The sequence below is a fragment of the Homalodisca vitripennis genome, chromosome 7, assembly GCF_021130785.1.
Source record: "Homalodisca vitripennis isolate AUS2020 chromosome 7, UT_GWSS_2.1, whole genome shotgun sequence".
Classification (NCBI taxonomy): Eukaryota; Metazoa; Arthropoda; class Insecta; order Hemiptera; family Cicadellidae; genus Homalodisca; species Homalodisca vitripennis.
In genome coordinates, this window is record NC_060213.1 from 95,423,797 (window position 1) to 95,495,885 (window position 72,089).

The 72,089-nt window shown below is 34.4% G+C and overlaps 1 protein-coding gene across 1 annotated transcript; it reads left to right on the forward strand.

The window, feature by feature from the left end:
* The first annotated feature begins 25,362 nt into the window (after positions 1 to 25,362).
* Positions 25,363 to 33,255, forward strand: LOC124366055 (cytochrome P450 6k1-like). Its single transcript, XM_046822264.1, has 5 exons — positions 25,363 to 25,497; positions 28,933 to 29,904; positions 30,668 to 30,886; positions 30,967 to 31,212; positions 32,836 to 33,255. Exons 2-5 carry the CDS (start codon positions 28,947 to 28,949, stop codon positions 33,009 to 33,011), a joined length of 1,599 nt encoding a protein of 532 aa, XP_046678220.1. The 5' UTR covers positions 25,363 to 25,497; positions 28,933 to 28,946; the 3' UTR covers positions 33,012 to 33,255.
* The last annotated feature ends 38,834 nt before the right edge of the window (positions 33,256 to 72,089 follow it).

Sequence of the window (72,089 nt, forward strand, 5' to 3'; positions counted from 1 at the left end):
TGTAAGGTAATATTTACTACTTACCGAACTGTTCAGTCTGTGTTGTGTGTAAGGTAATATTTACCACTTACCGAACTGTTCAGTCTGTGTTGTGTGTAAGGTAATATTTACTACTTACCGAACTGTTCAGTCTGTGTTGTGTGTAAGGTAATATTTACCACTTACCGAACTGTTCAGTCTGTGTTGTGTGTAAGGTAGTATTTACTACTTACCGAGCTGTTCAGTCTAGTCGCTGAACAAGCGATGCTCAGTAGCTCGTACCAGACGTAGCCATGTGCGAAGACCGTAGCTATGGGAGCATGGTACTCATAACAGTCTACGACATAATGAAGGCCATACACTTGCCAATAGGCAGAGATCGACTGCAGGAAAAGCAACATCCCAACGCCAAGTGAGTTGGCGACACGAAGTGAGTAATTCCGGTTCAGTTTCTTGTTGTACTCGAACAGTTTCCTCAGTTTTAGAACCAACGTGTGTGGGTCATGATGTTCATATGTTTGAGCTGTGCTGAGCTCTACCCTCTTAGACAGCATGTGTATCAAGGCCGATACTCGGTAACATGTGATGATGTTGATGAAGACATCAACAAAATCCCAGGTTTTCGCGTATTTCATCACACATGAGAATGAGATCAAAGACAGAGTCAATAGAAGAGGAAATATCAAAAAGAAAATATCTTCAACATAACTCAGATGAGAACCTAGTGATTCGTCGAAATCTGTTATGTCTTCTATGCAGAGATCACTGGAGCTTTCTTTTCTTAATAATGTCCACACGTTAATACAGATTGATGTTAGAAAATAACACAAAGTTAAACAAAGTAGAAATGTTCTTATGTCTGATACGTTTTTGAAGCTGAGATAAATGTACAATCTAACGAAACCTATGGCCTCTAATGTCACTAGTACAGCTTTTGAAACCTTGGAATGCACCTTGCTCCTGCTAAGTTTAGGAATTGAACATTGGATCTTATCAAATAAATTTACAAATACGTGTTCTGATATCATTTCTAACGGTTTTATATTCCATGGATATCAGCGTATTTTAAGAACCTCGAGAATTGTAAGTCACTACTATGAGCAATTGTTGCTACAACACAAAACAAGTGGTTAAACGCTCTTTGTTCTGTAAACAAGTTAAGAACATAGAAGTAAACATCATCGCCTTATTATAGCCATTATAATATCCATATAATCCATATAATAACCATAGATATAATATTTTAGGATAAATAGTATAAAAGTTCGACATTATATCATTGACATTCATTTCATATTCATTAAATGACTAAAGATTATATTCTGAATATTTAAAACTGCTGATATCAAATTGGCTCTTTATCGTTGTTTTAGAGGAGAATTGTGAATTTATGCTAAAATATGTCATAATGGTGCAGGAAATGAATTTAAATATGTAATAATATTTCCTCAGTCCAGCTCTAGTAGCCGAGAGGATAAGACACTCCGGTATCGCTCCGTTCGAGGTCGCGCGCATCGTGCAGAATACTTCCTGATCTAGCACTAAATTTAATAGTTATTTTGTACTTTTTGGATTAATTTCAAGTATGACAATCTGTGTCGTCTGCAAGGTTGAGTGCGTTGACGGTAGCGATGTGAAATGTGTTGGTGGCTGTGGTCGTACGGTGCATGGAAGCTTCGTGAAGAGTGACGGACAGAAGCAGTTACGGTCGAAAAAGACCGGAAATGTTCTGAGTGTAAGAATACGTCCGGAAACAGCAACTTATAATCCACACCTGTGTCGACAACTGCAATAACAAAGGATTTTTTGCTAGTGAATTGGAAAGTTTTAAAATATAAATATTTGAAGAGTTCAAATTGTTTAGAAATAAGATGCTTGAACTCTCTAAATCAACTCAGTTTGTATCAGATAAACTCGATGCAACTAACCCGCTTATGGAAGAGCTTAGAACTCATTTTGTTGAGCTGAAGAAAGAAAATGCAGAACTGCGACTAAAAATGAAATTCTAAGTCAAAAGGCGTCAGAGTCAAAATAGCGACGTTGCTGCCGTACACCGCGTCCCGTCCTACAAGAAGGATAGGGAACCCTCACTTATAGTACAGTTCTACAACCGCGCTGTCCGAGACATCTGGATTTCTAAATACAGAACTATAAAGAATCTGTCAGCCCAGAAGATCAACAAGGAGTTTCCTGCCCGCAGTCTTTATAAAATGATCACCTATCCCCGGAGAACAAGCAGAAGTGTCGGGACATCGGTTACACTTTCGCCTGGGGTGGTAATGGCAAGTTCTTCGTCAGGAAGGGGGAATGAGACAGGATACAGCGGATCGACTCCTACGCTGACATCGAGAAGGTGAAGTAATGTTGCCGGACATTTAAAGTAAAAAAGTACATATATTTGCATAATTAGTATACATTTATGATAGTATTTGATAGAGAAATATAGTAAATTGTTTTTGTTTACTTATTATGTTTTTTATTTATTGAATGTTATACATTTATTGTAGTTTAGTTTAGTTATCTATTTATGTTCGTTACAGTATTTATTGCCTGTTATTGCTTTATATATACATATATTTTAATATGTTGTTTAATATATTTAGTTTAGTTTTTAGATGGCTAATATGGATCCAATCTTAGACAAACAATGATCCTAGCAATTTAGTCAGCTTTTTTAGTGATCAAAGTTGCCAAATTAATTCCATTAATACAAATATAAGGAGTTTGAGGAAAAACTTTAACTCATTTCTTCTAGAATTATACTTGATAAAAATAGTAAAATACATTTCATTATTCTTAGTGAAATTTGGATTAATAGTGACGAAATTCATTCATACGAATTCCCTGGTTACAATGTGTTCTATTGTTGCAATGATACATACAGAGCTGGAGGAATTGTTTTCTATGTAACCGAAAATATAAATGTTTCGCAACTTGAAATAAATTTCAATAGTGTAGACTCGGTGTTGGTTACTGTAACAATAAATGATTTATATTTGAATTTGTTCTGCATTTACAGACTTCATAATTATTCTGAAAAAAACTTTTTGGATGAATTAAGCAATTTTTTACCTCAACTATTGCATTATAAATTAATTATAATTATATCAATATTCTTGAGCATAAAAAAATTACTCAGCATTACTTAAGCCTTCTTAGTAGTCACGGTTTTACGCAGTTTATTAATAAACCAATCCGAATTACAGAAATATCCAAAACTTGCATCGACCACATTTTTATAAGGCGTAGACTACTGAACATATTTCAAAGTGGGGTTCTGGACACAGGTTTATCAGACCACTGCTTACTAGGTTTGAAAATGGATCAGTATTGTAAATTAAAAACACCTGAGATCTATAAGAGCGCTTTTTTATGGTTATGTATTGTTAAATCGCAAATTGCAAAATGCAGACTGGAATTGTTGTTGTAGTTTTAACACTTGTTTTAATATGTTTCATGGTATTTTAAGCGAAACTGATGGTAGTTGTAAGATTAGGGCTAGTGTAAAAACTCAGTTAGACAAAGAAAGGACATAAGTCCTTGGATTAATAATAAACTATTAAATAAATTTAAAAGAAGAAAACAACTTTATAAAATTTACAATAAAAGGCTTTATGATCGTTTGCTTAAAAACTATTTTCAGAAGTATTGTATTGAATTAGCTAATGAAATAGATAACGCTAAAAATCGATATTACGCTAAACAAATTGAAAACTATAATGGCGATATTGCAAGACAGTGGAAAGTAATAAACCAGTTAAGTGGTGACCATGTGAAAGTAGGTGTTAGTGAAATAGAATTAGATAACGGGCTAACTATTTCAGACGCACAAACAGTTGCAGAAGAGATAAACAAATACTTATCTCGGTACATTCCTGTGTTGAACTTCACGACAGTGCAGTCCCTATTTTAAATTTAGAGCAAAGTTGTAATTCTTTTATACTATGCCAACAATCCCCCACGAAATTTTAAATATAATAAATAATATACCTTTTTTTAAGAATAATTTCACAGAAACGTAAGCGTAAAGTTCTTTTCCCTTTACTGTCAGCTAAGAGTATTACCTTTGCAACATCTTTTTGAGTTTAAGGTGGTAAGGCTCTTCTATTTAAGAAGTGGTAATACAGGCACAATCCATTTAATCTATAGAACTAGAAACTTAGTACAACACTTTTTTAGAACGCCTAAAGTGAAGAAATCGTTGTTTAGACATTCTTTTAAATATGTTGGGCCGAAATACTTTAATCAACTGCCTTCTGAAGTTAAAGACTGTAGCACAGTAAAATTGTTTAGTATTAAGTTGAAAAAATGGTTATTTGAAAATAGTAATATCAGTTTCTTAAAAAATACACTTATAATTATTTATTGTTTGTCAGCTTATTTATTGGTTTCTCGTCGATATATTTATTTTGTTAAGCTGTAGATAGTGTGTGTGTTTATTTATTACCTCGTTGTTATATTATTTATTTGTCTATGTGTGTTATATTTATTTTTATATTTCCTGCTGTTAAATGTTTAATGTTCGTTTCCTTAATATAGTAAGAATAGAAAGATTTTATGTATAATCAATCGAAAGTACATTAGTCAAATAAGGCAATTTGTATTGGTAAGGTTAAGTCACGTGGTTAGCAGACGGCACGGAGTGAGCAGTCTATAAAGTAGAATTTGGGCTCTAGCTTATAAACATTTTTTTCTATTATTGCGCTGCTATACTAATGGAAAAAGTGGCAGTGTATATTCCTAGAATGTAGATTGTTGTAAAACCGTATTTTTGTGGAGGAATAAACTCATTATTTCATTAATAACTTTCTAATTTGTAAATTGTATTAATCTAAAATAAAATTTACCGATTACCTAAAAAGTTATTTCCAGGAAATCTGAAGTCTAAGAAAATAAAAATACTGTTTTAAACATTAGTTATTTATTATTGATATGATACTTAGATCAAATGTATAATTTTTAAATTATTTTTACGTTTTAATTTATATACGGACTGAGCTATTAGCCTTATAACGGTTTATTTTCAAATTTTGTTTAAAAAAACGCTATATGACGTATAATAAATAATAATAATAATAACTAAATTACTTTTATGTTTTTAAATACTTTATGAATCACAAAATCGTTCTGAGTCATAGAAATTACTTGTTCTGTCAAGACTTGAACCCGGATCTTTCACTTGCTTTAGATTTTCGCCTAATGAATATTAAATTAACTTCGATATTAACTAAAAATAGTAGTCTGGTTGAACTAAACTAAATGCTTTGTTTAGCAAAGCCATATAGATTTTACAACTAGGTATAATTTTTCTTTTAAAACTTCACAATGCACATTCTTGAGCGCCAAGAACAACTGAATGTTTCTACTTGAATTCCTCTCCTTGGATCTGGAATATTGTTTTAATGAAAACATTAGCCTCGAGTCTTGGTATGTCCCTTAAGTTTATTAACATCATATCACAATTTTCAGTTTCTAATCACACTTCTTAGACTGTAAATTTAAATCTCAAACCAATGACTAATGTAACAATCTTGCTATTTTTCACTTAAATATATCTACTATAGTATTATAACCTAAATCATCAAACATCCGATATTCATTGCCTTATGTTTTTTCAGAGGATACAATATAGGATAGTACGATAAAATAATCATTACGACGAACACTCCTGTCTTACATGGCTGAGTTAAATACACACTTCCAGTACAAGTGGGGTGGTGTCCGTTAGACAGATTGGCCTGTCTTAGCCTCGAAACCAAAGTTTGTGACCTGAGTCCGGATGTATCACTTTTACCAGCCTTTGTGGTCATCAGCATGGGGTGTAATTGACTTAAAGGGAAGTAGTTTGTGTGGAAGATTATTTGGAACGCTTTGTTATTTTAACAAACAAAAGATTTGGTCACTAGGACTATTTTGTTTTTAAATAAGGCAGTCAGTAATTCACTTCCGGTATAAGTAATGTCCTATCAAAGTGTTATGTATAATTTTTAATTATTAGCACCTACAATAGTTACAGTGTGAAAAGTCTTAAATTAGAGGGAAAAGGTTGTATAAAAACATTTGAAAGGATTTAAAATATACATAGGCGAGATTTAATTAATTATGTCCAACAAACATTTTAATAATAACTGGTGAAACCATAAGATTAAATCCAATGATTGTCGAAAGTTTGTACTGAGTTGTCTGATGTTATTTTTATTTATATTATAAGCACTTTGTGCCAATTGTAAATGTAATTAAAAATAACAATATATTTTTTTCACAAGTTAATTTTAAGACTGATTTATATGACTGCACATGTAGCTATAAAGTAGATAAGCTGTGTATGATAATTCCTGGAACCATGTTTGTGACAACGTGATTCCAGACGTTCCGCTTCGAGGACGATGAACTGGAGCTAAACTCTACATTTACATTGAATCAATCCTTTCCACCACAGCTACGTTATTCGTAGAAAACCAGAAAAATGAAACCTATGCTCACTAGGTAGATAATGAACCTACATGAGGTGTTAACATTGTGGAGGTGGGACTCTGTTATCGCTACTGGGCTTCTGCCTCAGGTCAGTTCTTGCTGAGAGTTTTTAAGAGAATATGTAAAAGAGTAATGGTATATATATACACACCTAAAACAAATATTAGCTCCAAATTTACTACTGAATAACATATACAGTGATAACCCCTATAAACTATTAAATCTTTATCTTTTCTATTTTTCAAAAAGTACGTCACGCCACGTGCCTCGTAACAAGCTTCACTGAGGATTCATTCATAATTGTTTATGTCTAATGCTCACTTAGTTCTAAAAGTTTGGCTAAATGTTTCAATGGCACATGTTAAAATTTCACACTATTAGACTCAGTTTGCTTTCATATTTATTTATCCTGGAATTTTCTCGTTTTCGTCATGGTTACAATTAGAATAATGTGAACACGTTTGCTAGCGTTTAACTATATCCCATTGAGTAGCGTGCACTATCATAGAACTCCATTTTGTATATAGAGAAATGAAAGTTCATGCAAAATTTAGAGTCTGTAATCAGTCCATCTTAGAAATATTGTTCGGACACACATATAAACAGACATGTAATAATACGAGCTTATTGAATGAAAGGATTCGATAACCAATATAACTTTTTTTATAAATTTAGTGTTTTTATACACGTACAACTCATACTATTGGGTTTTGTCAAATACATCTCGTTGAAGCAACACAGATAAATGAAGTAAATTATTTTATAAAACCAAGTCTTTCGAAACGTTATATCTGGTCGTTGAATGGAACGAGAGGGAAGTACACAAACCCCTCTTTGTTGAAGTGAATGTTACAGCGTCTCGTGAATGTAGGGGTAAATATCGCCTAAACTTCTCTCAAAGCATGTAAGTGGATTTTAGTGCCAACAGTCGCCCTTACAGACGCGATAAAGCACATTGAAGCAGACCGAGCCCTTGTTAAGGTTCCAGTGCTTTTCGCTTAGCAGTTACATGCTAAACGCCATGAGCGAAAGGGTTTACCCAGTAAAATATAAGGGTCATAAAGGTTTTAGTTATCTTGAAATTACTGTATTTTACAGTATAATCAGTAAAAATAATAGTGTCAATCCTTGGTATTTGATTTGTTTGTGAATAAGGAATTTTACATTTATATACTTAACTTTGTAAAACGGTGAGTTGAAATAAATGTCAAAGTCGTTTAGATCATTATGTAAAAGTAATCGTGAAGCTATACAAATATTATTGGAGCATGTAGAATGTTTGAAATGTGTTCCGAGAATATTAGGGTAAAAATATTGAAAAATTAGAACAAGGAGAAAAACTTGGGTAAGAACGTTAAATATGAATGAAAGCCTAGTATTTGAAATTTTTACAAAACTGCTTGGATGACTTAGAATAGAATGCAATTAGATATCTCCCTATGGCTTGTTTCGTAAGGGGAATTTGCACAAATAGCAAAGGTTACGTTAAAGAAAAATGTTTTTAAATGGTTTATAAACCACAAGGTATTCAGGCTTTAATCCCTGGTACTCATTGTGATTTAGAAATTTCAGACCTACTTCAACAAACTCCCTTTGAAGTTTTTATTGTTACATCTTTCTCTACCAATTCCTTTGCATACTAATCAATGATATAGAGCAAACTCATGGATAGTTAGATTTCGTAGTAGGGCTCTGAAGATTGGAGCTGTCGCCCATTATAAACCACTGGCGGGCATTGCTTCTTCTAAGAACATCTTTCAATATAATTTCGAGGGTATACTAACTACTCCTATTTTGTCAGAGTACTTTTGCTACCTTTTTTCTCTGCAGTATAATAAGCGGTCACAACGACAATAACGTTGGTTCAAAAATAATCTAGCGAATATAAAAACATTTTCCTATAAATGAGAGGATATTGCGGTAATAGGTAACCACTGAATAACCCCTTACTAACACTAATACGTTATAAACCACCCATGGGCCCATCGATTGTGATAGCGGCCGCTTTTTATACCACAAACATATTTTTTTACCTATGCAATATTAGTTTTCTTTTTCTTTCCTTATTTTCTGCACATTATCCACAGATGTAGAAACTATAATCCAAACCTGCCAATCAAAGAACTTATGGCCAGCTGAGTGCGGTGAGAGTTGGCGGTAACTAGCCAAGTCCTTTCTTTTCAAATTTTTACAGGAAAAGAAGGATTCGTTGGAATTATCATGATCAGATTTCCTGTATGGGTACTCTAAGTTCCTGAACTAACTGAGGTATTGAGGTGCACGTATCACCGTCCCTGCACCGCTCACGTACGAAAGTCTCCATCAGCTTCCTTGTTCACCAACCTCTGTCTTTTGTTGTTACTTCTCTTGTCAAACCTGCATGGGGTAAGCCTTTATTAGTCCTCTTTCTTCTAAATTGTAGGAAATTCATTCACACAACCACCACTATTACTAGTTTGTGAACCCTCCGAAAAGATATTGGTAAACACATTTCTTCAAGTAACGATCTTGGCATACAGCATCCACAAAAAAATATGAATAACTAATAATACAAACTATATATTTAAAGGGCTAAAAATCAATACCATTCCAGTTCAATTATTTTACAATGCTCTTGTCAAACACTACAAATATGTAAATTGATTTGATAGGTTAGTTCTGGAGTAGAAATTACAAACACACTGTATCACATTTGGTATAATTTATTCTTATTGATCACCCAAAGGAACATTCGCAGAGCTAAACGCTCTTATTTACCCATGAGAAATAAAGTTGTATGTTATATTCTTAATGCATCAATTTCATAATTCACTTAGTACGTATATCGAAGCAGCCAGCAATATTGAGGAGTGGAATTCAAAAGCTAAACTGACTAGAATATCATGAACAATTATACCGCGCTACATAGTTTTAGAGTTAGTAATCTATTGGGTTACTAGAAGCAATTTCCTAAAGGAAATGTAAGTTTAATTAGGAGCAGTTCAAGCTCACTGACAAAGCTGTACTCTGAGTTGTTCGACTCATTTGATTCCCATGGGAAAACAGCAAACTTCTCTGCTGTAACAAATGTTCGTTTTGTGAAGACAGATAGGATAATCAGTTAAGTGAAACATATATTTACTTCACGTATTTTCCATATTCGTTTCACCTTAATATTGTAAATAATCAGTTCCTTATTTAATTTCATTTTAAAAATCGCAATCGCTTTTATTGGGTGTTTAAAAAGTAATTGAAGAATATGTTTAAAGTTGTAAGTAGAAGCAAAATGAGTTAACCTTTTTACAAGTTTTGTACGTTATACTTGAGGTTTTTGATGCTAGGAGTCTCTCCAGCATCCTAAAATAATATCAGAAACGGAGGAAAGGATGTTATGAGAAGGAAAATGATTTTTATGAATACATTTATACAAAGGCATCTCTCTTCAGGTCCAGGTTGGATGACGGCTTTCATAACAAATAGACTCGATTTGTCGTTTTGTAAAAATATTTATGATAAGTATGAAAATATGCTATCCAAATGATCAATGTTCTTATTCTCTCCTGAATAATGGTACTTCATCTCCTCCGTTTTACTGGATGGAGAGTATATAAATAGTCAAAAATTAAACTCACCAATGCTGTTGGATTTTCTTATTAAACGGTAATTGTAATCGGCGTTAAATAAACACCGATTTATAGTGTAACAGTATGGTAAAATTAAAATTTTTCTTTATTAATAACAATTAAAACACCTATGTTCTGTCTTTTATTCATTAAGAGTTGCTTTGTGAACAGAGCTAGCATTCGACAGAACAGAATAAATTTCCATTAAAATTGACTTCATTAAGAACATTTTCTTGATAATCATTAAAACAAACCATCGAATAGATCAATCTAGGAGACAGTACACAAACCTCCCTCTGTTCTAGTCAATGTTACGCACTTCCCTTTGTTCTCTGCAAACCAAGTATCGTATAAATATATCTTTAGATCCCTTAAGTGGATGTTAGCGCCAAAAGTCACCCTTATAGGTTGAAGAGGCGATAAAGCACATTATGTGAAGTAATCTAAACCTTGTTAAGACCCAAGTACTTCTTATATTACACTTGTTCTTGGTTAAGACTTCGAGAGACGGTGTTCGACAGATAATATGAAGTTAAGACGAGTTCGTCATTTCTTGTAATTACCGTTCCCAGCAATGTAAATACTTGCAATGTAATGACTTGCAAGTGTTGCATTGCAAGTCGTGTGTATGTATGGTACTCATATATGGGGAACTTACATATGTATTGGTATATTTATGTTAAACAGTGACTTTAAATAATTATTAATTTACTATTGCGACTAAAAAGTGAAAGAGAGGAAACGTCTACTCATAAATTAAATTAAATTACATTTATTCAATTAATTTATAAATATTATATAACCTATAAAAACCTATTAGAAGTTATAATGGACGAGGTTTAGCCGGCATCTCTTGTTCGAATAGACAGCTTATAAGATGTAATGCGCAAGTTTACTGACCTATTGTTTAGTAAACAGACTGGCCTGTGAATAATGGATTCTACGGTAAAGATATAGTATGAACATTCGTATTAGTTTATGAACACATTAATAGCTTACAGATGTAATATTGAAAAAATCTTTTATCATCTGTAATATATTATGTTATGTACATTATGGGATTATTATTGGTATTTTAAAAAGATATTTATACAAATATATTTAGGATGTGTCATCATCATTTTCAACCAATAATTTTAGAATTATATTAAGTATATAAGTAAAGTTCTTTTTACAATATTTAAAGAAGTAATAAAATATTTTGGTATGTTCTTACCAATATACCGTACAAAAATACTCGCTAATTAAAAACTATACTTCCTTACCGTTTATCACGATTTTATTTCTAAGATTATTTCCAAAACATGAAATAAATTTTTATCAAAAGATAGAGGCATCGTCACTTTAAAACTATTAATATAAAGAGAAATGCCTGAAATTAACATTGGCTGGTTTGAGTGAAAGTTAACAGGATTAGTTTATACTTGAATACATGTACAACCTTTAACAACCTTCTTGCACTTTTCTGTACTATGTTAAAAATTTACTCGATTTGTGTTATTTGATATTTATTAAGGCATTTATTATTTACATTTAACTAAACCTATTACTTTATTACAGGTCTTTATATACAATATGGTTGTAAGATTGTAAATGAGTTAGCAGGAACTATAACATATTTTAGATTTAATGTACTTATATTTACTCAAAATATACATACATAGACTATTAATAATAACTGCTCCTCAGTTCATAAGAAATTTAACACAGCTGTTAGTGTGAAACAACACTAGTTCGTAGTACTACCCGATTCAGTTGGTGGCTATCTTGATTTCTGCTCCATAACAACAATGTTTAACATTTTAACAGCTTTATTTGTAATCGTAGAATCATCGAGGGTGTGTATGTGTGTTTATTTTTGAAGGGAAGAAGGTGAAAGATTTTACACTTACATTATTATAATAACTAAAACCTCAAAATTTATACTTTCAAAATATATTTGTACACGCTTATATCTCCTAATTTAATCAACCAGTAATTGAGAGGTTATGGCGTTGCGGGTTATACAAAAGGAAAAAGTTGATATTTTTTATCTTTCCATATCCTGAGCATGTTCACTTCCACTTATCCTACTCACAGATTAATTTCCTCAACAATAGTTACACAGTCCCTTTTGACTTCCCAGCTATTTCTGGATGGACATCGACGGCTTCTGGAGAGAACATATATCTATTAGCCAGTAATTTAGAACTTTGTGAGTTTTCCGTGGCGGCTCCCGCCTCTACGATTATGCAAATGTTGGCATCGTTATTTCATCTATGCAGCTGGACCTCAGTGAACTTTGCACCGGTAAGTCATCCGGCACTCCTGTAAAGCATTGTGAGCATGGCTTTTGGTTCTGTGCTATCAGTCATTATTTGTAATTGTTGTGAGGCTTGATAAATACCGTTGGAATACTGATGGCGTTCGAGTATAATATTGGTAAGCCAGCTTGGATTCCTAGTGTCACTATTAAGTTGGGCTGCGATCGTGTATAAGCTGAGTGTTCTCTATGCTTGTTCCAATGAGCAGGAGAGTGCAATAAGGACGTGGAGCTTGGTCCAGCATACATCACCTCCATTAGAACATCAACTCTCATTGGAACAGTCCCCTTTCTTTTAAAAAAAAGGTCCATCAAAGAACGTTCGGTAGTATTGGAAACATTGGTTACAAATATGTAACTTACATATGTCAATAAGTCGAATTGTACAATCCTCCCCATTTATAAGTCGGTTATAAATATAAAAATACCACATAGTTATTGTTAGTTTCGTTATTTTTTAAAATATTTAATTATTTTCAAATCCAGAATAATGTATTAAAACAATACCACGTTCTACAACATAACGTAATTCTTGCGTAAGCAACTTATCATAGAACTTGGCAACAACACATCTCGACTGATATACTTAGTAGATAAGATAAGTCATAAGCACTATCAAGTAGATTGTTCCGGCAAATTTAAACGTATCATTTATAGTTATTCAAGAGATGAATTCAGATAAATGGAGGATTCAAAGACGTATCGGCCTCTTTCAAAATAAATATATCACTTTTCTGAAGTGTTCTTTTTGAGATTTCCAAAATGCACAGTCATGTTTTATAAAACATTTTATTTAACTATTAATCCTCAATAATAACATTTTAGTATGCAAAATTTTTACTCTGATTCATATATCATCATAAAAGCAAACATTTGAAGGGTTTATGGCATACTATGAGGCAGCTCTGATATCAAAGTCCTTGTCTTTGTCCGTTCAAGTCTTCCTTCTCGACAAGATTGACCCATTCACGACATTTCAATTACTCAAAGTCCCTGAACTTTGAAACGTAGTAATGTATGTAGAATCATTTTGTCGCTTAAGGAAATCAGAATTAAATTAATAAATTAGAAATTCACAAGTTTTTGGTTTGATGTATCACTTTCTTGTCATAAACTGCGATTCTTAATGTATTTGTGAATTTAAAAAGGTAAGTACACCTTTCACCATCTCTAGCTGAGCGAATAGATACATCTCTACAAATGAAGAAAATCTGTGCACTACTAATTATTAGGGTTATCATCAAATATCAAGTAACAAAACATTAAATGGTAACTGAAGACTGCGGCACAGGGTTTGGAGTTGAAAAGTTTATTTGTTAATTGGTTGGATATAATAAAGATCATGCCATTTATTGGGAGAAAAAACATAAACTTCAAACCCTAAGATGTCACACTCGTTTCCAAAATATGAATTAGGGATAAAAATAGGCCAAGAAAGGCAAATATTATTGACCTTGTTAGATTTTATCAAGACATAATAGGACCAACTGTTTCATCTAATTATGATAAAAGTGAATATCCGACCTGCTGAAGAGATTACTAACAATTAGAAATAACCACTGGATATCACACATCTACGTAGTTAACCCCCTAGCCCAGCCACTTACAAATGGTTGTAATCTTTATTTTACATTTGTTTAGACATTTGTAATGTTTGCTTCGATCTCCTACCGTTAGTTTTTGACGTAACATTTTCGGTGGATCCTCTTTACAGTAGACCATCGACCACTTAAATTCAAGACAATATATTAGGCCAATATTTTAGGCCATTCGATAGCTTCTTGTTAATACACTTTATTTTTGTCGGAGCCCACGTTTTTTAGGTTGTAGTCTAGTGTTGTCAGAATACGAGAAATTCCAAATTTTTTGGGTGGGTCAACTTCATGGTAGCAGCTCACCTATATGTCATTTCAGGCAAAACTACATGCCCACTTTTGTTTGGGCCTTAATATATCTTTTTATGATATTAAAGTGTTAATTTCATTGGCGAGCCAACATCCAGTAAAGTGTCTTATTATTAAAAGACGTCGGAAATTACAAAATAAACATAAACTAACGAAAAGCTAACAAGTAGCATGCATTTTGATTCGCGGTTATGTAATGGGTAGGCTTTTGTGAAGTTGGTCTACCCAAAATGTTACGTGAGAAACTAATGAAAGAAGGACGCTAAAAATAACAACAACAAAAAAAATTATGGTTGCCTGTAAAGTCGGTTTTACGGGCGAAGATTATACGTGACAACGTCTTTTTCTCGGTAGAATATTTATTGATATGAATATTATTAAATTGCACAATAGGAACAAGGAATTGAATGAAAATAAGAATTGCACAAATTTTTACTATAGAAATATATTTTGTTTACTAAAACATTGTACATAATTTGAAATTAATTAAAATTTGTTATTGTAAATGGTAAAGTTGAATAAAACATTTACTAAAATTGGAATTTGAAATTCTTGCTAAACACAGTTAAATTCTAACTCCGCGCGTGGTGATTGGTCGGTTTAGTTCGTTTGTTTGGTCGCACTGTTATGACAGGTTAGAGGTTATAATTTGTTATTTTAAATGTTTGACTAGCAATACGCGCTGTTTCTTCTCAATCGACTGAATTACGATTGATTGCAGAGTGATTTAAACTAATAATTTACTTAACACTATCAACATTTGTCAATAGTATGACATAACCTATAAACTCAGTTTCTCAACTTTTGTGTCAATCTAACAATTAATCAATCAATCATAGTTTACGATAATGAAATATCAGTGTACAATTATTTACCTTTATTGTTGTAGTTGTTGTAAATGACGAATCTAAGCACTCCACATTTTCACGAATAAACATAGTTATCTGCTTTATCCCGTGCGGCGGACCCACAGTTATCTGCTTTATCCCGTGCGGCGGACCCACTGGACGGGCATCGTAACGTTACCGGGCGTTACACTTTTTCATGAGTGACTCCGAGCCGCAACCTAATTTAAGACGTTGTCACGTCAAAAAACGAGAAAGCACGATAACTTAAAGGTTCCAGGCAGTATTAAGTGGGTAGGTGATGTTTGGTGGAGTTAACTTAGAATTAATACAACGCATCTGTCTGGTCCACAATACAATTAAAAAAAGATTAAGTTATAAATTTCGAAATATGACTGACGGAAGAAAGTGTTTTTAAATGTAGTAATAATATTGTAGCTACTTGTCTTGCGGCGAGTGCCGCTATAGATTTGAATTTGGCGCGCGTAATCCTTCAGTAGCCGCGAACGCGATTGCCAGCTGCGCCGACCTCTAGCTCTTAGCTTGAACAATAGGAGCCTCCTACCATCCGGAATTCTTCTGGACAGGTTCTGGTAGGATGATTCCTGCTAGGTTAGCAGGCTGAGACCGGAGGTTGTGGGGGGAGTCGTTGTGCAGCGATCGGGTGGAGTCGACGGTAGAAGTGAGTGTACGTGGCCTGGGACTTGGTATAATTATTAGGGAAGCTTTCGGAACTATATCCAAATTATTAGTTAATATCTTTAGTCATCAAAGCTGGTTAGGCTTTGGATAGAGGGAATCCATTTAATTTAAATTCACGCTTACTGTCCTATTTTTTAGTTTTATAATAACAGCATTGATCTATTCATCGTTTTGTTGTAAACTCCTAATGTTCTTATGTTGGGATACAAGAGTGACTGGCTCACTGGCAACACTGAGGACCTCCAGGGCTCCTTCAATTTTCTGCAGTAAGTGTAACTAGCATTGATCTATTCATCGTTTAGTTGTTACTTCCCAACTTGCTCATGATGGAGTACAAGAGTGATTGGCTAGTGAGCAAATGTTTTTTTATTTTTTTTTTTTTTTTTTTTTTTTTTTTTTTTTTTTTTTTTTTTTTTTTTTTTGCTTTGGGGTATTGGGGCTGGATTCACAGATCCTCACAAACGTCAACCTGTAGCTTATTTGTGTGCCCCTTTGATGTTAGAGGGGTAAGCCTATCTTTGTGCCCTTAATTAGGCTAAGAAGCTTTTCCCCGATACTAGCATCTGGTTCGTCGCCTGGTTGTTTATCACCGAAAAGAGCCCTTCTCCTTGCTCCCAGTATCTCACAGTCCAGTATAATGTGTTTTGCAGTCTCTTCAGACTTATTGCAGAGTCTGCACTCCAAGTCCTCATGTCGTAAACCTAGAGTGTTTAGGTGTTTCCTGAAGTGGCCGTGTCCAGTGATCAAGGCAATCACTTGCTTAAACCCGATCCCTGCCCAGCCCATCAGCCATCTGGTGAAGCCGGAGCTAGAATCAGCAAGCAGTCTTTTGCCGAGTGCTTGTCCCTTGGTGACTCTGCCACCGCAAGCGGTGTGTCTTCCTGGATCATTTGTTTATACTTTGGTAAGCGGCTGACTTGCTTATACCACAACTCGGTTCTGGACCGGTGTATGGCATGCTTGCTCCGCTTTTGGCAAGCCTGTCGGCGCATTCGTTACCACCTATGCCTGTGTGGCCCGGTACCCAACCAAGACGCAACAAAGTTGCGTGATCCAAGCTTGCAGAGAGTGTTAAAGCACTCCCACACAAGCATGGATGAGATGCTGTTGGAGTCAAGAGCTTTAAGAGCTGCCTGACTGTCTGACATTATACAGATGTACATTCCCCTGGTACCCTCTAGTGAGGCCTAGTTGGCACAGCTAGGATACCATAGATTTTCGGCTTGAAATATGGAGCAGTTCCGACCCAAACTGCCGCAAAGGGCAGTTCTAGGGGATTGACTAAACACTCCATATCCAGTTCTACCCTTAATAAGCGAGCCATCCGTGTACCAGACAAAAGCTCTTTCTTATTGTTGGGATGTTATCTTGCGATTTTCCACTCATCTCTGGAGTAGAAGTCAACAGAGAATGGCTTATTAAATACGAACTCCGTTCTCATTATGTCGGAGGACCATTTCGAGAATAGCGCTTGGGTTTACAGCTTCAGTGATGGCGCCATGGCTCGCGTTAGACGCGCCATTCCTCCACAAGCCAGCAACCACCAGCCGATAAGCTGACTTACGCGCTTCAGCTTTTATATGGACATCAAGAGGTAGAAGTCCTAAAGCCACCTCGAGGGTCGCTGAGGACTGCTCCTGAATGCTCCGGTTGCAAAGATTGTACCAACCTTTGTAAGCTTTCAAGCTTGGCTTTGGCAGTTACCTGATTCACCTTTGTCCACCAGACTAATGAACCATAAGTGATTTGAGGCCTTACAACTGCTTTGTAAAGCCATAGTGCTATATGGGGTTTTACGCCCCATGAGATTCCTGCAAGTCTCCTGGTCGTCATGAGCCGCCCAACTTTGCTTTGTGCAGGATATTGTTAAGATGATCATTCCACGTAAGCTTATGGTCTAGAGTCAGTCCTAAATATTTGACTGTCTTTGACCACTCAAGCTGTGTGGATGCGAGTTTCAGCCTAGAAAGAGAATCTAGTTTCTTTTTCCTAGTGAATGGTACAACTACTGTCTTAGAGGGATTTACTTTCAGTCCCTCTCCCTGACACCAGTTGTATACATGTTGAAGATTGGTATTCATGATATCAACAACAACATTTGTATAATTTCCCTGTACCATAAGGACTATGTCGTCTGCATATCCTTGGACAAAGATTCCATTTGTTAGTAAGGTCCTCAAGTAGACCATCTACTACTACTAGATTCCACAGTAGAGGTGACAGGATGCCTCCTTGAGGACATCCCCTTGTGGGTGCGATCACGAGCGATTCTTCATTGAGATCGGCCCTGATCCGTCTGGAGCACAGCATGGCCCTAAGCCACCGGCAACAGAGCTGGCTCGAGGCCACGTCGCTGTGCTCCACTTACCATTGCAGTGAATTTAGCATTGTCAAAAGCTCCTTCAATGTCTATGGAAGGTGCACAATGCCAATTCCTAGGCGGACAGGCTAATCCTCAATCCTACTGACTAGTTTGGTGCAGTGCTGATTCACAGGATTTGCCTGGCTGGTATGCATGTTGGTTGCGATGAAGGGGAGTGTCTGAGAGAACTCCCTTTCTCAGGTGCCTCTCCACCAGTCTTTTCTAATGTTTTCAGTAGAAACGAAGATAAACTGATGGGACGAAAAGATTTAGGGACAGAATAGTCCGCTCTCCCTTTTTTAGGGATGAAGAGTGAAGACCACCCTGTTGAGACGCCAGGCTTGTGGTATGTACCCATAAGCTAGGCTCGCCCTGAATAGTTCACATAGAAGGGTAAGGAGATTCTCCGGCCCTTGTTTGAAGCAGGGCCGGAAAGATTCCATCCCCTCCTGCAGATTTTAAAGGGGCAAATTAGAAATTGCCCATTTGGCTTTAGAGAGATTGACAATCCTTCTGGCAATGGCCCAGCTACCACGATAAGCTCTTGGCCGTGAGCCTGCCTCATGGTTACCAGACGTTCCAGTGTTGTCATTCTCAAAGATACAATCAGGGAAAGTGAGTCTCAAGGAGAAGTTTGAGGCTATCACTAGACCCGGAAGTGTGTTGACCTCCCTGGGACCTTAAAGATCCCAAGTGACCGGTTGGACCTGAGGCTAGTAAACGTTGCAGTCTAGCTGCCGCGCTTAACTCATTTACCTTCTGTGTAAACTGCCTCCAGGAACTTTGTTTTGCCTTTTTAATTGCTAGGCTGTATTCTGTTAGAGCTCTATGATAGGACTCCCCAGATACGGCTCCTTTTGCATTGATTGTACAGCTTCCTAACATTAGCCCTTTTGCGAGCGAGGTCCGCAGTCCACCACTTAGTATTGATTCGACTCTTCCCCCGTCGCAATGGACAATTGTCGTGGAAGCTATTGATTATAGCATTCTGCAGGTCAGAAGCTATCTGATCTATATCTGTGAAGCATCGCACCCTTCCGCCTACCGATCCCAACTGTGGACTGAAGGTCAGACTTATATCCCAACCAGTCAGATCCTCCTGGGATTGCGATAGTGGACCTCTGCAGCCTCATCTTGCAAGTTGAAGCGGATATACCTGTGATCCGATAATGAGGCCTCTTCGCTTACGTGCCACTTATCAACCATTCCAAGTATACCTTGTGTGCAGATTGTTATATCAATAACTTCTTGTCTAGTTCGTGTTGCGAACGTTGCGGCGGTTACCTTTATTACATATAAATAGGTCCCTGCTTAGAAGAAATTGTTAAAATTGCCTCACCTCTGGGGTTAGTGGTTGGTGCTGCCCCATCCAGCAGAGTGATGGGCGTTGGCGTCACAACCTAGAAGAAGTTGTTGACGTCTAGCTTGTGCTTCTTCCACCAGGAGCTCTAGGTCTCTTGATGGAGGGAGTTCCCTGGCATCATATGGCAAGTATACGGAGCCTACAATTGTGCTCTGTACTATGCCTCCATTCTTCCAGGTCAGTGTGCCCACAGTGAGATCTCTGGAGCAGAATTCGTTGAGGGTTAGAAAAATCCAAGCCTCTCTTCAACAGGATGCAGGTCCTGACATTCCTTAGAGAGGTACAGTAAATTAACTTACCTTTGGTTTCATTTAGGCCCGCCACTCTCCCTTGGTGAAGCCATGGTTCTTGAATCAATGCCAGATCGAATCCCTCCTGGAGGAAGAAACTGGCAGAAGGCTGCCGAAGCAGCCCTACTGTGCTGGAGGTTTGATTTGTAGAACTCGTGGCATTGTCCTTGACTGTCGAGGAGACAATTGAGACCTGCCAGAGTCCTAGGTTGGCTCTACAGTTGGAAGCCTTCACAGCCTTGTAGCACACCTCGTCCAGGAAACAGACGAATCCGTAACCTTTCGGATCTGGCTTGGATGGAAGGATTTTCCACTCGTTTACATTTAGGTTGGGATTCTGCTTTTTGAACATTTCAGTACCTTTTCAGGTGTCTTCTTCAGAAGCTTCGGGTGAGCTCTGAAAAACACCCTAGTGGACCTCAAGATGTCCTTACGCAGACCCACTCTCAGAGAGATGTCATCTCCCAGAGGTTTTATTCTTTGAATAACTTCTTCCAGCCAACGTTTGGTGTGCTCGTTGAAAGCAGGAAGCAATTAACACACCTTTCTCTAGGTAGGTGCCCGCAAACGATGGAACGGAACCATCCTCCAGGGGTTGGATTTCTTCCATAATTGCGTCCTCGATGGCTTCTCCTTGCTCTGCACTAAGCTTCGCCTCTGGGTAGCCTTCGAGGGCTATGGCTATTTTGATCGCCGCGACCTCTCTGTAGGTAGCCTTGGGTGTGCTACCAGAGGCCTCGGGATCGTGGGCTTCGGGCTTTTGGGTTTCCCTCCTAGCCTTCTTTGCGGGCCCCTCAGCGGAGGGTGGGGTGACCGAGGTGCCTCTGGGGCGTTTGGCCGACCCCTCCCCCGCCTTGGTACCCGCAGTTGGGCCCGGAGTTGAGACCTCCTGCCGTTCTGGGTACTTTTTCTTCTTTTTCCCCCTCCTCCACTTGGAAGGGTCAAAAGCTTCATCACCCTTTTCAAGAAGTTTAGCCTTTAGTGCTTCTCTCCTTTGAGCAGTGGTGAGATTAGGCATCTTCATTCTGAGGTTGCCGAGTTGCTCTGTGGCATCATCCAGCGTACCTGTAGACATGGGAGTGCTTTGGGCTGTTGAGGAGCTGATCTTCTACATCTTGAAGGGCTTTTGCTTCCTCAGCGCTTGTACTACCTTCCTCAGATAAAGCCTTGCCATGTATGGGAGCTTCAGTGTGCAATGGAACCTCCTGTGTTCCTAATGCACTTTGTTGAGGAGAAGGTAGGGATGTTGGCATAACAACCTATTGAGTTGTTTTACCAGGTGATGGTGTGTGCGAGGTAGCTTCAGGAGCTACCTCAGCAGGAAGAGGTAGGTTAGAAACTGCTTCAGGAACTGTTTCAAGGGTTGGTTGGTTTTGGTTTTTGTTTTTGTTTTTTTTCCATGATGTTCCCACGAGTAGCTAGGGAATGGAAGGTCGACCCAGACAGAGCCCCGCATGCCTGGGTAAGCTGCTTTAAAACTGGAGGGTCGCCGGTGTCCAGAGTCCGCATAGTAAAGACTGGTTTGCCACCAGCCATTCAGCCCCTGGCCTATGCTGTTCCACCGTGGCTTGGCCCCTAGTGGGAGAAATGAAAGGAAAACTAAATCGAAGGGTTGAGGAAGTTTAACTCAAATAGAAGAGAGTGAAGAAGAGAGATAGGCTGACACATAGAAAAGTGTGCCAGCCATAGGCCCCAGAAACAAGAAGAGAAGGGATCTGGAGCATTAGCTAGGGTACCTCGGGGTCGCCACTACCCGTACGGCCTCGAAAGTTAGACCGCCCCTGAGGGCGAGCAAATGTTACAAGTGTCTAACACTGAGGACCTCTGGAGTTATAAATAAAATAAAGGAAATCTCTTTTGTAGTCACAATATTGACTATGTGTGGCCATTACTATGTCATGGAAATTACTAGTTCTTGAAACTTTCAGTATTCGTTAAATATAATGATAGTAAATGGCCGAAATACTCATTACTTTCATAAAATACGAATACGATAAATATTTACATTCAATTTTAATACAAAGTAAAACATTTAAAAGTGTCATTATAAAGGAAATGATAGAATTTAAATTTTTTAAATTATTCTTCAATAATTTAAGTTTCCTACTTACGATGATTACTTTACTATACTTTCTGAAACAGGGCATGCAATAGAGAAGGATAGCTTTGTAAAAATTATAATGCCCTATTAGGGTTAGAGCGGTTATACAAAAATATTTGATTGTCTAGTGGTCCAATGTAATACAGTGTGTTTTCTATTACTGTGAACAATTCTTTTTAGTTAAATGTTACCCATTCGATAAAAAAGTCAATGGCAGATGGACATAAAGTGCTGTACAACGCAGTTCTGTAAGGCGGATAATTCCAATGATCTCGTTTGTATTCACCGACCAGAAAACAGGTCTTACCGCGGCGCGTGTGAATGCATAATTAATGCTCAGTAAATGCGGTGGTGATTGTAGCAGCATAAGCATTTCTTTCGGCGATTATTTCCATCGTGGAAAATAATAGCACTCGTATAACGCTGATCTTACAACAAAGGTTATAAAATTTAAAACGCTTATGTTTTGCACTGATATACTAAAGCTATACTGTTATAAGCTCTTTTTGTTTTAAGTAATCTAAGCCCGGATCTTTTTCTTTACGACCCTTTTAACATTTTGCGAGTGCGCAACGCTTATTATGTGCATCACGTCCATAGTTCCAGTAATTATTTTGTTACGGACAGAATAATGGAGAGAATCGACGTAAAATATTTGGTGAAGTAAGAAAAGTTCGGTTATTTATTAAAAAGCGACACTTATACGAAACTAGACAATTTATTTACTTTATAGAATTACTTTGTATAACAATTTAAAAATAAATATTTTATTCAATGAATATGTCCTAAATTTGAGTTGGGCTCAGTATTAAAAAAAATGTATATAAACTTAAAATACGAGTAATTTATTACCATATCATTGCTTTAAAACTTAGTTATAGTAGACACAAACCTCCATTTCGGTTTATTATATTACTTGTCTTCTCCAAGATGATATTATCATTTCCAAACGTTATTTTTGGGTCGTCTTAGTTCACGATACAAAAAGCGTGAACATGTTTGAGATTAAATGTTGTTTTTATGTTGTACACCTTAGTATAGTTTCACTATATGAGGGAAGTGTTACAAGTGTTTTTAATGTCATGAGAGACTAGTGAGTAAACCATAACCACGGACATTTAAATGTGATAGTTAAACGTCCCTACACTAAGTCGCTGGCCTCTAAAGAGTAAAATTGGCTCCATATGATTCTGAGTTGACAGTATGTCTCCGTCTGTCAGTCTCCTCTCCCGCACAATCACGTGTACTTGTGTGTCATGTCGGAAGCGATAGTGATGTGAGTCGAGATATTGAATCATGAGTTGTGTTGCTCGCTTGTCTCTTGCTAAAAAAATTGGATATCTTTAGTTTACGTGTAATTTGAAACTTTCTTATTAGTTTAAATACAACTTCTATATATACTTCTACCAAAAGCAAATGTCACCATGTTTAGTAGGGGTATCACTCCCACTTTAACTAATGTAATTAACTGTTCCCTGACAGAAAGTTAGTACTGGCGTACAATCCAAGTTCTTGAAAGTGTCAAGAAGTTTCTAGATCCTAATAGCAGAGCCTGTCTTGTCTTTTGTTGGCGAGACACATTTAACTAAATTGTTCTGAGGCAATTTCAAGTCTACTCTCCAAGTTCGTTTGCGTTTCTAACATTAGTGCTTGCTATCTTGTTATCTTGTGTTGGTTGTGTTATGTCATAGTAAGTTTCCGGTTTACGCTTTGTTTAAAAATTGGTCACAAAGTTAAATTCTTGAAGCATATACTAATTTGGTGATTCTTTTAATATTTTTTTATACACGATTGGTAATAAATACAGGCTTAAGATCCAACACAGAGATGAAAGACGTTGTAAAGAGAGGTCTGATACACTTGAACCAAAATCACCACTACTACATGGGCCTATCATATAATGAAGCTAAAATATGTCTCCACGATTTCCAGACCTGTTCTCTGGTCGGTGGATACAAACGAGATCATTGGAATTATCCGCCTTACAGAACTGCGTTGTACAGCACTTTATGTCCATCTGCCATTGACTTTTTTATCGAATGGGTAACATTTAACTAAAAAGAATTGTTCACAGTAATAGAAAACACACTGTATTACATTGGACCACTAGACAATCAAATACTTTTGTATAACCGTTCTAACCCTAATAGGGCATTATAATTTTTATAAAGCTATCCTTCTCTATAGCATGCCCTGTTTCAGAAAGTATAGTAAAGTAATCATCGTAAGTAAGAAACTTAAATTATTGAAGAATAATTAAATTTCTATCATTTACTTCATAATGACACTTTTAAATGTTTTACTTTGTAATAAAATTGAATGTAAATATTTATCGTATTCGTATTTTATGAATGTAATGAGTATTTCGGCCATTTAATATCACCATATTTAATGAATAATGAAAGTTTCAAGAACTAGTAATTTCCATGACATAGTAATGGCCACACATAGTCAATTGTGACTACAAAAGAGATTTCCTTTATTTTATTTATAACTCCAGAGGTCCTCAGTGTTAGACACTTGTAACAATTGCTCACTAGCCAATCACTCTTGTACTCCATCATGAGCAAGTTGGGAGGTAACAACAAAACGATGAATAGATCAATGCTAGTTACACTTACTGCAGAAAATCAAAGGAGCCCTGAATGTTATTAATATTTAAAGTGAGCCAGTCACTCTTATACCCCATCATAGGAACGTTATGAGTTCATAACAAAACGATGAATAGATCAATGCTATCATTTTGTCCCACGAGCAGGATATTTTGGAGAGGATTTAGAATATCCAGACTAGATTTGTTTGCATAGTTGGCCTTCGCCTGGGGTTCCGTTACTTCGAAGTACCCATTGACCCATTGGCTTCTGATATGGGTCCTACATCCATTTGTAATCGGAAAAAGAATTTTTGATCTCATGTTCCTCTATAAACTCATCAATTGTAAAATACAATGCCCAGAACTTCTGGGTCAGCTCAAGTTTTATTGAAAATATAAATTTCCGTCTTCAACCTTGCTATGGAAGTCTCTATTCCAAGTGACGCTTCCTTTGTGAGGGCTGCTATAACGAGTTGTGAAAAAACAATATAGATTAGTATGCTAACAATAGCCTCTTCGTAGGTTACGTTTTGGTACAATAATGGTAGTTTAAAGTGTTTAACGAGGAATTTTGTATGTGTCGTAAATATTTCCTTATAATATTATCAATACATATTTGCCAAGTGGAGTTGAAACTGAATAGCAATAATATCTACATTATGTAATAGGTTTGACTGGAATAATAACTATGCTGACTTGCCAAAACGATGACTTGACAATTCTGTCAATGATGTTTTGATGAGATTACAAACTGCTTTACTAATTTCCTGCAAAACAAGAGTCCCCCCAGTGATTACACTGAGATAAGTTTTCAAGTGTCAACATGTGAGTGTTGTAGAGAGTCTGATAACAGGCATATCTCAAGGTTAGATTGATAACGACGGATATATGTGTACCATCATAGCCGTGCATTTTACGTGTTGTTCATTGATGAATTAACTTGTGAGTTAATAGTTTTTTTGTGTTCTGATTCCCTTCAGGTAATTTTAATTGAACTATTTGTTAGGTACAATATCTATAAGCTAAAAATTTGCACTGTTTAGGTGTTTACACACAACTGTAAAATGTAAAAAAAAATATATATTATATTTTGGTATTAAACAAATGCATTTACCTGTTTCTAAACTGTTGATTTAGATGTCCCTGCCTATCAGATGCGTATTATTTTTTACTATAACTAATAATTATTTCTAGTTCTGACGGACGGTGGGGCCAAATATCCTAGTTCAGCTCACCTCACGTGTATTTAAACATGTCCGTCCACCGAGAAAGGCAATACTTGATTACTATTGTAAAGCGTACATTTAGATGTTGATTTAAAAAATGTTATAATGTGCTATATGTAGTAAGAGTACATATGCATTAAATAAATAAAATATTTAATGCAGCGTTTTTACAATATTACTAACTAAACCAAGAACGTAGACAGGAAAAAACTTTTGGGGGCAACAGATATTTTACCTTAGTGGACAGAGAGTAAGACCCCATTTTGTTCATTAAAAAAATTGTAACCCGTTTCTTTGTTGATAACTATCATTCAGCGGTACATGTCAGTAATACTGAATTATTTCAATAACAATAATCGTTTATTAAAAAGTAATTGAAAACATTGGACATTTGAGGGGCTACGTCCTTGAACTAAACAGTAGTCATGCCGATAAGAAAATGTAGATCATCTCACGAGACGTAAATATGTAATAAAGAAACAATTGATCTAACCTGTGATGTAGTACGTCTATGCCTTTCATGGAAATCTTAGAGAATATGTTTAAATAAGAAAACGTGCTATACAATGAAAAACATTATGTTCTTATTATACACACAAAGTGATTATTTATATAGTTGAGTCTAATGATATAAAAGTCATTGTTACCAATATTATTATTATTATCTTCATTATACAGACTTGGTTTTCATAGTTACGTTTTTAACTTAGATCTCTCAACCCTGTGGGAGTTCCAAGATGATTTGAAGGAAAACATAATACCATAATTTATTAGTTTATACACTTCATATCGTTGAGAAATGTACCCTGGAAACGAATGTATTGTAAATTTCGTAATTATTCCCTGTACTGGATATTATTAAATTCAAATTGAATAGAGTTAACAATTGAAAATAATAATAAAAAACATTAAATGTCTTAATGTTAGGAATAACAACTAGAACCCCTCAAAGTAGCTATTACATGGTACAAAATAACCGGCAGTACAATCCGTAATTAAGTTAATAAAAAACATCTTGAGAGCCAGTTTATATTTCCAAATTAACTTCTTGAATAATTGCTAGAACCTGTTTAATGCCAGATTTATAAAAGCAGATGTTTTCAATGAAAAAAGAGAGTACCATTGGTATGTAAAACACAAGTTAACGTTTATCTTATTGGATTATCTGTTTATTCAAAGTGGTAAAAACATACTCCAATATTATAGTAAGAAAGTAGACTTATTTTAAATTATAATTGTGTTGATAATAATTTTAGTCCACTTTAATGCAGTTTCATTATAGTACTTTATTACTTACCTATCTAATAAATATCTTCTATTTAAAAACTTATATATGTATGACTTAATGTGTTGTTTAGAGCTAATCTTGGGAAAAACTTTACTACAAATTGCACCTGTTTCAAATTATATGTAATGTATTAGAAAAAATATGTAAACGCTGCCTTAAAACCCAACTCAATGAAAAAGCAATATATGTTTGCACATTAGGTGTATTTTTAACCTTTTGTCTTTGTATATTTTCTTCAATGGAGTGAAATTTTAAATCGATTTTAGCACCAGAAATATCGTAGACAGAATGTGGACGATTTTTGTTATCTAAGTTAGTTTCCGGGTCCTATATACGTATGTATTTTCTGGTCGAGGCAACAACAAAACTGTGGAAATTTAAATTAATTAGACCAGAAGTGAATCGTAATATATTATAAATTGGCAGATAATTATAAATAGTCAACTCAAATATGACACTGGAAGTTTTAGTATTTTTCTTTGTTTGAAGGTTATTTTTGACGATGGAAGGATTGTGAAGGAAACAGGATTTTTCCGGACATTTGCCATCGTTAAGTGAAACAAGAAAACAGTAACACTACGTTTCGAGATCTGCAATCTGATCTCTTCTTCAGGTAAAGAACTAACCTAATACATAATTACAAAACTAGGTTAAAATAAACAAATCTTACTAAAGCGTTGTGGCACGCCTGAGTCAGGAATCACAACCTACATGTTGTATGTCAACTTCACTAACACTAAAGACATGCACTTAATAAAAAAAACTATACAAAACACCAATCATTAAACTAAACTACGGAATACAGGTCACAATATGTCTTCAGTCGTCTACTAACCATTTACGACTGTCGTAAATGGTTAGTAGACGACTGAAGACATATTGTGACCTGTATTCCGTAGTTTAGTTTAATGATTGGTGTTTTGTATAGTTTTTTTATTAAGTGCATGTCTTTAGTGTTAGTGAAGTTGACATACAACATGTAGGTTGTGATTCCTGACTCAGGCGTGCCACAACGCTTTAGTAAGATTTGTTTATTTTAACCTAGTTTGTAATTATGTATTAGGTTAGTTCTTTACCTGAAGAAGAGATCAGATTGCAGATCTCGAAACGTAGTGTTACTGTTTTCTTAGTATTTTTATTGAAGACAAATGAATAAAGTTGGTAGTAGACGCATTCTGACTTAGTATATCACTTGAGAATCAATATTTGTATTTTATATATATGCAACAAGGCATACAAACATGTGCCGTCGTGAAGGAATTTACAGGAAGTGAATTTAAACTGTGATAAAATGTCTCGATAAAGAAAACAAAATATATACCTATTTTCTTTATCGAGATATTTCACCACAGTTTAAAGTCACAGTCAACAAGGCTAACTATTTACAGCACTGGATATATGTTAGTCCGCAGGTAGATTCGAAGAGCCAGTAGTTGACGCTTTTTATAAAAAAGGCCGTGAGCGTAGGCCTTCTAAGTCCTACCATTGTACATGTATTTTATGTATTTACATGGATAAGCCAAAATAAACTATAGCAAACTCACTGGAAGTACCTTAGACTCTAAGAGAATTGAAACGGACAGAAGTTGAAGGCTTTTGACCAAAATAAGATTTTAAGACCTTTAAATTTATATATTTTTGTAATCAGGGCATCAAGGCAGGCAAAGTCAACGGTGATGTGTAAAAAAAGTAATTGATTTCAACCAGAAATGCAGGCCCCTTCAAACATAATCCCCGAAATAAGATGACCTAAACGTTTTATTTACACCTTGTAAAGCCATGTATACTGCTATAATACGTACCAGATATTTATGTAAAATATCATAGGGCTACATCATATTACATCACACATACTTTAACTGAGTTCTGCGATATTAATTTTCTTTGTTGATGGGTTTCAGGTACTGACGTTACTATGGCTGTGGTCACTGACTCTGTGCTGGTGGATGTGCTCTTAGCTATCATTCCAGCTCTGTACTTTCTGTACTGGTACATCACAAACAACGATGACTACTGGGACAAAAGAGGCATTGTAAATTTAAAAAAAGGCTTGTTTTGGGGTATTTTTTTAGGCAAAAAATCACAAGCCGACGGAATTAGGGAGATTTATAATCAATTTTCGGAAGAAAAGTATGTAGGACTGTTTCAATTCAAAAGGCCTGTTCTTATGGTGAGAGATCCAGACTTAATTAACAAGGTTTTGGTGAAAGATTTCACACACTTCCAAGACAGGGGAAACCCTACAAATAAAAAAGATCTCTTTTCTAAAAACCTTGCTGGTTTAAGAGGAAGAATATGGCGAGTATTACGTTACAAGTTGACGCCCACCTTTACAACTGGTAAATTGAGAGGAATGTTCGAACAAATCTCCAAAAGCAGTGAAAATCTTGTTAACAAGATAGAAGAGGTTTCATCTGTAAATGAAGGAGTGAATTCTTCAAACCTTCTGTTTGAATTCACGTTGGATGTGATCGCAAGCTGTGCATTTGGAGTCCAGTTTTCACCAGGTAGTCCTGACTTCAAAAAATTCAAGACGATCGTAGAAAAAATGTTTGCCGGTTCCCCTTTAAAATTCTTGAAATTCACCCTTACGTCAATAACGCCAAAAATAGCCGAATTCTTGAACATAACCATGTCTTCTAGTGAAGAGACAGAATATTTTACGAATATGACCAAGGCCACTATAAAATATCGTAAGGAAAATAATATCCACAGGAACGACTACTTTCAACTGCTGTTATCACTGAAGGAGCAAGATGAGAATGGAAAGTCCAATCCCCCTGCACCGTCTCAAGTTAATGAGGAAGACGCTCTCATTGACCAGATGAGATATACAGAGGAAGACGACAAATCATTGGATACATCTGAGAAATGTAGGTTCTACTTCAGTCATTTTATTCTAGTCCAATGTAATTCATTCTAGTGTAGTAGCAATACAGTACGAGTAGGAATTTAGTATTAAAAAAAGTAGTAAATTTGAAATTATAGAGTTGTAAAAATTAAAAAAAATTACTGCATAAAAAGTATGTGGGTAATTGTTTAAAAATACTATCTTCAAAAGATTGCAGCGTACTTAAATTTCCCCTCTCTTGATAATGTTGTATTTTATACACGAATAGGCAGTTAAACATATAGCAATGGTAATTAAGTACCGTTTGTTACGAAAAAAATAAATGTATCTGAAGTGACTAAAAAAAAGGTTATAATATTTAAAGACATTTCGTTAACTATAGCAGCAAATGAGCCATTAACTGTTGAACTATGGTTCATTTTATAAATTGCGTTTAAATTGGCTTAAAAATTTCCAACTGTATTACCTAATAATTTATTCTATATTAAATAAGTCTATATTTATCACAATGACTCAAGAATAAACGTGGGTATATATCTTTAGTCTACTTCTTCCGTGACTTGTGAACCATAGTAGGATACAAGTTATTGATATATTAACACTCTAATGATAGAGTTGCTGATGTTCTGTGTGCTTCAAAACATTGTAATATCCAAAAAGGTCCATGCAGAATGTACCATGTGATCATTTATACAGCAATAAACCGATTCTACCTTTAAAATTTTTATCTCAACTTGAAAGTGTTAAATTTTTGTGACAGAACTTTAATAGAGCATTTCCAAAAGTGTTCACAGATGAATCAATCACTTCAAACACCGTCATCTTCTTGACTGGTGGTTCGGAATCAGTGGCTCGCACAATCGGCTTTGTTCTGTTTGAGCTATCAAGACATCCTGAAATTCAACAAAAAGTTCAGCAGGAGGTGGATTCTGTGTTGTCCAAACACGGTGAATGCTCCTTTGAGGCTCTTAAGGCCATGACATATCTGGATCAGGTTATTCAAGGTAACTAATCGTCTTGCATGCAGTCACAATTAGCCATAGATACAAATTTTACCTCAACTGATGAGAATTATTTTCAACAGAGTCACAGAGGATGTACCCCATCCTACCCATTCTGACAAGAGAGTGTGTCCGCTCGTACAAGGTACCTGACTCGGACCTCATCATAGAGAAGGGAACGATCATTTTCATTCCCGTTGATGCCCTTCACAAAGACCCCCAGCATTACCCTCACCCTTCAACGTTCAACCCAGAAAGATTCGAGGGCAACAATTTCAAACCCAGTTCAACTTTCTTACCCTTTGGCGATGGACCGAGAATTTGTATTGGTAAGTCATATTTTAAAGCTACTCTGATTTGATTCCATCTATATACTCTAGATTGCAATAATGGAAATGGAGGTTAATACACTTAGAGAATCGAATGCATGCAGTCCTCAAGTTGGTGATAGTAAAACTAGATACTCTAGCCTTGTTACAAAGTTGATTGTCAAATTGATGATACATTCAGTACGTTTGCGAAATCTCTTTTTGTCTTACTCAGTAAACAGTAGTACAAATTATTCGTTATAGCTATGAGGTTTAGATTTATGAAGTTAAATATTTTGTGATCTGAATCATGTCTCAGTGGTCTGCAGAAGTCTGATAAACTCGTCTGTTCTTCAACTAACTATTCTTATTCCAAAGGTGAACATGGATCAACATCACTATAGTATCAATAACACTTATTTTCTTTTGCGACCATGTTTAGAGTACTGGAATAGTTCCGACCAGATCGTTCCGGGCTCGAGACTCGTTCCACGAGAGTTCCAGTTTCAGACGTACCGTTTCGATAAGTTATTCCTGGCTGATTTCGTTCTTCAACGATATATTTGTTAATTTCCAAAACGTGTTTAATAGTTATGTTTAAAATACAATATATTAAACTACATACATGATGTTTAATGACAATTTAAACAAAATGTATACCTGTTCAACTGGTCTTCGTTTATTGTAGATATCTATCTTGATACACAGCACTATACAGCAATCAAAATTGTAAATCCTCTAATAAAATGAGTGACATTAGCGTCAATCAGTGTAAACCACACAATTTAAGATTTTACATCACAAACAATTACGATAAGTAATATTACTGAAACTTTCTTCACATATGATTCAAAAACAAAAGATACAAATAATTTAAGATTTGGAGAGTGTACTAAGGGGACATGGTACACCCTATACCGACAATGCTAATTTTGCTAATTTTATGCCCATTTTTTTCAGAAGCCATTGGAGATAGACCTATGAAATTTTTACAGTTTGTACTACCTCTTTTGATTTACAAACAGACCTATTTTCAAATAAATAACTCAACTTTTAACCTCTCAAAAAAGTTTTTTTTTAAGTACCATTTTATAGATTTATTTTTTAACATGTTTAATTAATTTTTAAAATAGTAAAATAAAGTGTTAAGTTTAAGAATGTCTATTACTTTTAATAGAAATATTTGAAGGATAAAACATTGCTAATCTCAAATGAAACACCTCTATAATTCCTATAAATAATCAAGTTGCAACGGGTTGCAACTTGGAATATTGCCATTACATATAAACTATATCGGAACTGGAAAATGTATGAACTTCCAGCTGCAACTGGCTCGGCACTTCGTGAAGCGTTTAGTAAACCGTGTAGACGGACCATGAAGTTCCAAAGAAATGAAATGTTTCAAGTCCATTCCGGTTCCCGAACGTTCCGATGGAACTAGTTCTAGTTCTATTGGCATATCTCTAATAAGGTTTCTCAGTGATGTATATGGAGACTTTTGTGAAAGATCATCTATTATTTTAAAGTTCCTAAGCAATAATATACAATAATTGTTCCTCAGCTGACAATGCGTGTAGTACAAGTTATGAAGGTTAATATCCCCACCAGATTAAGACATTCAAAAATATTAATTCTCTGTTACAGCCATGAGGTTTGCAGTGATGGAGGTGAAGGCTTGTGTGGCCAGGATCATGTCTCAGTACTCAGTGAACAACAAAACTCAACTACCTCTCCAGTTTGACGTTCGTTCAATTACACCAGTAGTAAAAGGTGGACTGTTTCTTTCCTTTGAAAAGAGATCACCTAAACTAGTGTTGTAATAATTAACTAATAGGTTGTAGCATAATTTTACCTTAATTTGTTATAAACAACATTTTATACTTGGATCATCACTCTTCGGACTGTAAATATGATTTTGTTACTCATAAATTGTATTAAATTGTTGTATTTTGTATTATTACGTGTCATATATTAAATTTGTTTTCCTTACCTAAGGGTTTTTCAAGCTATGAATATTATTTTGTACAATTAAATTGCAAAAAGATATAAAATTTACAATATTTAGTTGTTTACTATTATTTCCCTCAATGATAGCCTACATGACTGTTTATATACTGGACTTAATCTCTTCACTACAGGTCGATGACAAAGAAACCATTAAAAGATAAAGAAACCTGACACTCACAAACATTACATAAAGATAAAGAATTCTATTACTGATAAGTAGTGTTCTGATTTTGATTTGATTTTGAAGTATCACAACACTATGCCCCATATATTGCAGGAATACTTTTCCGACATTTGAAATATCGCAATACCTTACTTGCACTGCGATAGTATTTCAGAGCTACTTTCGTGTTTTTCAAAGCACTGGCTTATTATGATGAAATTTTTGGTTCTTGTTTAAACAAATTTGATGTTGATAAAGTTATGTGTAAAACTATTGCGTAATTGGGGAATTGCAACGTTTTCAAAAACCTAATTACACTGTGACGTGTGACTTGAAGCTAGGGAAGCATTATGGTCACGTGACCCCAAAACCCTGAATAGGTGCAGATGAACCATTTCTACTGAAACTAGTTTCCGAGGAATTAGCTTATACTTTTGCCTACAAAATGTGTACATTGTAAAAAGTTGTATATGACTGAGCTTTACTCTAATAAACTAAAGTACAATTACGACCAAGTAGGTTACTATGAGGATATAACTGCGTACATCTGCTTATATGAGGCCTGTTGCCGCGCATGCGCAATAACAAAAAGGTGTCCGATGGTATAGTTATTATAAATAAAATAAAGTACATTTTACCATACAGTCATATAGTGTACAATAAATGAGGAGTTTTAAATGATCGCCTAAATATTAAATGAAAAACAGAACAATAAATTTGCCTTACATTGATGCTCTTCCGTCGTAGCTAATTTAGGAATAAATCCCGAAATGTTTAACCTAAAAAATAATTGATATTATGGTAGTTTGAACCAATAAAACGACAGAGTTTTAGTTTTTTTTTAAATATTGTATAAAAATATCTTGTTTAGTTTAAATCCGAATATATTGATATTGTTTACAGGGCCTACATTAATTTTTTAAACATTAAAAACTTGTAGTATTCATCTCAAACAAACATCTGAAAATTTTACTGAAAAAGGTATTAATAAGTGCTTTTGAATGTACTTCATCAGTAAAAGTGAATTATACACCTTAAATTATAATATTGAACAAATTGAAGTTTAAAATTATGTACTATATTTCATATGAATAAAAATTACTATTATTTCAATAAATATATATCTTGTATTCAACATTTTAAAACTGTTCTAAAACTTTATTAAATTTTTTTCTGAAATGTCATTAAAAACTTTTACAGCATAAATTTCAGAGATTGAACTTCAGTCAGGTTACCAATTATCATAATTATATAACTCACGTGTTAACATATAAAATACTGAAGGCAATGTGTATTTATGGGCTATATTAAACTGAAGCTTTATCATTATTTATATGGTCTATGATCTCATACAACTAAAGATCCAATAATCAGTATTAATGAGTATTAGAAACCATTAGATCAATTTGGTGGGCTGTAAAAAAGAGCGAAATGTAATTCTTATGTTGAAAAACGCCTTTCATGTTATTTAAAAATGAAAAGAGTCAACAAAATCTTACTATAAGCGGATGTACAAAATCGCTTACCTCTCATTCTAGGAAGGAAGTATTTTAATAAAGTACGGAGCCGCGGCGTGATGCCCTGAGTCTGAAGTTGTCCAATAACAGTTAGCCAACTTGGCCAATTATGTGCGAAGCTTTGATAGCGCGTTAAAACGGAGCGGGGGTTTTGAATCTAATTATAATGAAACTTAATTAATTACAACAATATTTATCAAAATTGTCATTAAAAGCGCTGCTATAAGTCTTATTTTTGTTTAATGTTAATTAAATAATATAATGTTTTTGTAGTATTTGTATTATTGCCTTGCTTTATCCTTACTCAGTGGCTAAATGATTTTATCTATATCGATGATGCTGACTTTTTATTTGGTCTATGCACTAAACTTGACAGGCGATATCAGAATCATTAAAGTGAGAGATACGTCCGTTTTTCTTATTTAAAGATATAATAGTCCAATTTTTTTGTTAGGGAACAACTTATGCTTTAAATCACATGAAAAATCTAAAAAAAGGTAAATCTATATAGTGCAGAAACACTAGATCTCCAAATCTTTCTCGCCATAACAAAGATGATCCCACAGACGAATCGAATACAGATGTTAGAATTTCAAACACGTCTCTTCCTAAAACCAACTTATTCCAAACTTTATTGTATCCATTCTCTTGCTTTACAATACTGTTGTTAAATTCTTACATTTTTTTGTTTACTTCAGTTACCATTCTACTATAACACATTTCAAAAGGTATACATAATCTTGAAATTAAAATGTCATTGAAAACTTCTTACTTGTCTTGAATTTGAATCAATATAAGAAGAATCTACTAGAACAAAATATAAAATAATATTTTTTTTCTATAAAATTCTTAATAAAATCATAAAAAATTTATCAGTAATCAATATGTTTATGATTTTAAGGGTTGACAATCCTTGTAAGTCATCTCTGGATTAGCCATTTTTTACAGATGGTGTGTTCACAATGTTTAGTAAACAGCAAACAGCATAAACAATTCCCTTAACTTTAAAACTTACAGAATGCGTTATTCTAGAAAAGAACGAGTCTCATAACATAGTAAAATATCAAACAAATATACAAACCCATCTGCGAAAAAAGTACTTTTATTTACAATTTTAAAGTAGTGAATTTGCTTGTTTGACTTAAGTCAATATCAATACAGTAGAAGGGAATTGTGCGTCGTGTAGAACCACTTGTTCTGTGTAAATCCCGCAGAGCATCCGGATACATATGTGGCTGTTTCAAACTCTTCTCTTCCTGACAACCATCTTATGAGCGAATTTATTGTATCCGCTTCCTTGTGTTCTACTACTGTTTTATGGCTTAACAAGGGAGTATTTACTTACAATTCCATCCTTATATACATTTTTATTACCTTATAATACCTAGATCAAAATAATATCCATATAGCTGAATTACAAAATAAAACCTTAGCATGACATTCATTTAGAATTCTGTTGTATATTCTTAAAAGCTATGCTGTATCTAAAAGTATCCATTTATTTTTGAACTTCATCAATTTTGAATTTTCATTATAAGACTATACATCATATATATTTAAACAAATACATTTAATTGTAGGTACATTATTCTATAATGATAGACTACTTATCGTAACTATAAAAGTTAGATAAACCACTGCAAAAAACACCTTTGGTATTTTATATACTTACTTAGAAATAAAGTAGAAATAAGTTGCTATAGTTCTGTTACCAAACTAATATGAGATTATCTTCTTGCTTATACAAAAATGAATATTGAAATTTCTTATTGTTTATTTATAAGATATACTCTGAAAGAAAATGAATATTTTTATCATATGTATTCAGTTTTATGAAATTATTATACGGTTTACACAATAAAAATGAATAAAAACTATATATAAAAAATGATATGACTGTAATTATTTATTTATATTTCTACTTTATATCACGTCTTATTAGTAATTTAAAATATGAAATTTAAAAATTTAAGAATATTTAAATCCATCGTTCAGTGATATATTTGTAAATTACAAATTTCAGATGTTATCAAAATGGTAATTATAATTTTAGCAATAGAAATAAAATGTCCAAGTTTGTGTCATAGCTGTTTTTAAAGTTGAGATAAGCTAAGTATATTAATTAAAAAATATCAACATTAATATCTTTACAGTTTTATTGAATGCATTCAATAAGTAACGTCTATTTTATATTATTGAAACATTTTAAATTTTTTACATAACAGAGTTTATACAAGTAAATCGTTCATTTAAGTATTTTTATTTGAAAACGATAAATCTTTATTTCATATAATATATGTAGATTGTATATATCCTATAGAATGTATGTACATATTTGAATATTTGGAAAAAAATCTGTTTTAATAAATAATTATATCAGACTATGTATAAATTCTGTACCCATTTTGGTTGATTTTTTTATCTACGTCAATAATCCTTTAGATTGAACTTGCGTCTTATTAATAAAATTTCAAAATAAAATTACAAGCTATTACAAAATATCTTATTTTTAGAGTTTACTCGTAAGCAATTTGGAGTTTTCATAAAGTATGTGTGTTGTGGTAGAATAGGTAAAAACGAAATTGTTTTTAAAATACGAAGTTTCTAAAACTCCATTATCTGGAAATTGAATAGAAGGACGGAGTAGTAAGAGTACACAAACCTCCCTTTGTTGGGGTGAATGTTACATCGTTGCATGAATGTACCGCTTAAACAGCTTTCAAAGCCTTTAAGTGGATGTTAGCACCGGCAGTCAACCTTAACGGGGTTAAAGACACAATAAAGTACATTGAAGTAAACTCACCCCTTGTTAAAGTTCAAGAAGGTTTCTCATTACAGTTGCAAGGTTAACGCACTAAGCTACGGAGTTCAAACACAATTAAGGGTCAGACAGTTAATTTAATTTTTCAATTATAATATAATATACATAATACTGAATAAGCTTAAGCTAAACAATTATAATATACAAGATAAAAAAGGTGTATTCAAGTTTCTTAACAGTTCTAAATTTAACGATATTGAACACGAGTTATTTATCTTTTAGGTAAAAATAAACACAGAATTTTACAAGAAAGAGTTTGTTCCTGGTGTATTTACACTATCACAACAAAATTATTAGCGATGGTAAACGACTCTCTAGGTTTTTTTTCAGTAAATTTAAGAGTATAAACATAAAAAATGAACTAAGACTTATGCCTGTGTAACTTGAGACAGGTTTTAAATCCTACTAGTACAATTGATGATTGTTCTCGGGAAAAATGTGTTTTACTGGATTTTGATTTAAATTAGTATAATTGAACAATCTCAAGGGCTGTTTTCTGGGAACTGTTTTATTTTTGTTATACATAACGGACTTAGAAAGTCAATTAAGGTGTCGTCTGATCCACTCTTATGCTGACGATTCATAGTTAATTTTGTCGTACTCGTCCTCAGAGTCGACAAAATCTATATGACACATAATATTGAACTTGAATAATGTAAAGAAATGGCTGGCATAAAGATTATGCGCTTCAACTAAATAGTATTAAAATGTTGCGTTTTTTCATATTAATGGTTCATCCTGGACTGGTCAGTTCTGAGGAAATACAATGTTTATATTAACATATTCGTTCAATGTTATTTTCCAAACATTTATTATGCTTATGACCTTTGCTTGCAACTGGACTGAAGAAAACAAGCCTATCGTAACTAGAATGCAGTACAGAAAGCTTCATTTGTTTATAATCTTAGTGATTTCGATCATATTGGCATTTGCAGTAAAGACGCTGTGGTTCTGTTTATTATGGAACATTTTGACGAGCGAACTCTCCAAAATTCTGCTGAATTCTCAGAAAATTCTTGTGACATTTATATCTGAAGAAAAGGTAACTTCTATGCGTAAGGTGAATGGCGTAATACACTTGCCAAGGAGCATCTTAAAAATTGGGGAAAATGAGTTTTTAATTCTTTGAGCCACAAAAGTACAACATTTTTCCTCCTGCTGTAAAAAAAACACTCTGCGTTTAAGAAAAGGATAAAACGAATGTTTCTAAATATTTATTTATTTTAGTGTATTGAAATTATTTTGTATTATTTTTAATAGTAGCTGTATTGACAACTGAGTATTTACTTTGAAAAACGCTTGATTATTGTAGTTATTTTTAATACTAACTTATGTTGATATTTTAAACTTTCTTGAATTAATCATTTAATGTTGCCTAAATTTATTTTCTTTGGAAGGACATAACAATAAAGTAAATTAAAGCGGACAGTAACCGGGTGGGATAAGGTAATATCAATTTGATTTGATACTGACCGCCATTTAGATACATTTAATATATGACTTTTATTTTAATCTGTACATTTAAAGTCCTACGTTTATAATTATTTAAACTTTTAAATTATTAGTTTCTCTCCCGCGATTCGGATTTTGAGCTCATTTTTATTATTTAAAGTGGAAAGATCGGCGTTCCATCAAGTACTACTGGTTAGTTTGTTCTAGAGATAAAGTGTGGGAAGACAAAAAAAAACAGTAATAAAACTTTCCAGCTCCTCAATCAATAAACCTATTGATATTAGGATTATTGAAAAAACACTACAAACGTCTTACGTTTGACAATATATAAATTTTTATAGCCAAACCAGATTTGTAGGAAATGATAAAACAAAATTGTAATTATTTACAAGATAATGTATACAGAATAACACAATTACAATAAAATTACATAGTTTTTCTTGCAATTAGAAATACTGTACAGTTACAGTATTACAGTAATTATACGTGTAATTACATCTGCCACCCATTTTACAATCTTTTACATTTACATAGTTCATCACTGAGGTTTTATTATCATGGGCGTTTATATAGACTATAGAATATTTCAATATAAGCTCTAATCTCTGAAGAGAGCGATAATATAAATTAAGGTGAAACTGAAAGTTCGAGATGAGCAACACGAACCCATTTCAGGTTATTAATTCAAAACTCGTTGCTTATTAATTAACTGTTGAATATAAAATAATAGCAAGTTACTTAATTTTCACGCAAGAAGGCAATGTCTCTTAGTCTAAGAGCTAGTGGTCGGCTACCTGTATGTATTTGACGAGACCTGGGTTTTTGTACAGTGAGGCCCCTGTACCCCCTGTACATGAGTTGGGGAGTCACTAAGCTCCAGGTGGCCGACTTGGCGGGCGCTCAGGTAAGACAGGTATCAATTTTTGGGCAATTTCGTAAGTATTTGATGACGTCTGCCGTTTTGTAATTTGAAAATATATTATTATTATTATCGGAAAATAACAATGGCAGACCATTATCGCGCGGATTTCATTGCGCAGACAATTTTGAAAGTGCTCAAAAAAATAAAATTTTGAAAGTAATTGACGAGATCTGCAATTGATATATTTTATTTATTAGGGTCTTAAAAACTTATATTGATCATGGCAGACATCTATATAGCGGACATACTGTAGTAGAAAAGAAAATCTTAGCTACTCCCTGATTAAAAATATTGATTAAAAAAAATTGGGTAAAGATCATCAATTGTTGAAATACCAGTTGGGGGCAACAACTTTTTTTTGTTGGATGTCAAAATTTGAATTTTGTCGCCACATTTCTTGCTAAGTTTTTCTTCCAAATAAGATGCGTTAAATATTGATGCTGGGTCTGAGCTTTCACTTAATTCTTTAAATATTTCAAGATACTCTTTCTGCAAATAACTCAGAAAATAACAACGTCCTCGTTTTATCACATTATCTTCAACTAAATGACATATTTCTTTATAAACAGTTTCATGTACTTCTCGGGAGATGTGCCATGCAGTACGAACACGACTTTTCACGAGTGATCTTTATTGATACCTAAAATTTTGCCGACAAATTTCATGGTAATGTAATTCAGATGCAAGAACACTTTCTATTTTTGTTTAAGTTTCTTGGTAAATTGTAGTATCTGGCTTAAAGTTTAATAGGATACTCTTTTTAAATTGATCCTTCTCTGAAGTCCGTAATGGGTCAATTTTATATATCGAAATTGTTTCTTTTTTTGTTACAAAAAAAACACAGATTTGAGTTTGCAGAAGCTACAGTATCGGAAGTTACAGTATCGGAAGCTACAGTATTCGAAAATTGAACATTCGATGATTTTGTTGAATCTGAAGATGATCCCTCCTCCAACGAAAGTTCAGCTTCAGCGTCGATTTCTTTTTCTGCTTCTTTTGTTTCAAGAATGTTTGCATTGTTTTCAAGGGAATCATGTACACGTGTATCCTCAATTATTGAACTATCAGCTGATGTAGATGGCTGTTCAATTGCAGACAAAGACTTTTTAGACTGTGATAGAACCTTTTTTTTTCAACATCTGTCGTTAAATACTGCCTTTTTAATTCTGTAAATATCTTATAACAACTACTATGATATGCTGAATCATAAGTTTCGTCCGGTAAAATAATTTCTTTATATTTTAATATGTGGAATTTTCTTAACCTCAAAATCCTTTTACATTTTGATATAGTATCTGATAATGAAATCCGCGCGATAATGGTCTGCCATTGTTATTTTCCGATAATAATAATAATATATTTTCAAATTACAAAACGGCAGACGTCATCAAATAGTTACGAAATTTCCCAAAAATTGATACCTGTCTTACCTGAGCGCCCGCCAAGTCGGCCACCTAGAGCTTAGTGACTCCCCATCTCATGTACAGGGGGTACAGGGGCCTCACTGTACAAAAACCCAGGTCTCGTCAAATACATACAGGTAGCCGACCACTAGCTCTTAGACTATCTCCTTTTGCTGAAACTTTAAATTGGTCGGTCTTTCCAGTTAAATGATGTAGAAGTGACAAAATCCATTCGCTTTTAGTTTCTTCATTACATAGTAACTCTTGACTTGATTGCATAAATGAATTTTATTTTGGTATGGATTCCATTGCTCTGCAAAAAATGAAATTCAATGCAATACAATGCTAACTGCGAAACTATCACTGCTGGGGTTCGAAAATGTTCAATTCTGTCTGTCTGTATATCTGGCAAAGATCTGAAAAACGAAGTGTCTACAGACTTGAAACTTTGAAGTAAGCTTCATTTTCTATGAGGAGCATTGAGTTCGATGATGATGCATCTCACTCCATTGGATTTCACCGAGCATTAGAGAATATTTTTACATTGGTCATATGGTAAGCATGATGGAAAGGGCAGTGTAGAACTGTTTAATACCTTGTTTAATACGCTATTTTTTTTGTATTCAATTATGTGGGACAATGTAGCCTATCATTAACATTTCGTATTAATTCTATTTATAAAGAGCTTCTCGTGGATTAAAGAACGTATGTAAGCAAGGTTCATAAGTTTTGACGTTCTATATATGGGAAGGAATCTCCAAATCCATATCAAATACTTTTGTTCTCCGCAAGATAGGTTACGGAATTTTGTGGCTCCAAGTGAAGTCATTATACGATTAGGTTAAGTATAATTACTATCAATGGGTGTTGGGGGAAATCATTTAAACATAATAATTAAACATAATATTATCTTGAATAGTTGAGAATAATTAAAGCTATACCCTGTTAACCTGTGTAGGTTTATGTATTCACGTACCTTCCTCTCAGCGAAGGAAGTATTTTAATAAAGTATCGAGTCGCGGCGCAGTCTGAGTCTGAAGTTGTCCAATAACATTTAGCCAACTTGGCCAATTATGAGCCAAGCTTTGATAGCGGGTTAAAAATGGTAGCTGTTTCAATTAATTAAAATACCAGTTTGGCGAGGAAATTGTGGAATCCTGAAATATAAAGTGTTTTTGTTCCGTTTTGGTTTAACATTTTGTTATAAGTTTTTTATGGATATATAATATGTTTGAATTATAAGGGTAATACGTTACTGAATTTATAAGAACTACTATTATGACAGACTAAAACAAATTCAACTTAGTTTTTTGTCTCTTTGGATTACAAATTACTTGAATTATATTTAAAGCAATTTTAATTTAGTTTAGGTTTCAAAAATGTTATTTTAAAATTGTTTACAAAAATTTAATATATTACTTTTACACATACAAATGGCTGTATTTTAATTAGCGGTAGCTTCCATATAGTTAAAATAAATATTTAAAACGTAAGTTAAGGTGTTACAATAATATACCATTACATCACTAGAACGATTATTACATACATACTGCAATCTTCATTAAATTATTAATTCAGTTTCTTACAAAACTCAACATGAATTATACTTTTGTTCGTGTCCATATAATTATTAAAATTTTTAGTCTTTATCTTAACACATATTTAATAATCCCTGAAAAGAACAAAACCTTCATGTTAGAATAATGAATAATACGTTTAGAAATATATGAAAATCTCTAATAAATTTACGCAATAATCCGCACAGCACTTAAAATATTATTAAAATTCATAATAAAACTCGCGAGTAGAAATCAAATATACGCAGATTCAGCTACAAGAAACTGGCCGCCATATAAGTAATATTCACTTCCTACGATCCCTTACGTCATAATCGATGACTGTGATTGTTCCCAGCAAGCTTCCAACCACGATCAAATAGGATTCACCAACATCTAAATTCAAATATTGTTAACAAGGAGAACTACCCTGTAAATTATCTGACTTCTCCCTTATATTAAAAAAAGTAAGTTCTAGCAACGACGTCAATTTCTATTGTATCCTTTTTTTAAGAATTACAAGTATTTTTTTAACGTGTACACATACGTATTATAATAACATTTCAATTTCTGTTTTTGTTTTGTTAATGCTGCAGCGAAAAGTAACTACTGGATTTCTGTGTTCTGACGGTTTTTACTCACATCCATTATATCATGTACTTTGTACTGTGCTGTGTTATCAATCTGTCTGCAAATCACTGTTTTAATCTAGTTTCATCAAGATGTTGAAAGTTTAATGGAAACCGTAAAACAGTTTTTCGTTTAATAACATTCTGAGATCTTTTTAGATTTAAAAATAAGGATGTACTATTTCTGGATACACAAGTGGAGGACGAGTACGGTACCATAACATTATTAAATTGTAGTTTTTACCAAACAGATTCTGCCAAACATTTTGTTTTTTAAATTGGATTGTCCTTCTACATAACTTCAGTAATTCTTCCAGCGAAACATGACTAATTAGTCTCTAAAAGTTATTTGATATTAATTACACCTAGTATTTCTTATTTATTCATAAAATACTTGACTTCAACTATTTGGAACTATGGTATCAGCAATTTTTTTGGCAAGCTTTGGGAAGAAATCTAATGAAACGACTTGGTCTGCAGAGAGCTTTGTTGTAAATTAAGGTGTAAGTGAAGTGCACAGAATTAACCCGCCTCAAGTTATTAATGCAAATCTCGCTCTTTATTAATTCACTCAAGAATATTAAGCAATATCAAGTAACGCTCAAGTTTCCCGCGGAAGCAGAGGATGTCTCCACTCTTGTTGAAACTTTAAATTGCCAGTTATTCTCAGTTACTTTAATGAAAGTGACAAAATCTGCTTAATTTATTGACTGTCTTATACAGTAACATTTTTAATATTTATGAAAGTTAGTTTTTTGTTAATGATCAATTGAATATTTGACTAATTTATAATCAATGAAATAAATAAAAGATGAAATACTTACAGTGTTGTTCAAATTCATTATAAAAGACATGAAATTAGGTAGATTTCCTTGAAGTTTATCCGATGTAAAAACCCTAATGTAGGGATTCCTGAGACATATTTTGCATTTTCCCAGTTCGTTATTCCAATACCTGAAACTATACTGACCCTAAGACTTATATATACAAGGTGATTTAAACCATTCGGCCAGAATCTCCTGTGGTTGAACCGTTCGACATAGAGTGTTACAATAAACTTGAAGGCTAAAATATCTCACCTGGCAAACGTCAAATATTGTTAAATCTGAAGGTGTCACAGACTTTATTTAGACGCTACACTAAGCAGAAGGTGAAATTGCGCTACTAAAAATTCGAATTCCAAATAATTAAAAAGACCATGCCAATTACGAGTAAATAATTATATTGTGCGGAGTCTACTGTAAAACCCACAAAGTAGTACATCGTTTATTAGAGGACTTACTCTCTGCTAAATATTCCTCTCTTCCTCGTTGATATTCTTCCAACATGTTTCGCGAAAAAAATATGCTACCAGAAACAAGAAAAACAAACCCATTATAATATCTAGTAACACGTTAATACAAAAGAGGTTTCATAATGTTTTACACAAACTATCTTAAACCTTTTGCAGATGCTTAACATAACTCAACATTTCCGATCTCGACCTGTACAGCTTACTGAGAAATATTTATGCACGTCATGTTGTAAAGGTTCCTATACGAAATTCGTCAGGAAATATTGAAGAACAGTGAAAGTTTTGTCTGAGTCACTTTGGTAACACAAATTAATTAATTAAATCTTACAACCTCATTGTGATGCTATGTTAGTTAGCATAGCTTACAACGAGTACAAATCGATAGGTTTGTGGGATATTACAGTTGGAGTTGTTAGGGCTCCCTACTTGTTAAGGGCTCTAACTAGCCCCCTAACACAAACCACTGACAGGTCCCAGCTGTTTTATACCACTTAGTGGTATAGCTGGCTTCCCCTTCTGCCAAGAAAACATGACATAATTAGGCCCAAAATCTTTTCTAATAGATATTGATATTAGGTGGCCCGCACCCCCAAACTGAGTGTAATTTCTCAGCTTCTTGTCCTAACAGAATAAAATTCCAATTTTAAGGTTTTTATCAAATTATATTTATAATATAATATATTGTATACAAAGAAATCCCATTCAAAGGTCTCTATTAGATATTTAGGAATTATTTTGACCTTATCTTTATTATGCTGAATAGTTTATTATTATATACATTCAAAAGGTATAGTTAAAACATGTGTAATACATTCATGATGTGAACAACCGTCGAGCTAAGCGACGATGATAAGTTTGTTGTCCACCGAGAACTCATGTCATGAATTGAATTAAAATCATCATGAAGGATATCACGAAACTGCATGCCTGCAGACAAACAGATTTATTACCAGAATACAATACAAATATAAGAATGAGAATGAAGTCTATAGAATAGCGCAAAATATAAGGATAGACCGTTGAAATATATTCAGACAATTATAATATAAACAGTATGAACTATAAAAGTGTACCTTACATCAGTAACCAGGTTGTTGTTGACTGAAACAAAATCCAAAGCCGTGAATTCTACTGGAGAGTGAGCGAGCTCAAGCATTAAAACTTCAAGCTGGAAAAAAGTGTTAACTACATTTAATTAAGAATATCTTTAATACAAAACGAATATTTAAAACTAGTAAAATGTAAATAAGTGATATAAAAACAAAAGTACTTTTGCCCAAACAGTTATAACAGGTTCATCATATTTAATCTGAGACTGAGTTTATATAAACTCATTCTTAAGGTTTAAATATATTGTTAAAATAGGACGTCGAAAATCTTTCATAAAACTGGAATGCCGATGATATATTCCAGGTTATGTTAGAGAGAGCTTCTTAGCCCTAACTTCGCCTGGTAAAATAAGACATCTTTACCTTACTTTACTTTATATACAATAATAGTCCTTCGGGCCCACTCGGAAGGAGTAAAGATTTTGCGGCATCTAAATAATTATTAATTAATATCATGAAATGTATATATATATATATATATATATATATATATATATATATTAAATTGTATAAATGGCAATAGCCTTATTTAATTTCAATAAACATTGAATCACAAAAAGTACTTACTCCGCCGGGAGTCGAACCCGGATCTCTCACTTGCCGGGTGAATGTGCTACCATTACACCACAGAACGCTTACTTTTTCCGATTCAATTATTTTGTATTTGGCCGTATCTGTCACATATGCGTTTAAATAAGCAAACTAACATATGATCGGAAGACCAAATACCTGTCAAACGACTTTTATTTACATTAAATTGTAGAAATGGCAATAGCCTTATTTAATTTCAATAAACATTGAATCGCAAAAAGTACTTGCTCCGCCGGGAGTCGAACCCGGATCTCTCACTTGCCGGGTGAATGTGCTACCATTACACCACAGAACGCTTACTTTTTCCGATTCAATTATTTTGTATTTGGCCGTATCTGTCACATATGCGTTTAAATAAGCAAACTAACATATGATCGGAAGACCAAATACCTGTCAAACGACTTTTATTTACATTAAATTGTAGAAATGGCAATAGCCTTATTTAATTTCAATAAACATTGAATCGCAAAAAGTACTTGCTCCGCCGGGAGTCGAACCCGGATCTCTCACTTGCCGGGTGAATGTGCTGCCATTACATTCACTCCCGGCAAGTGAGAGATCCGGGTTCGAGTCCCGGCGGAGCAAGTACTTTTTGCGATTCAATGTTTATTGAAAATATATATATATATATATATATATATATATATATATATATATATACAGGGTGTCCAAAAAGTCCCGGGTCGGTTGAATATTTTTCAAAATATTTAAAACAGAGCTACAAAACCTTACACAAAGTTACTGGACATAAAAAATCTATTTTATCACATATTCAGTGATCGGCTACTTCCTCAGGAGGGCGGCCCGCTAGAAGTCAGAAGTCAGAAGAAAATCTTAAATGTAAGCATAGGTTGATATGCATATCAAATTAAAGGTCTATATTAGTAGAGTACAGAGCCGCAAACCTGACCTCAAACGGACAACCGAGTCAAAAATGACACCTGTTCAAAGATGGCTAAGAGTTTGCAACTTAGGTTAATGTAACAAAATACACTGATGAGCTTTTTGATTTTAACTTTACTAACCCAAAACTGTTTACAATTTAATGAGTTATTCAAATGACTCTCAAACACCTCAAGAACCACCTCATGTCCATTTTTTAATGTTACACAAAATTTGTGGCCGAGGTGAGGGACACTGATAGGGTGTTAAGGCTCGATATCCCCGAAAGTACTGTGGTCACCACCATTCTTGAAGGTCTCAATCCTGAAGAGAGGTCCCGTCTGGTTTTTGCTGGTCGCCCTTCCACCTTTTCTGAACTGGACCGTCTGTGCATTGCTTCGCGCAGCGTGCAGTTTGCTGACCGGCAGAGGGCGGAGAGGAACATTCATCGTTCCATCCAGCCCTCCAGGGCTGTCACGGCCGTACAGAATCCCGTAGCTGGGCCACATCACCCAGGTGGGCTTCATTTACCCATCTGCTATGCCTGTGGTGAACGAGGTCATATTCGTCGGGAGTGTCCTAGGAGATATCGCACTGGTCCAAAAAACTAGATCAAAGGGGGGTTTTATCTGAAGTTCCCCCGAGGTCTAAGAAACAATTTCAAAAAAATAGTACCTTTATGAAAATTTTTATTAATAGTTTAGACACTATGAGCCTAGCAGAAAAGGGAAACCTACGGCTTAGGACAGCATCTTCGGTGTGCCTTTATATCAATATCTTAGTGGGAGACTCAGTGCATAAGGCCCTAGTTGATTCCGGGTCAGCCTGTAGCCTCATCTCTTCCCGTCTTTTTGAAGCCATTTCAAGGTTAGGTTTGGTGAAGCACACCGAGGAGTCTTCTTTAACTTGCTGGACTGCTTCTAATCCTCCTCTTCCAATTTCGAGGAAGGCTTCAATCAAGTTTAAGGTTGAATGTTTTTCATGGGTGTGGAGCTTCCTTGTGGTCCAGGACCTGAGCATGGATTGTATTTCGGGGGCGGATTTTATTCAAAAGACTGGTTTGGTGCTGGATCTTCAGGCGGGCCAGTCTTATTTCAAATTCAATCGGCGAGTGTCAGTCCCCTTTTCTGATAAATTCAAATCGAGACCGCAGGTTGGTGAGGTGGAGTGTGAGGGAGGTTCTGCCCCTGGGGACCCGTTCGGTCACTTGGATGAGGAGCAAGCTGGGGTTTTCCGTTAGCTTTGCTCAAGATTTCCGGATGTCCTCACACCCAAGCTCGGTTCTATCCATCTTATTGAATATGAAATTCGTCTGACTGACACTCTGCCAGTACGCTCCCACCCATACAAGTTGGCTCCTCCAAAGATGGAGGTTATGCGTGGTATCATCAAGGATCTCTTGGATCAAGGAGTTATTGAGCCCTCAAACTCATCGTATGCCAGTCCAGCATTCTTGGTTCCAAAGCCGAATGGAAAAAATCGTATGGTGGTCGACCTAAGAAAACTTAATGCCAAGATTGAAATAGACTCAGCGCCTCTTCCCGATCTCCATTCTGCTTTTGATTGGTTCGGTAAGGCCAAATTTTTCACTATATTTGATTTGAACCAAGCCTATCATCAGATTCCGTTGAAGAATGAATCACGTCCTCTCACGGCCTTCTGTGTTCCGTGGAATTTGTATCAGTACCGATCTGTGCCTATGGGGCTAGCTGTGGGGGCCCAAACGTTAACTAGGTTGCTTGACTCCATCTTCCACGATGTGAAGTTCAGGTATGTCTTTAATTATCTTGATGACCTTCTGGTCTACAGTGAGTCTTTCACGGAACACGTTAAACATTTTGAGGAGGTCTTGGTTAGGTTGGGTAGGGCTGGCCTTACAGTCAATCCGGAGAAGGTGTCTTACGCCAAGTCTGAAATATCGTTTCTCGGTCACCTCGTGTCGTCTAGGGGTGTATCTATAGATCCTGCCAGGACCCAAGGCATTCGGGATTTTCCTCCTCCGAAGGATGCCAACGGTGTTGCCAGATTCATCGGCATGGTTAATTTCTACCGTAGGTTTATTCCTGACTTTGCCGAGGTGGCCGCCCCTCTAAACGCTTTAAGAAGGAAAGACGCAAAGTTTGTTTGGGGTAAAGATCAGGAACGAGCTTTTCAACTGCTTAGGGAGGCAATTATCCAACCTCCTGTGCTGCGAATACCGGACTTTAGTAGGCCCTTCATCTTGCAGACTGACTCCTCATCCTGTGCTGTAGGAGCTGTGCTTTCTCAAGAGTTCGATGGCGCTCGGAAACCAATAGCTTTTGCATCTAGGACTTTGACCCTTCAGGAAAAGAAATCTTCTATTTATGAGCTGGAGTGTCTGGCGGTCGTTTTCGGTATGGATAAGTTTCGGAGGTTCCTAGAGCATTCCGAATTTCTGCTGGAAACTGACAATCAGGCTCTTTCCTGGCTATTGGCCCATCCTCGACAACTCGGGAAGATTGGTCGCTGGGTTGTCAAAATTGCGGCCTTTAAATTCAGGGTGCAGCACATTCGCGGCACCCAAAACGTCGTCGCCGATGCTCTTTCTAGAATGTATCATCTACCCAGCGATCCTGTTGATTCTCAAGCACCGTTGTGTGGGACCGTGCTGTTGGATTTTCCTGCTGCCTTTGAGAGTTTTGGCTCTCATCAACTTCAAGACCCCGAGTTGTCCAACATCATTGGTGAGCTCCAGGAGGGAGAAGCCCACTCTCCTTACTTCTTGTCCAAGGGTGTCCTCTGCTGTCGTGCCCGACGCAAAGGTGGTCCCAAGATTGTTCTGCCGAGTGCCCTCATACCGATGGTCTTTTCCTATTTTCATGTTTCTGCCGTAGGCAGTCATTTAGGGATTCACAAGACCATCGCTAAAATCAGAGATAAGTTTATCTGGAAGAGTATGGTCAGAGACATTGCTGGTAGAGTACGAGCTTGTCATCTTTGCTCGGTCGGTAAACCAGCACAAAATACCAAATTAGGACTTCTTTCCTCTGAGGTGGCGGAGCGGCCTCTTGAAAAGGTGTTCATTGACTATGTGGGACCCTTTCCTCGTAGCAAATCAGGGAACACCTCCCTGCTTGTCGCTGTGGATGCTTTCTCTAAGTTTTGATGGTTGATTCCTCTTAGGAGTGCCACGGCTTCGCTCACCGTCAAGGCACTCAACTCCCGCCTTCTACAGAATTTTGGAGCGCCCGCCACCTTTGTCTCAGACAACGGCACACAATTCGTGTCGAGGGAGTTTCATCGCTTCTGTTTTGGGCATGGAATCAAACATGTTACGACATCTCCTTACTACCCCTAGCCTTCTCATGCTGAGAAACAAACTACCTGGGATGGAAACCTGAGCTGGCTTCAGTTAGCCTTCAATTCTGCTCTTCACGAGAGTCATGATTCCACGCCTTTCCAGGTCATGTTTAGTCGTCCTCCTTCTGATCCCTTGTCTAATCTCTGGAGTCTGGATAGTCTTCTACCAGTGCCTAGTACTCCCAATGTGAGTGACACTTGGGAGGCAGTCAGGGTTAAGCTCCTACAGTCTAGGGAAAGGGTGAGGAGAAAATTCAATAAGGGACGTATTGCTAACCCCTTCCAGGTGGGGGATTTGTCTTTTGTAAGGCCCATCCGGCCAGTTCTGCCGTGGATAAACGGGCAGCCAAACTTTGCTATCGGTGGACAGGTCCTCACCGGATTCTTCGTTTTCTCTCCCCAGTTACTGCTGAGTTGGTTGATCCCGTATCGGGGAGGTTGTGGCGGAAGGCCCACGTTTCTCATCTGAAGGCCTTCCGCGGTGACACCTCTGGTCATGCTCTGGATACTGGTGCGGCTGCGGGGGTGTCCGGGGACTGATCAGCCTTGGTTTTCCCTGTGGTGTCGTTTTACTCTCTTTCTGTTTTCTTCTTTCTCCATGAGAGGCGCCTCTCAATATTTCAGGAGGATCGTGTTTTGTCTGCCTCCTGCTCAGGACTTCGTTTCCTGTTAGGGTTCTCGACTTCCCGTATCCTGTTCCGGAGCTTGTTGGTTCTTCTTTCAGTGGGGGAGAGGTTTAGTTTGGGGTTGCACCCTTTTTAGGTATAAAATCATATGACACGCCCACGTTTTTTTTCCGATCCTAATATTCTTCTACATATCTACGTGGTATTTTGCGTAAGTAGCACTTTTATAGTTGAATTACAATTTTCCATAAGGGAAATTTGTTTTACACTAATGTTAGCCCCCTTTTACAATGAGTATTGTATTATCTATTTATTTATTCATTTATTCTTCCAACGGAATTACACCAGTAGTACACATCAATGAGTTAATAAAGAGTATAAACGATTATTTTATACCAAAGGGAATTAAGAAGATTCTGAAATTACAAAATAATTAATTTTTAAGAGAGGACAAGTTGTTGCAAGAAAGTTTTTTATTTAACTAACTAAGTTATTCCTTTTTTTATAGGAAATCTAAATGTTTAGTTTGATATTAATCTTGAATCAAAAAGATAAACATAATTTAATTTATTTCATTGAAAACTTGAAAACCTTTCTTGAGAAAACTTTTACAACGCAAGTGGTCGTGTAAACATTTGGGTATCGAATCTAAATATTAAAATTATATAAAGTTGTTTTCTTGAAAACAGTTTTTAACTTTTTACTTTAAAGAGAAACCAATTTTAAAGTGATTCTAGAAAGTATTATTATGTCTATTATCCTAACAAATGTAATTAATTATTTTATAATGTTGAAGAAAGTGTAGTTAAACTAATAAGAGAATTATGTAAAGAGACTTTGTCTATTTTGCGGATCTCTCTACAACAGGATTGTAATTTTGTTACTAATTCTTTAATTAAAATGTAATACTTGGCAAACGATAAATAAAATATCTTTGCTGGATTGAAAATGGCGACCGTTTAAAAATGTTGATGCTAAATTTCATTAAACCCTTAGTATGAGGTCTCGCAGGTGTGGCAAAATAGTAAGAGACCCAATTTTATAATATATTCATACAAACCTGCTTTCGATACTTTAGCTGGAGTTTGCCCATCGTCATCTTGCGATCAATCTCTATAGTAAGCGACTGAACCTAACAAAAAGCAAATGCTGTATTAGCTAAAATAAACAGTACTGATATGGTCATATGTTATCATGGTAAACACAGTAAAATTACATATAGTTTTTACAAATAAATACGAGTCAAAGGATAAAAATCGGTTAAACTCGGGTATTAACATGTTCAATATGACCCCCGTCCACTTTGAGGCAACACTCGTACCGTTCTTGTAGGTTTGACATCATTTACATCATTTTTATGAATAGGGGTTGTTCCATTCTCCTAATACACATGGTTATTTTTTTCTTTGAGTTGAACGATGGTAGATGGTGGGTCCTCGCAGAAAATTTTTTCTTTCAACATTCCCCAGACGTTGGCACTCGGTGTTGGGAAAGTGGGCTTGGTAAGGTTCTAAGGGAGATGAGACGGTGCCAAAGGTTTGTTGGAGGAAAGCAATGTTGTTAAAGGCAATGTGACTGGTTGCGCCATTTTGCGGGAACTACTGTGAATTTAACGGCAGGTTTCGTGCACGAAAAAATCTCCTGAGGTCTCTCGCAAAACGATCAAGAATGGCCCTATATCGATACTGATTTAGAGTAAGATTCTCTCCATTTTTGCCTTCAAAAAAGTATGGCCCCACTATACTGTTGCTACTTACTATGCTGTGGCCTCTCTACAACAGTTTATGGACGTTAAAACTCCAGGAAACGTGTTGACTGCTTTTTTATGAAATTAATGGTTTCACATAATAAAAAGGTGCACATGACATTAATTTGTAAACCATAAATCACTCAGAAACGCAGGTTCTTCTCTATCAGATAACTCTTGCTAAATACCACTTCTGCAGCATTACATTTGATGGGCAGACTTGAAACTGTGTCGGTGCGTTTGGAGAGAGGCTGCTGAAAAATATGCGGTATCCGTTTTGACTTTGTCGGATGGAAAATATTTCATAGAGTATTATAGGACTTAGGTAGCGTCAGCTTTAAATTATTTCCAAAACGGTTATCTGAGTCCCTCTTACTAGCATCCTGTACGTGATACTATTATCACCGAGAAATATAAGAAATCGTTGGTGGACCAACAGGTAAGAATAGGCGTAGTATATTGAAAACACTTTCCCTCAATAGTACATTTTGATGCAAAATGCACTCTCCTATATCTTAAAAGTAGTACTGTTTGCAATAAAAACCAAATAAAATGGAACATTATACAGAACAAACATAGATGTTCGAATGGTTTTAAATTTGCTATGACTGAATTTATTATGTATATACACAACTTTTAACGTAAATTTAAAAGCAAACTTAAGCCAATATCACTGGAAAAAAGTAATTACAGGCAACTTGCGTTCCATCAAAATGGTCTAAAATATCAGCTACACAAAAATACCATAGCACTTTGCATTTTGATTGTACTTGGATAGGTATAGTACTATACTGGTATAAGTATCTTGTTCATGGGAAGACTAATGCATGATATTTAGTATTATTCTAGGTAAGAATAGTTTCTATCAGTTTATTGACTTTAGAAGAAACCAATTTTCGAAGAATATTTTCATAACCCGACAAGAGCTAACTTTTTCTACCGGTGATATAGTGATTACTGTCCACGACAAACATAAGTGAAAGATTCCTCAGAATATGAAACTTCGAGTATTATGATATCCTACTGTTTTCTTGTTTTTATAGTGTCTTTGTCAAATCGAAATTTAAGTATCAGAACTTATATATAAATTATATAATTACATATATATATATATATATATATATATATATATATATATATATATATATATATATATATATACATTAAATTGTATAAACGGCAATAGCCTTATTTAATTTCAATAAACATTGAATCACAAAAAGTACTTGCTCCGCTGGGAGTCGAACCCGGATCTCTCACTTGCCGGGTGAATGTACTACCATTACACCACAGAGCGCTGCGCTTACTTTTTCCGATTCAATTATTTAGTATTAGTATTAATATAAATATATATATCTTCAATGAAAACAGAAAAAAGACACATAAATTAGGATATGACAAATCAACACAAAATAATAAACAAAAGAAACATCGTATGTTAATCAAACAAATTTTTACTTAGGTAGAGAGTGTAAATAATTTTCCATAACACAAGGAATATAAATGTATAAATTCAATTTGTAGTTAAATGTGTAATTTCATGGAATAAAACAAATTGTAATTGTAAATGATAATTTATATCCACAATTATTCATAACTCAAATTTATACCATCCGGATGTTTGGTTTGTTTAATTTAAAATATATACAAATTATTTATGTAGTGTTCTTTACTTACCATACTGTTCAGTCCAGTCGATGACCAGGATACACTCAGTAGCTCATACAAGACAAACTCATGGCCGAAGACTGTAGCTATAGGGACATGGTACTCAAAACAGTCGACAACGTAATGGAGGCCATACACCTGCCAGTAGGCAGAGATGGACTGCAGGAACATCAGTGATCCAATCACAAGTGAGGTAGCGACACGAACTGAGTAGTTCCGGTTCAGTTTCTGGTTGTACTCGACCAGTTTCCTCAGCTGTGAAACCAGCTTGAGTGCGTCCTGATGTTCATCTGTTTGAACTGTGATGAGCTCAACCCTCTTAGACAGCATGTACATCAAGGAAGATACTCGGTAACATGTGATAATATTGATTAAAACATCGATACAAATGAGGGTAATGGTGTATCTAGCCAGCCATAAGAATGAGATCAACCACAAACTCAACAGAAAAATAACTACAGAAAAGAAAATGCTTTTATCATAACTCAAATTACAACCTAACGACTCATCAAAACTATTTATGTCTTCTATGTTGAGATCACTAGAACTCTCCGCTCGGAGAAGTACCCAAACGTTTATAGAAACCGATATCAGCCAATAACTCCCAGTTATACAACTCAGAAATGTTCTTATATCTGATATGTCTGCTTTGTGAAGTAAAATACTGAGAGTAACCAAATTTATCACCTCTACTGTAACTAGGGTATATTTAATAAATTTGGAATGTACCTTATTTTTGGTAAGTTTTGGAAAAGATATCTGAATTTTATCGAATAGATCTACAAATTCATGTTCTGATATCATGTTTAAAGATATTATATTGTACTAGTAACCGCATAGTGTAGGACCTAGGAAATGCATAGTTCAATACTAAACTTGACGGTTGCTACAACACAAAACAATTAATGTGATGCTGTTTGTACAAGAAATATAGTACTTCAAAGTACAAATGGTATCAGATTATTGATTTTATATTACTTTGTTGTAGAAACTAATTTAAAAAACGAATATTTAAACAATAACCTTCTAAGGATTTTAATATCCTTTGTATTTAATTAATATATTGTCTGTTTTGAAACAGTAAAAGGGTTTGGTTTTATCTCATCACGTAATGATAGTAAATTATCATATTAAGATTCATCTAATGTATTTGAGAGGAGTAGGAAACACACAATGTTTTTAATTATAACTGATCAGTATTTTAAATATAAAAGTCTGAAAGAAATGCACACTTGTACCAATCAATTTTGAAAAAGAAATTAAGGAAAAACATATATTTTAAAAGTTGAATCATTGTGTTTAAATTGAATGAAGCATAGATCTTTGTGAATTTGTATACAATTTTATTATTTTTTATTAATTTATTATACGTACATTTTTGGACGTAAGAAGTCAAACAATTTTGTGTAAAATGTAACATTAGTTTTAGGTACATGTACACTTTCTGAACTTCGTAACTTATTTTTGTAAAAATGTGTTCTTGCAGATAACTTACCCGACAATAAAAAATATAATTTTAAAACTTTGAAAATAAACACAGGAATAATATATAGACCTCTTCAACTAGCAATGGCTCTCTCTGGTAACTTGGTAAAGTCATTCGTACGGAAAAGGGGTGGAGAGATCACTTTCGGGACAAAACAGCTTTATTTTGCTAAAAAGGCAGAAAACTTTGCTGACTTAATACGGGATCAGTTTTCTCTACACCCAAACGTAGTTGACCATGAACACTCCAAGAGAATTAAGAAACTATCTGGATTGTGGACGACGAGCTGGACTAGGAAGTCCTACTCCAACGCCAAGGAGGAATTCACCAGAGTCCTCTATAACTTTCGTCGCTTAAAAGTCTCCAGCCAGGACAATATAGGATTATTGAATCCTCAGTCACACCCAGTCTCAACAAACTTTTGATCACGTTCTTACTTATTCGATTTTTACAGCTTTTAAACTCAACTAACTAAAAGTTATCGTCCGATTTCCTTATTACCAAACCACTCCAATAGATTTGAAAAGTTCTGCAGAAAAGTTTGCTAGCCGGATTGCTTCCTCTAGACTTCTTGCTAGACTTCTATCTTTTACTCTAGAATAACCAGTACGCTTTTGAAGTGGCCATTCCTCCACCTTTACACTGAATATAGGATAGTTACTCAGCTGACGAATATGATGATCATGAGTATGGTTACCAGAGCGGTGACAATAGACGTGATCAAAGTCTTCCACCGTGAGTGGCACGATGGACTCATTTACACGCTTGCACACAGTCCTCTCTCGTTGCCTTTATTCCAATTACCAATATACGAATGACCTGGTTTTGTGAGAAACTTCACCTCCAGGGAGATACGTTACGGTGGACTGCTACTTGGAAATAGTGTGAAATATAACCCTGACAATCACACCAGCCGCCATCACCTGAATCAGAATGGAGAAAGTCTCTCAACGATTTTTCCTGGTCGCTTACACCGACCTCTTCCCTTTCGGATTAGACTAAACTGCCGTTGCATAGAGCCGTCAATCGTCCAAGCCTTACTTACGCCGTACCTGGCTAGTCACCACAACCTGGACCACAACCTGGAAAAGGCTAGTAGTGTTTCAAAACTCCGTATTGCGTTTCTTGACTGGGTCAGCATCATACGTCAGGAACAGAAGTAATAATTTCTGAACAAAATTGAAGAAAGTGACGCATTTTTATGATTATTTTCCTAAAGAAGTAAAATCTGTTATGAAATAAATTATTTCACTTGCTCAGGTCCTCTGTCATATACGTACTGTTTTATAAATTACATAATATAACTGGCTTTCTGGGCCTGATTATGTTTTTATTAACTCAATTTCCTGCCTGTTTATCAAGTACAGTGTCGATGTTACTCTAATCTTGCACAGCTAGCATATAACAATTACCGTACAATCTATAATGATATCACAAGTGATTAGGGGTTCCGTTCCGTTAGTTTTCACAGTAATACTCGATACTTGCCAAACTGCTGAATCTATTTGCTTACCAAGCGATATTCAGTAACTATTCATAATCAGACATAGCCATTTCTACATCGGTTGTAGAACTGACTTAAATGTGTAATGATGTTCCTGTGTCCGAACAATTGTGACTTATAATTTCTAAGAATATAATCAAGGCAGGCACTTGGAGAGATATAATAATATTGATTCTTAAAGTATAGGTGTAATATGTAACCAGCCATCTGAATGAGACCAACCTCACAAAGTTAATAAAACAATTTTGTTAAAAGGAAAGGTTCCCCATAATAACCTAGATCTACTGAATCACCAAAATCTATTGTCTCCTAGCTGAGATAGGTAGAGGTGTCTGTTTTGAGTAAAACCCAGACGTTGATAAAAACGATAGCAGATTCTAACTCAAAGATACCCAAAGTAGATATTTGTGTTGTATAGATGTAATATCCGATATAACTGAATGAGATAAAATAAATAGCTTTTTACACTAACAAGGATTTTCAATTCTATTTTTAATGGTTTTTAGTGCTTTTTCCTCAAGTGGTGAATAGACATCAGACTTTGAGAAATCATAAATATATACAGAGGCATTGGATCAACTGTAAATAAATAGTAGGTTATTGTTTTTGCGAATCTAATGTGACAATTTAGCAAACTTAAACACTTTTAGATTTATATTACTAAAATTTCTGCAAGGTAGTTTACAGTTTCATACATCATATCAGTATGATCTATTTAATCGTGAGTTTTACAACAATTTTAGGCTGTGCAAAAGCTTAATGATGAAATTTATCACTTGTTCCTCGTGGTTCATTACCTGAAGAGAAAAAAGAGGTATTAACAGCAAAAATAAAATAATTACTAAGACAATAATGTAATAAAAACCTTTACGTTTAAGTAACTGAACAGCATTATATAATTCCCAGTGAATAAATATGCTTGTAGTTTTTGTTAATATAATATTTTAGGTTTCAAAAGTTACAAAGTTCAAAGCATTACAGCCGTCACTCATTTTGGTTTCTTATTATATACAAATATATAAAACCTAGGATAATATATTGTAAATATAATAATAATATTGTAAATTGATAATAATGTAAATAAACCAAACTAATAGCAGCAACTGTATTTGCTTTGTTTATTAATTGAATTTTGTTATCTTTGTTTATCCTTTAGTTTTTTTTCGTACAGCTGATTATTTTATACACTTAACATTTATTTACATTACAAATTTTGTCGTTTCACTAATATTTTTCTTCTAACCTTGGCGTTTTCTTTGGATATGTGGTATGTAATCTTTTTAATTTGCATAATTACATGTTTAAATTTAGAATAACATATTTAAGGTAACGAAATTGAGATTTATAGGAAGCATAATACATTACCAGATGATATCACCACTTCACCTTTCATTGTTTTTGATTTGTTAAGTAATTCATAACTTCACTATAGTATTTAAAAAGAATTGATAGTGATGCAGGTTCTGTAGTTTTTTTAAACCCGTGTTGGATTAAGAGAATGCAGCATTTTGAAGCATTCTTAATGTAAACTGAAAATAAAGAAAAAGAGTGAATTATTTTTAACCTCGACTTCGGACAAGCGTAGTTTGAGTAGGTTAGATGCAGTTATAGTTTTCATGTGCATGAAATATACACCTCCAAATTATCTTCTTTTTATTTTGATCCGAGGCGTAATGCAGTTTTCACCTTCAGGTCACTAAAGGATCATGCAACCATGGAACCATCATGCAAATTGGAATATTTGCTGTCGTTTATCCATTTAGCGCAGTTAAGTTATACGAGGTTACCCCACAGGTTTCCTCTTAGAACTAGGTATAACATTTAGAGTAACTTTAAAAGCATTGATTTTCTTCCGGGTATAATAATTTATGTAAGATAGGTCTTCCAAACTTCCTGTTTTGCGAAGTTCTCATATCAAAACCCCATAAAACTGCTCACCATATAATCATTTTGATATAGTGTCGTTTATTGGAGACAGACTATGGTAATAATGATGTACAATGAAAGCTTAAAGTTTGTTTGTAATAACAATTTTTTATAGTAATAATTTCGTAATTATTTAAATATTTGTGAAGAGAGATGAAAAGCAATATTATCCACTCCACCTGGACTTGAGCCCGAATCTTTCATTTGCAAGGTGAGAATTTTACATTAATTATACCAGAGAGCATTACACCGTCCTTTGACAGGTATTTGGTAGGCCGATTACATTTTATATTTATTGTCTGAGCAGAAGTGGCCAAATACAAATAGTTTAATTGTAGTAACAGGAAAAGTTTTAGTATTTTGTTACGAATTGAAAAAATACTCGTATTATTAACTATCATGGTGTCTTATGTTTTATTACCCTATTAATTAATAAAACATAAATTACTGTTTTATGAAAATGTAAAACCTACTAATTTGTATTTCTGAAATGTTTAAAACGATAGATGTAATAATCGAATTTATGTAGTTTGTAAAAAAATAGATATCATCTTTGAGAATTATCAGTAAAGTATTTTTAAATGAATAAAAAAATATGTACTAATAAAAATGTTACTGTGTAAATGTACATACACAATAACATCGTATATTTTAGATTCTAAAGCACAAAAATATGAAGAAAAATGTTTGAGTTTATAAAGTTTTATAAAACTCTCTAAACATTGCTGCCTCATGAACTTAAAACCCATTTATTTTAATAGAATATTAAAAAATGTTATTGGGTCGTCTCTCCAAGGTCGCCTATACCTATCTCAGCCCACCCGCCAAACCCGCTTCCACACACAGTCGAGCGTCACCGGTCTTACAACACAGGGCCCCGGCAACCCCGAGTCCAGACTAATCGGAACCCAGGGCTAGAGAAGACTTAACCGTGAATGCCGGTGGGCATGAACCGTCTTCTTGAGTGCGGTCACAGATCTAACATGAGGACCTCAGGGGTCAACCCCGGGGACAGAGGGGATCCAATCAACCGGCCTCCAAGTAGCTGGGTTACAGGATTGCGCCACGTGTCCCGGCAAATAGAGCTAGTAAATTGTTCATACTTCAATTTGTTGTTATAGTAATACAGAAAAATGTAATAGAAATTTAATTTAATGTTTCTCTCCGAGAATGCGCATCATTTTTCTATCTCGTATCATTATACTTTGCGTTTTTAATCCAATGTATAGATAAACTGAAGTATAAGAGTATAAACTAATAATTGTAATTTAAATTGTTAATATTTATCAGAGCTACGGTTTACATTTGCATTAAGTTCACCACGTTTGTGAGGATCATTAATATTATTTACATACAATGAGATCCATATCTTAAAGAAAATTGTCAATTGACTTCGTATAGACTATTCTTTTGACGAAGTATACGTAAGTTATAATGTAATGAATATTAGATTAAAATATTTACTTTTCTACTTCTTAAGACTTTTTTACACATACGTATATATATATTAAAATGTAAAATATCGTTATAGCATGCAGGATTAAAATCTTAGGTTTTTGAAGCTTTCAGACTCTAGGATTTCGCATCTTCAGACTGTTCGAATCCTCTATTTGGACTTACGTTGTAAGCTCTGATCTCTTGTAGGAGACGATTTCTAGTAGGTACCGACTTCCGGGAGATCTTGTTTTCTGGATGGTCTCTAAAAAATGCAGGCCTGTAGCAGGTCTAGGTATCTGGCAGACGTAAGAAGGAACATTTACATCGATTTTGTCTAGAACGCATTCAAACATAAAGTGATCAAAGTAGTATATATTACGCAGTTGACCATATGCTCTGTCCTCTTGTTTCAGAGGGCGCTGAACAACTATGACAATTAACATATATCGTATGGAACGTTCGTACCAATTATGATTAAAACACAATTAGTCTCAAGAAGTCTACAGTACTTGTGAATAAAACAGTTTTGTCTTGGGAGTTCCATCTCGTTGGCTTCAAAGCCAGTTATGAGCCATTGTTAATACTTGCGCATTTCGTAACGTCCATGCCAATTTTGTATAAAACCATCAACTCCTGTAATATATAAGGTGGGATCATGGATAACCGAATATTTTATTAAAACAAGAGTATATTTTAAAATATATCTTTTTTAGTTGAAAACTAAAGAAAGACTTTATTCAGAAATTATTTTTGACTATAATCTTTCTGATAAACCTTTACATCCTAATGGCTAACTTAGTCTTTCCAATCAACAATTAAGAGTAATTTAACCTTACATGTACACTTTATGGGTATATTAACATACTAACAAACAACTATTAAGAAATATCCATTATTTCCAAACAGACGGAAGAGACGAAATAAAAATAATTACGAGTAATAAAATAACTATGTATTACAAGATCCATTCAAAGAATTAGTTTTTATTGATGATAAACTATTTATTGATAAGCTTATGATTGGTTTAAATTGACCCTTTGATATGTTCTAGTTTCAAACAGTATAAAATTGTTTTTTTTGTTGTAGCATTCTTGTAATAGTGAACAATACTTTTACCAAATATGAAATTACTACGGTAGTAGTAAAATATACCATTAAACATGAGGTTAAAATTCAGCTTTATAGACCACGGATGCAAGTTTAGTTTAACTATACGATAGAGCTATATGTGTGGCGCGAGGCACTCACCGTGGAACATTCGGCGGCGTTTTCTGTCAGAACTTGTAGCGGAAAAATAAATTTTTTTGTTGAATATGACTTTTCTTCTTCTTTGGTGACCTGAGGAGAGCGCGCTTTTTTGTGGGCGATGACGGTTAGCTGTAACGATATTATTCTTTAGCGTACGTAAAGCGGCACCAGTGTTTCTACCTGGTAGACAAGGCTTGCAAAATAAATCCACAGCTTCGTGTTGACGAATGCGCATATTAGTAGCATTCAGATGTGTACGATTTTTTGGTAACCGATGACGGTTCTTCTTTTTCTTTTATAATGTAACGTAGATTCCGCCTCGGATAGGGTTTGGGACCGATCTTCAATCATTCGATAATTGTTCGCAAGACTTATATTAGCCGATCTTGGTAGCAATCTTAAAGGGAAGGAAATCTGAAAGTATCAAAATTTTTCGAGCCTCTTGAGTGACAGTTTAATGGCACAATTAATCCAGAAGTCTAATAATGCATTGTGTAATCACACTACCTAGTTATTGTGTATTCGATAGAGTGGTTTATTTATAAAAATAAATGGATTATCAGCGTCGACTATTTTAGAAGTGTTCCAATTTGGAGGGTTAAAAATATTAATTTATAATATATATTCTCAGATCCCATTTTTCTTAGCTTGATTCTATTTAAATTAATTTGAAAACAGGAAAAGTAATTTAAATCAAATCCATCGAACCCATTAAAGATCCAGAATGGTATGACTACTTTCTTTGTCTCGAAGGCTGACGCCGATAAATATATTATTAGAATCGATATGTCTTGCGGTAAGTTGGTTAAAAATCTTTATAGTGATTCTTGTTGTACTTAGTTTCTTACATGACACAGGGTATTTACAGTAAGTCCTCGTGCATGGATTTTATACAGAAATAAATAATACCCTCAATCTTTGGAAGTGTAACTTTGCATTCCTCATTTTTTTTTAAATTATCAATTAGACGAGTTACAATTTTCCTGGTGTTTATTATTTCAAAGTCAATTAAAATAAGTTTTAGAACTAAGTATGTTTTTGCAGACCTTTGAGAAGGTCGCCATGCTTTATAGAATTACCTTGATAATGATTTACGTATGTATTTGATATAAGTGTCATTCATTTAATAGGTGTACACTTATTTATAAGGTCATGCATGTGATGTATTCCCTATGTAAATGTGTATTTAGTTTTGCTATGGTCACGTGATATTGATAATAAACTAACACTTATTTTTCAAAATCGATAATTATTTAACACATGCAATACAGTTATCGAAGCCACAACACAACAAATATATAAATAGAAAAAATGGAAAACAGTAGAAAATTAGTTTGAAGGGTTTGAAGTAACTTAATACTTGCTCACGCGATTGAATCGGTAACCTTTTACTCTGATAACTTAGGAGCGTGTTGCTGATGGCTTCATTTATAGACTACTCTTCTTCATTTAATGAAAGCCGTCTTTTTGATGAATATAGGTTTGTAATGATCTTTGAACATGAAGCTTCTATCTAAGTTTTACGTATTATAATGCACATTGACTGGACTAATCTAACTTGTTTTTACCTTACTTGTATAAAATTCATTTTTAGCTTTGGTTGTGTAGTCAATCAGGAGTTGTGTCCTTCCAAAATTACCGGCGTTCTGTGCGATTACGTAAGCAACATTGTTGAAAAAACAATTGTCGCGAAAGATAAATATTCATACTGCTATCCACTGTGAAACAAATAAACATACAGCTTGTGCCTACGTGCATACTTGGTAATTTCATGAACTAAGATTTTTTTATTTTCCATGATATATAACAATATTGTAGTGACCGAGTTCTACAGTTATGAGTACTTCAAAAGCTGTTTTGCCGGCTCAAGTAGAGAGGCGTAAAATTAAAGAGAGTTAATGACAAGGGGAGTGTAAAGAAAAAAAATATTATAGAACACAACTCTACCAGCACAGAGGTGTTTGATAGCGCAGGATAAGGTAGATTAGAAGGTACCTACAGGCCATAACATATGCTTGGAACCCAGCTTATGTGACAAGGTCCTGAGCCGTGGTATCATGGTGGCATAGGGATCTACCGGAATAACTGATAACATGTCTTAACGACGTTAGCCAGAAGAAGAACTTAACATCTAAGAAGCACAAGGAAGTTGCTTCCTATATTAATTACGAATATCAGGATAATTTCGACATGGGGCCTGGTACTCGGTGAAGGGCTATCGTCACGCACCATTGGATAGATACATGTAATGCGTAGCCTATCCGTCAGATCTTCAGAAGATTACCATTGGCCAAACGAGAAGGGACAGAAACAATAATTGGGGAGATAACAAAGGACTGCATCATTGATACGCCAAAAATGCCGTGGGTCTCTCCCGTCGTATTGGGGAAAAAGAAGGACGGACCATCACAGTTTTGCACAGATTATCGTCTACTACTGTGTCCTCAGATGGGAGCAAAAATACCGTGGGTCTCTCCCGTCGTATTGGGGAAAAAGAAGGACGGACCATCACAGTTTTGCAAAGATTATCGTTTACTACTGTGTCCCCAGATGGGAGCAACTCACCGTAATGAATCCTATTGGATACTTCCGTTAATAGATCTATGGCAGGAAATTTCTACGGCAAGAGATCATCATGCCGCCATAGTATGCTGTTGAGGTTCGTCTCCCGAAGGACAGTTCGTCCGTTGGATCGAAAGACATTATCGTTACGAATTCAATTTATCTCATCACTCTGAACACATATGCTACTAGTTCCAGATGGTACAGGGATGAATAATGAGAGCAGTGATGCTAACAAAAAAGACTGCGGCTACGGTAAAGATACATATATAATATTGTAGTTTTTAAATTACTGGAAATAATAATGTATCAGTAAAAATATTTTCCCGTCTTTCAAAGCTTGAAACGAAAGACATTAATGAACGCGTAGTAAAAACTATAAGCCGCGTGTGAATGAAAACAAAGATATAAGAGTTGGCCGTCTAATGCGATTTTAAGTACCGCAGTTTGCAAAAGCCAAACGTCACATTCTTGCCTTGCCCTCCCTTGTTTTATTGGAAATTCTTACAAAAAATGTATTTTGTTTTATCTGATAAAACGAGATAAAAGTGGTGTGTGTTGTTATACATTGCATTGCTGTGCATTGAAGTTGATTTAGTCATTGGACCACGCCAATAGTATATAACTTATTTTGTATGAATAAAGGATAAAATGAAAAATTAAACTTGTGTAACACAACGGTGAAAGAATTTAAAGTAATTCAATCATGAGACGACATAAAAAATATAGAAGATCTAATAAACCATAAGTTACATACGTTTTCCACCAAATATACATAGATAAAATAATGGATTGCGTAGCAGTTGTGTAATTAATAAAAGTCAGTGTTAGGTCACGTGATAACGATGTTATAGTAAGGGTGACACCATTCGTTGTATTCATTTTTTTGTGCCGCTCTTTACTGTGTTAAAATCTTGGAATAGTGGGGAATATGCTAGCAGTTAGTGAGGACACACTTTAATAGAAATAGAAATAACAACTTGTTTGTGACTCAAATCCTGTGTATGGTAAGTGCTGGTAAACGAGTTTGTTATTTAATTTTTTTAGTTCCATAAATATTGTATGAATGTGGAATCCGTACACAATATGTATAGCTTACTGAATCGTTGTGGACAGAGGTATACACTAAGTGCTTTTTGTCAGGAAAGAGTACTTAGAGAGATAAACGTGTACATTTGTGAGAATAGCACTTACACAAACAAACCAGATGTTCTCTGTTAGTCTCGAGGCTACAAATTTTCCAATAGGAAATGCATAAAAATGTTTCCTTTTTGCCGGATTATAGTTTCTACTGTGACGATATTATTGTGAAAGGAGTTAGGAAACATGATTCAAATTGTATTGTAATGTGCTTCAAATACAATTTTGACGTGACAACGTCTTAAATTAGGTTGCGGCTCGGAGTCACTCATGAAAAAGTGTAACGCCCGGTAACGTTACGATGCCCGTCCAGTGGGTCCGCCGCACGGGATCCGCACGGGATAAAGCAGATAACTGTGGGTCCGCCGCACGGGATAAAGCAGATAACTATGTTTATTCGTGAAAATGTGGAGTGCTTAGATTCGTCATTTACAACAACTACAACAATAAAGGTAAATAATTGTACACTGATATTTCATTATCGTAAACTATGATTGATTGATTAATTGTTAGATTGACACAAAAGTTGAGAAACTGAGTTTATAGGTTATGTCATACTATTGACAAATGTTGATAGTGTTAAGTAAATTATTAGTTTAAATCACTCTGCAATCAATCGTAATTCAGTCGATTGAGAAGAAACAGCGCGTATTGCTAGTCAAACATTTAAAATAACAAATTATAACCTCTAACCTGTCATAACAGTGCGACCAAACAAACGAACTAAACCAACCAATCACCACGCGCGGAGTTAGAATTTAACTGTGTTTAGCAAGAATTTCAAATTCCAATTTTAGTAAATGTTTTATTCAACTTTACCATTTACAATAACAAATTTTAATTAATTTCAAATTATGTACAATGTTTTAGTAAACAAAATATATTTCTATAGTTAAAATTTGTGCAATTCTTATTTTCATTCAATTCCTTGTTCCTATTGTGCAATTTAATAATATTCATATCAATAAATATTCTACCGAGAAAAAGACGTTGTCACGTAAAATATTCGCCCGTAAAACCGACTTTACAGGCAACCATAATGTTTTTTTTTTCATATTTGTATACATGTTGTAATTTATTATTAGTTTAGTTATTTTATAATTGAATTACAATTTTTTTCGTATAAATATAAATTTAAATTCATAAAATTGTATATTCAAATCACTTAATTGATACCTATTTCGTATAAGCATTTAACTTTAAGCTATACTACTTAGTTTGTCATCTACCACCTAATTTATGTATCTGTATTTTTATGACAAATGAGACTCAGCCAAAGATTATTAATTATATTAATTATAATTTTTACACAAAATATACTCACATAAATAAAACAAATATCGCACTAAATCTTCCGTTATATAATTATAGGAGCTAACTGAGTTAACAATTTCTCCTAAATTATAACAATTAGTTAATTTAGGCGAAATTGTTAACTCATATCGTATGCCTACGATAATGTTACTATTTGCAAGCAAACAAGGAATTAAAAAAAAAAAAACTATAACATCAGTTGCTTTTTCATGAAAACTCGTTAGTTCAATGCAGTATCTATATTATACTTAATTTATCCACTGTTAAATCATTTATTTAGTTTGCAATAGTCTTTTCTACCCATTATCTTTAAACAATACTCTCTAATTAAGCCTTCTTTATAAGAAAATCGTCGCATTTTTATCCAACTCTGTCCTATAAATTTAACCAAGAAGGTCGATTAACATTGTGTACAAACAATACTTCTTCCATCAGGTATGACTAGGGCCAATAACCTTCACACCTATCCTCTGTAGTCAACAAAAACATTTACACACACAAAAGGGTTTTAATTAATTTAAGTGATTGTAGTATGTTTCCATTGTATCTTTATGACATTTTCCTTGTCTATGTTCGAATATATTTGTAAAAATAGATTTGTATACAAATATTCGTGGATTAAATGAAGGACCTCAACCTAAAACTGAAACAATAGACTTTTGCAACAAATAAATCAAGCTGTTGTACTACGAGAACTTTCCGGATGCCTGCTAAAATATTTTGATCCTAAATCCACCACTTGATACTACCTTTGTTTTTGCGTTTTACTAACTTCTTACACAAAGAAAATCGTAAGACAAATCCTTACTAATTATTTACTTCCCCTTCACTGCAAAAACAATAAAAATCTGGATTTCTGTATTTTATTCAATTTATTTATACGGAAATAATGAAAAAGTTTATAAATAGTACATTAAATTAATCTCATACGTAAATAAACAAGTACACAATTTTCGAATAAATGCATTATTCACCTAGTTAAATTAGTTTGAAATCATAATTATATACAACTAGCGGGCCCGGCGCGCTTTGCTGCGCATTTCAATAATTTTTTGCAAAAGTTGCCCGCGGCTTCGCACGCAATTTCCCGTTGAAAACAGTACACTATATTCACTTATTCTTTTTCTATCACATTCTAAACATTGCTGAGATAATTGATAGTCGTTCCATCGTGAGCCTCTTGGGCGTATTATGAAGGTATGTACCATATTCCTGCCTCTATCTAGCTGTTACCCACGGCTTCGCACGCAAATCTTAAGAACCGAAGTCCTTATATTACTTAGTAAATTTTTTTTTTTACTATAATAAATTTTAGATTAAATTAGTTATATCTCCGATGCCACGATGGAGCTTGCTTTGTTGTCTCGATCGAGAGAATATGTACACACGGAGTTTTGAGAACCATACTTCTGTCAAAAAAAAACAACTAAGGTTGATTTTATAACATTCTTTATATTTGTAGCCAACGTAAGATATTAATTATGATATCTGCATTACTCTTCTGATCAAGCATGAGCATGGTTTATATTAAATAAATATTGCAGTTAAAGGTGAATTTTTACGTCAAATTTGAATTGTATTATCTGGATAGTAAAGTCTATGTTTAACAGTGATTGCAAAAACAGTTTAAACAAAATTTGTCGTTTCTCTTAAGCTTACTCTATGCTTTAAAACTATAAGTGTAATATATGTTTACAAAGAACAGCTGATTAAAAATTTGAAAAGACGTTAACATATGTTTGCTGCAATGCATTTCTTATGGGTATTTCTGTAACCAGTGGGGCGGAATCCTGAATCGGGAAAGGGATGGGCATAGCTTATAAACCTTCTCCGTGGAAAAATACATATACGTACAAATTTTCATCATGATCGGTCCAATAGTTCACGATTCCATAAAGGACAAACATACAAACATTCATTTTTATATATATAGATTTTACAATTATTATACGACAATGGTCAAATTAATACACTATTCTTGTTAAGAAATATATATACAACTGCCAATTTCAGTTTAGTTATGCTAATTAAAAACAAGGCTAATGTCTTACTAGTTAATTTATTAAGTCTTAGCTACACCTCTTACTTGTTTAGAGGTTTAAAAAATCAGACAAATATTAAGTTTATTCTGTCCCCACGATATTTAACAAACGAACTAAACTACAGACGTGGGATATTGCATGACGCTTTATTTGTACACTAGATAAACTGAGTTAGATTGTGGTGTACTTGACTCCATTGGATTTGGCTAATCGTTAGCAATGATCTTTCATTGTTGTGATATAACCATTACGGCAACGAGAAAATATCAGAGTAAGAAAAGTGTGAAGAATCTAAGGATACTCGTAAGAAATTCTCACATATAACATATAAACACATTTAGTCTAATTATCCCAGCCTATAAAACATGGTTTTATGGTGACTAGATGAATTGCATTATACACTCTAATAGAACTTAATTCATCGGACAACCATGTGAATGTGTCAAGTGCCTGGTATTGCGAGAAATATCTCATCTATAGACCTGTAATTTTGTAACAGATATCATTTCTAGAAAGGAAATAATTACATATATGACGTTGTATACCCATCCATGAAATTAAGCAAAGCTCCGTTCACATCGAAAACCTCTGAGTTAATATATGGAACTGAGAGGATATGTTTAAAACATCAAGGGAGTGTGAGCGGGCATATATCTCAGAGGGAATTCATGTGTGTCAAAGTATCCAATATATGAGTGAGTGTAGGTTGAACTCTTGAATAATGCATGGAACTGGGAGGTTTCTATTGGAATTGCAAAACATTTTTGCGATTTCCCTATGAAGGTGAAACGTTGCAGTTTCCTGCAGTTTTTGCACAAACATCGAATGTTGTAAACATTAGTAACCTTATTAAACTTAAATAATATATTCGATAGATTTAGATCATACTCTGACAATGTATATTACTATTCTGTTTATATTCGTCAAATTACATTCACAAAAATAATTCTAAATAATAACTATATATATATATATATATATATATAAGTAGATATGAATATGAGGGTTCTAGGACACTTTTGGGACAGTCAGAAAATCAATGTAAAATACTGTCCATTGAACCATAAACAAATCTGAGAAATCAAAACAGGAAATCACGAATGTTAAATAACCGAATCTATAGCTGTTTTACTGTTCATTGTAGGCTTCTAATTTCTTAAGCTGTTTTAATGAAAAAATCCAGAAATCTTCGAAATCTTTATTCCACGAAGTTAATTGTAACACAGTCTTTATCTTTAATAGTCTTCTATCCAGTAACAACCAAGTGTAATTTTTCATTTTTGTTTAATTCTTTAATCTTTTTCTCATCCAAAACAGTCAAAAATCTGTTCGGTAAGTGTACTTTACAATCTTCCAACTCGGCAATTATTGTAAACCCGAATTTATCTTTCATTTTCTCCAAATTCAAAATTGTGTATTTCTTATTTTCTTCCAATTCCACTAATTTCTTATATTCTTTGAATCTTAGTTCACCAACCTTATTCAACTCTTGTAACAGCGCCGCCATTTATTATAGAAAAATCTTTTAACTAAATTTAGTTAAAAGATTTTTGCTCTTTAAATAGAACAATCTGAAAACATTTGACCAGAAATTGTGCTGATTTGTGTCAAAAATCACTACTTCTCAAAATTTAATTTTACAAATTTTTGCTCTTTAAATAGAACAATCTGAAAACATTTGACCAGAAATTGTGCTGATTTGTGTCAAAAATCACTACTTCTCAAAATTTTAGTTTACAGATTTTTGCTCTTTAAATATGGAGCGGAAAAAGATAGAGTGCCCATACTGCAAAAAAGATGTTTTTGAACATCACTATACTCGGCATTATAAGTCGAAAAATCATCTAAAAAACAAAGACATTTATGAAAAAGAACTAAATTATTTGAGGACTTGGGCTAAAGAAAATCAAATTGCCGATCACCAAAACATGTATAATATAGAAAAATTGCGTGAACTAAAGAAAAATTTTAAGGAAAGTAAAAAATATCTCAATCTATTTAATGATGAAAAAATTCATTCAATAGCTGAAAAATTGGCTATCGAAACTAACGACAAAACTAAGTCAGAAATGATCGAAGAAATTGATAAAACGATTAATGAGAAACCTGAAAATATCATTGATGTAGAAGTTTTATCCTCAATACACGGTCTATTTAAGCAATACATTTTAACAAATTTGAACGACAATTTCATGTCAATTTACAAATATCTTTCTATTTTGCGCCCAGAAATTAAAAGTTTAATCGAAAAATTTCAAGAAACAGTGAAAAATAGTAAAGGATATCTCTCTTTAGAATGCGAATACGAACGAACTTTAGTGAACGGTGAAACACAAACTTGTCCAATGTACTTTACTATAAAAGCAGACGAGATCTTTGATGTAAACGACTTTATTTCTAAACAATTTAATAAATTAACACATCGAGAACAGACAAATCATCCAAATCGAGGTTCTGGATGGACATTAAAACGCTGTAAACAATTAGTTTTGAGCCTTAATAAACACGAATTTATGAACGCAGGATCATAT

Coding starts and splice junctions, on each gene's coding strand:
- LOC124366055 (XM_046822264.1), top strand. CDS start 28,947: ATGGCTGTGGTCACTGACTCTGTGCTGGTGGATGTGCTCTTAGCTATC. Junction 29,905..30,667: donor ATTGGATACATCTGAGAAAT/GTAGGTTCTACT, acceptor CATTTCCAAAAG/TGTTCACAGATGAATCAATC. Junction 30,887..30,966: donor TCTGGATCAGGTTATTCAAG/GTAACTAATCGT, acceptor TATTTTCAACAG/AGTCACAGAGGATGTACCCC.